At 44.5% G+C, this 72089-nt stretch overlaps 4 protein-coding genes across 11 annotated transcripts; 1 reads left to right on the top strand and 3 right to left on the bottom strand.

Moving 5' to 3' along the window:
- Positions 1-37838: 37838 nt before the first annotated feature.
- Positions 37839-45856, bottom strand: LOC125549722 (BTB/POZ and MATH domain-containing protein 1). Of its 2 annotated transcripts, XM_048712982.2 has the most exons (3): positions 45592-45856; positions 39870-40130; positions 37839-39715 (listed from the first exon to the last, which is right to left on the bottom strand). In XM_048712982.2, the coding sequence occupies exon 3, from the start codon at positions 39417-39419 to the stop codon at positions 38679-38681; it is 741 nt and encodes a 246-aa protein (XP_048568939.2). In that variant the 5' UTR covers positions 39420-39715; positions 39870-40130; positions 45592-45856; the 3' UTR covers positions 37839-38678. The 2 variants fall into 2 exon arrangements, with proteins under 2 accessions (XP_048568939.2, XP_087370785.1); XM_087514659.1 differs by having other exon boundaries at positions 37839-40130.
- Positions 45857-47268: 1412 nt separating this feature from the next.
- On the top strand, positions 47269-52484 carry LOC125512185 (uncharacterized). Of its 5 annotated transcripts, XM_087514644.1 has the most exons (6): positions 47270-47877; positions 47948-48087; positions 48238-48313; positions 48399-49349; positions 49439-49532; positions 50014-52484. In XM_087514644.1, the coding sequence occupies exon 6, from the start codon at positions 50435-50437 to the stop codon at positions 51860-51862; it is 1428 nt and encodes a 475-aa protein (XP_087370770.1). In that variant the 5' UTR covers positions 47270-47877; positions 47948-48087; positions 48238-48313; positions 48399-49349; positions 49439-49532; positions 50014-50434; the 3' UTR covers positions 51863-52484. The 5 variants fall into 5 exon arrangements, with proteins under 5 accessions (XP_087370772.1, XP_087370770.1, XP_087370759.1 ...); XM_087514633.1 differs by having other exon boundaries at positions 47948-48529; positions 48702-49349; XM_087514641.1 differs by having other exon boundaries at positions 47948-48954; positions 49050-49349.
- A 157-nt stretch (positions 52485-52641) lies between these two features.
- Positions 52642-55551, bottom strand: LOC125532735 (BTB/POZ and MATH domain-containing protein 1-like). Of its 3 annotated transcripts, none has more exons than XM_087514655.1 (2): positions 55430-55551; positions 52642-53704 (listed from the first exon to the last, which is right to left on the bottom strand). In XM_087514655.1, the coding sequence occupies exons 1-2, from the start codon at positions 55540-55542 to the stop codon at positions 52819-52821; spliced, it is 999 nt and encodes a 332-aa protein (XP_087370781.1). In that variant the 5' UTR covers positions 55543-55551; the 3' UTR covers positions 52642-52818. The 3 variants fall into 3 exon arrangements, with proteins under 3 accessions (XP_087370781.1, XP_048552635.2, XP_087370775.1); XM_048696678.2 differs by having other exon boundaries at positions 52642-53714; positions 55440-55551; XM_087514649.1 differs by having other exon boundaries at positions 52642-53727; positions 55447-55551.
- A 544-nt stretch (positions 55552-56095) lies between these two features.
- TSPO (TSPO(outer membrane tryptophan-rich sensory protein)-like protein) lies at positions 56096-57042 on the bottom strand. The gene has a single exon (XM_048677201.2). The coding sequence runs from the start codon at positions 56911-56913 to the stop codon at positions 56323-56325; it is 591 nt and encodes a 196-aa protein (XP_048533158.1). The 5' UTR covers positions 56914-57042; the 3' UTR covers positions 56096-56322.
- Positions 57043-72089: the final 15047 nt, after the last annotated feature.

Below are 72089 nucleotides of genomic sequence, written 5' to 3'. Positions count from 1 at the left end.
TACCTACGTACCCCCATTAGACCAAAGACGGAGCCAAAAACCTAATTCCACTGCCGCAACTTCCTGTATCCACGAGATCCCATCTTGGGGCCTGTTCCGGAGCTCCGCCGGAGAGGGCATCCATCACGGAGGGCTTCTACATCAACACCATAGCCCTTCCGATGAAGTGTGAGTAGTTTACTTCAGACCTTCGGGTCCATAGCTAGTAGCTAGATGGCTTCTTCTCTCTTTTTGGATCTTAATACAATGTTCTCCCCCTCTCTCGTGGAGATCTATTCGATGTAATCTTCTTTTTGCGGTGTGTTTGTTGAGACCGATGAATTGTGGGTTTATGATCCAACTTATCTATGAATAATATTTGAATCTTCTCTGAATTCTTTTATGTATGATTGAGTTATCTTTGCAAGTCTCTTCAAATTATCCGTTTGGTTTGGCCAACTAGATTGGTAGTTCTTGCAATGGGAGAAGTGCTTAGCTTTGGGTTCAATCTTGCGGTGTCCTTACTCAGTGACAGAAAGAGTTTCAAGGCACGTATTGTATTGTTGCCATCGAGGATAACAAGATGGGGTATTTATCATATTGCATGAATTTATTCCTCTACATCATGTCATCTTGCTTAAGGCGTTACTCTGTTTTTAACTTAATACTCTAGATGCATGCTGGATAGCGGTCGATGAGTGGAGTAATAGTAGTAGATGCAGGCAGGAGTTGGTCTACTTGTCACGGACGTGATGCCTATATACATGATCATACCTAGATAACCTCATAACTATGCTCAATTCTATCAATTGCTCAACAGTAATTTGTTCACCCACCGTAGAATATCTATGCTCTTGAGAGAAGCCACTAGTGAAACCTATGGCCCCCGGGTCTATTCTCATCATATCAATCTCCATTACTTTATTTTACTTGTTTTGCTTTTACTTTTCACTTTGCATCTTTATACCAAAAATACCAAAAATATTATCTCTATCAGATCTCACTCTCGTAAGTGATCGTGAAGGGATTGACAACCCCTAAGCGTTGGTTGCGAGTTGCTACCGTTTTGTGCAGGTACGAGGGACTTGCGCATGACCTCCTACTAGATTGATACCTTGGTTCTCAAAAACTGAGGGAAATACTTACGCTACTGTGCTGCATCACCCCCTCCTCTTCGGGGAAAACCAACGCTAGCTCGAGACGTAGCAAGAAGGATTTCTGGCGCCGTTGCCGGGGAGGCCTATGCCAAGTCAAGTCAAGATTTAGTCTCCCGTCAATGAGCCAGTTCTGGCGCCGTTGCCGGGGAAGCCTACGCAAAAGTCAACATACCAAGTACCCATCACAATCTCTATCTCTCGCATTACATTATTTGCCATTTGCCTCTCGTTTTCCTCTCCCCCACTTCACCCTTGCCGTTTTATTCGCCCTCTTTTTTCCCCTTGCCTTTTGTTTGCTCATGTGTTAGTTTGCTTACCTGTCGCTATGTCGAATTCCTTATCTTCTCCGTTATCTCCTGAGAATGAAGTGCTAAATTTTGAACAAAGGGAGGGAGAAAATCTAAAAGATGCTTGGTATAGAATTTGCAATGCTCAAAATAGATCTACCAGAAAGCAATCTACTTCAGTCCTTCTTCGCAATTTTTATGTAGGTGCTAATCCTTGGTATAGATATATCCTTGATACCATTACTAGAGGGAATTTTTTGGGTAGCCATACTTTTGATTCCTATAATGTTTTAATAGATTTATTTGGCTCACCTCCCCTTTTGGTTAATGGAACTGTGTTAACCTTGGAGCATGTTATGCAAAGGCTTGAAATTATTGAAAACAAAGTTGCTACCATTGAATCCATTGAAAATCTAGATAAAAAGATTCATAATCAAATTACTCAATATGGATCTAAGGTAGGAATGACTTTGAAAAATATTAAGGAGAAGGAACCCATGGTTAATGAAAAAATAAATCTAGACTCTACTCGAATCGATAAACTTGAGGGTATCATTACCAACTTGGGAACTGCTTTTACTCCTAGTCCTCCCACTAAAATTGCCAAGTTTATGTATGTTCCTAAAAATAAGGGTGAATCATCTAGTAAGGAAAATGCGGATCTTAAATCTATAAGTATTCACCCCGATCTTTTTACAATCATTAAGGAACCATTTGCCACGAATGAATTTTTCGATCTTATGCCTAAAAGTTTGATAATCACTAGAAAGAAATAAAATTCTAAAGGAGGTGGATGCCTCATTGAAGAATTGCCTACCAAATATGGCAATACCTAGATCTATCCTTGCTTTTATGCCTAGCTAGGGGCGTTAAACGATAGCGCTTGTTGGGAGGCAACCCAATTTTATTTTGTGTTTTTTGTTTTTGGTTTTGTTTAGGAATAAATAATACATATATATTCTGTTTAGATGTGGTTTTATCTTTTAATTAGTGTTTGTGCCAAGTTAAACCTATTAGATCTTCTTGGAAGATAGTTATTTGATCTTGCTGTAATTTCCAGAATATTTGCGCTCAGTGCCCGAATTGTCAAAAATCACCAGAACGTGATAAAATAGTGATTCCAATTGCTTCTGATCAATAAACAAATTGCCCAGGTCGTATAATTTTGGTAGAATTTTTTGGGTTCCAGAAGTTTGCGTTAGTAACAGATTACTACAGACTGTTCTGTTTTTGACAGACTCTGTTTTGCGTGTGTTGTTTGCTTATTTTGATGAATCTATGGCTAGTAAAATAGTTTATAAACCATAGAGAAGTTGGAATACAGTAGGTTTAACACCAATACAAATAAAGAACAAGTTCACTACAGTACCTTAAAGTAGTCTTTTGTTTTCTTTCTCTAACGGAGCTCACGAGATTTCTATTGAGTTTTGTGTTGTGAAGTTTTCAAGTTTTGGGTGAATTCTTTTGATGGATTATGGAACAAGGAGTGGCAAGAGCCTAAGCTTGGGGATGCCCATGGCACCCCCAAGATAATCCAAGGACACCAAAAAGTCAAAGCTTGGGGATGCCCCGGAAGGCATCCCCTCTTTCGTCCACTTCCATCGGTAATTTACTTGGAGCTATATTTTTATTCACCACATGATATGTGTTTTGCTTGGAGCGTCTTGTATTATTTGTGTCTTTGCTTGTTAGTATACAACAATCATCCTTGCTTTACACACCTTTTGAGAGAGCCATGTATGAATTGAAATTTGTTAGAATACTCTATGTGCTTCACTTATATCTTTTGAGCTTGATAGTTTACTCTATGTGCTTCACTTATATCTTTTTGAGCGTGATAATTTTTGCTCTAGTGCTTCACTTAGATCTTTTAGAGCACGGTGGTGGTTTGTTTTAAAGAAACTTGATCTCTCATGATTCACTTAGATTATTTTGAGAGTCGTTAATAGCATGGTAATTTGCTTAATGTTAATATACTTGGTATTCAAGATATGTGAAACTTTCTTTTTAGTGGGTTGAAGACTAAGATAAGTTTGATGCTTGATAATTGTTTTGAGATATGGAGGTGATAATATCATAGTCGTGCTAGTTGAGTAGTTGTGAATTTGAGAAATACTTGTGTTGAAGTTAGCAAGTCCCGTAGCATACACGTATGGTTAAAGTTGTGTAACAAATTTGAAGCATGAAGTGTACCTGGCTTGTGCATCCTTATGAGTGGCGGTCAGGGACGAGCGATGGTCTTTTCCTACCAATCTATCCCCCTAGGAGCATGCGTGTAGTACTTGATTTTTGATGACTTCTAAATTTTTGCAATAAGTATATGAGTTCTTTTGACTAATGTTGAGTCCATGGATTATACGCACGTTTACCTTTCCGCCATTTGCTAGCCTCTTCGGTACCGTGCATTGCCCTTTCTCACATTGAGAGTTGGTGCAAACTTCGCCGGTGCATCCAAACCCCGTGATATGATACGCTCTTTCACACATAAACCTCCCTATATCTTCCTCAAAACAGCCACCATACCTACCTATCATGGCATTTCCATAGCCATTCCGAGATATATTGCCATGCAACTTCCATCATCATCATCATCATGACATGCTTTACTTTTGTCATATTGCATTGCATGATCTTGTAGTTGACATCGTATTTGTGGCAAATCCACCATGCATTATTTTTCATACATGTCACTCTTGATTCATTGCACCATCCCGGTACACCGCTGGAGGCATTCATATAGAGTCATATCTTGTTCTAGTATCGAGTTGTAATCATTATGTTGTAATCAATAGAAGTGTGATGATCATCATTATTAGAGCATTGCCCAATCAAAAAAGAGAGAAAGGCCAAAAAGAAAAAAGAAAGGCCCAAAAAAGAGAAAATAAAAAGGGCAATGCTACTATCTGTTTTTCCACACTTGTGCTTCAAAGTAGCACCTTGTTCTTCATGTAGTGAGTCTCATATATTGTGCTTCAAAGTAGCACCATGATTTTCATATAGTGAGTCTCATAAGTTGTCTTGTTCATACTAGTGGGAATTTTTCATTATAGAACTTGGCTTGTATATTCCAACGATGGGCTTCCTCAAAATGCCCTAGGTCTTCATGAGCAAGCAAGTTGGATGCACACCCACTAGTTTTCTTTTGTTGAGCATTCTTAGCTCTAGTGCATCCGTTGCATGGCAGTCCCTACTCCTTGCATTAACATCAATTTATGGGCATCTCCATAGCTCATTGATTAGCCTCGTTGATGTGAGACTTTCTCCTTTTTTGTCTTCTCCACACAATCCCCATCATCATATTCTATACCACCCATAGTGCTATGTCCATGGCTCACGCTCATGTATTGCGTGAAGGTTGAAAAAGTTTGAGATTATTTGAGTATGAAACAATTGCTTGGCTTGTCATCGGGGGTATAGAAGTTGGGAACATCTTTGTGTGACGAAAATGAAGCATAGCCTAACTATTTGATTTTGTAGGGATGAACTTCCTTTGGCCATGTTATTTTGAGATGACATAATTGTTTGATTAGTATGCTTGAAGTATTATCATTTTTATGTCAATATGAACTTTGTCTTGAACCTTTCGGATCTGAATATTCATACCATGATTAAGAAGATTTACATTGAAATTATGCCAAAGTATCACTCCGCATCAAAAATTCTCTTTTTATCATTTACCTACTCGAGGATGAGCAGGAATTAAGCTTGGGGATGCCTGATACGTCTCCAATGTATCTATAATTTTTGATTGCTCCATGCTACTTTATCTACTGTTTTGGACTATATTGGGCTTTATTTTCCACTTTTATATTATTTTTGGGACTAACCTATTAACCGGAGGCCCAGCCCAGAATTGCTGTTTTTTGCCTATTTTAGTATTTCGAGGAAACAGAATATCAAACGGAGTCCAAACAGAATGAAACCTTCGGGAACGTGACCTTCTCACCGAACGTGATCCAGGAGACTTGGACCCTACTCCAAGAAGTTTTCGGGAAGGTCACGAGGGTGGAGGGCGCCCCCCCTGGGCGCGCCCCCTGCCTCGTGGGCCCCTCGGAGCTCCACCGACGTGCTCCTTCCTCCTATATATACCTACGTACCCCCATTAGACCAAAGACGGGGCCAAAAACCTAATTCCACCGCCGCAACTTCCTGTATCCACGAGATCCCATCTTTGGGCCTGTTCCGGAGCTCCGCCGGAGAGGGCATCCATCACGGAGGGCTTCTACATCAACACCATAGCCCTTCCGATGAAGTGTGAGTAGTTTACTTCAGACCTTCGGGTCCATAGCTAGTAGCTAGATGGCTTCTTCTCTCTTTTTGGATCTCAATACAATGTTCTCCCCCTCTCTCGTGGAGATCTATTCGATGTAATCTTCTTTTTGCGGTGTGTTTGTTGAGAACGATGAATTGTGGGTTTATGATCCATTATCTATGAATAATATTTGAATCTTCTCTGAATTCTTTTATGTATGATTGAGTTATCTTTGCAAGTCTCTTCGAATTATCCGTTTGGTTTGGCCAACTAGATTGGTAGTTCTTGCAATGGGAGAAGTGCTTAGCTTTGGGTTCAATCTTGCGGTGTCCTTACTCAGTGACAGAAAGAGTTGCAAGGCACGTATTGTATTGTTGCCATCGAGGATAACAAGATGGGGTATTTATCATATTGCATGAATTTATTCCTCTACATCATGTCATCTTGCTTAAGGCGTTACTCTGTTTTTAACTTAATACTCTAGATGCATGCTGGATAGCGGTCGATGAGTGGAGTAATAGTAGTAGATACAGGCAGGAGTCGGTCTACTTGTCATGGACATGATGCCTATATACATGATCATACCTAGATAACCTCATAACTATGCTCAATTCTATCAATTGCTCAACAGTAATTTGTTCACCCACCGTAGAATATCTATGCTCTTGAGAGAAGCCACTAGTGAAACCTATGGCCCCCGGGTCTATTCTCATCATATCAATCTCCATTACTTTATTTTACTTGTTTTGCTTTTACTTTTCACTTTGCATCTTTATACCAAAAATACCAAAAATATTATCTCTATCAGATCTCACTCTTGTATGTGACCGTGAAGGGATTGACAACCCCTAAGCATTGGTTGCGAGTTGCTACCGTTTTGTGCAGGTACGAGGGACTTGCGCGTGACCTCCTACTGGATTGATACCTTGGTTCTCAAAAACTGAGGGAAATACTTATGCTATTGTGCTGCATCACCCCCTCCTCTTCGGGGAAAACCAACGCTAGCTCGAGACATAGCACCCCCTCCGGCAGGGTGCCGGAACGGGTCTAGATTGGTTTTCGGTGGCTATGGAGGCTTCTGGCGGCGGAACTCCCGATCTATTGTGCTCCCGAATGTTGTTAGGGTATATGGAGATATATAGGCGGAAGAAGTACGTTAGGGGGGCACAAGGGGCCCACGAGGGTGGAGGGCGCGTCCAGTAGGTGGGCGCGCCCCCCTGCCTCGTGGCCTCCTCGTAGATCCCCTGACGTGCACTCCAAGTCTTCTGGACTTCTTCTGATCCAAAAATAAGTTCTGTGGAGTTTCAGGTCAATTGGAGTCCGTTTGGTTTTCCTTTTCTGTGATATTCTAAAACAAGGTAAAAACAGAAACTGGCACTGGCACTGGGCTCTGGGTTAATAGGTTAGTCCCAAAAATCATATAAAATAGCATATAAATGCATATAAAACATCCAAGGTATATAATATAATAGCATGGAACAATCAAAAATTATAGATACGTTGGAGACGTATCAGCATCCCCAAGCTTCATTCCTGCTCGTCCTCGAGTAGGTAAATGATAAAAACAGAATTTTTGATGTGGAATGCTACCTAACATATTTCTCTAAGTAATTCTTCCTTATTGTGGCAAGAATATTTCAGATCCATAAGATTCAAGACAAAAGTTTAATATTGACATAAAAATAATAATACTTCAAGCATACTAACTAAGCAATTATGTCTTCTCAAAATAACATGGCCAAAGAAAGCTATCCCTACAAAATCATATAGTCTGGCTATGCTCCATCTTCACCACACAAAATATTTAAATCATGCACAACAATGATGACAAGCCAAGAAATTGTTTCATACTTTTGATGTTCTCAAACTTTTTCAATCTTCACGCAATACATGAGCGTGAGCCATGGATATAGCACTATAGGTGGAGTAGAATGGTGGTTGTGGAGAAGACAAAAAGGAGAAGATAGTCTCACATCAACTAGACGTATCAACGGGCTATGGAGATGCCCATCAATAGATATCAATGTGAGTGAGTAGGTATTGCCATGCAACTGATGCACTAGAGCTATAAGTGTATGAAAGCTCAAAAAGAAACTAAGTGGGTGTGCATCCAACTTGCTTGCTCACGAAGACCTAGGGCATTTTGAGGAAGCCCATCATTGGAATATACAAGCCAAGTTCTATAATGAAAGATTCCCACTAGTATATGAAAGTGACAACATAGGAGACTCTCTATCATGAAGATCATGGTGCTACTTTGAAGCACAAGTGTGGTAAAAGGATAGTAGCATTGCCCCTTCTCTCTTTTTCTCTCATTTTTTTAATTATATTTTTTTTATTTGGGCCCTTTCTCTTTTTTTATGGCCTCTTTTCTCTCCTTTTTTTATTTGGGCTTCTTTGGCCTCTTTTATTTTATTTTTTAATTTCGTCCGGAGTCTCATCCCGACTTGTGGGGGAATCATAGTCTCCATCATCCTTTCCTCACTGGGACAATGCTCTAATAATGATGATCATCACACTTTTATTTACTTACAACTCAAGAATTACAACTCAATACTTAGAACAAGATATGACTCTATATGAATGCCTCCGGTGGTGTACCGGGATGTGCAATGACTCATGAGTGACATATATGAAAGAATCATGAACGGTGGCTTTGCCACAAATACGATGTCAACTACATGATCATGCAAAGCAATATGACAATGATGAAGCGTGTCATAATAACGGAACGGTGGAAAGTTGCATGGCAATATATCTCGGAATGGCTATGGAAATGCCATAATAGGTAGGTATGGTGGCTGTTTTGAGGAAGGTATATGGTGGGTGTATGATACCGGCGAAAGGTGCGCGGTATTAGAGAGGCTAGCGATGGTGGAAGGGTGAGAGTGCGTATAATCCATGGACTCAACATTAGTCATAAAGAACTCACATACTTATTGCAAAAATCTATTAGTTATCGAAACATAGTACTATGCACATGCTCCTAGGGGGATAGATTGGTAGGAAAAGACCATCGCTCGTCCCCGACCGCCACTCATAAGGAAGACAATCAATAAATAAATCATGCTCCGACTTCATCACATAACGGTTCACCATACGTGCATGCTACGGAAATCACAAACTTTAACACAAGTATTTCTAAAATTCATAACTACTCACTAGCACGACTCTAATATCACCATCTTCATATCTCAAAACAATCATCAAGTATCAAACTTCTCATAGTATTCAATGCACTTTATATGAAAGTTTTTATTATATCCCTCTTGGATGCCCATCATATTAGGACTAAATTCATAACCAAAGCAAATTACCATAGTGTTCTAAAGACTCTCAAAATAATATAAGTGAAGCATGAGATTTCATCTATTTCTATAAAATAAAACCACCACCGTGCTCTAAGAGATATAAGTGAAGTACTAAAGCAAATGACAAACTACTCCGAAAGATTTAAGTGAAGATCAATGAGTAGTCGAATAATTATGCAACTATGTGAAGACTCTCTAACATTTAATAATTTCAGATCTTGATATTTTATTCAAATAGAAAGCAAAACTAAATAAAATAAAATGACGCTCCAAGCAAAATATATATCATGTGGTAAATAAAAATATAGCTCCAAGTAAAGTTACCGATGAACGAAGACGAAAGAGGGGATGCCTTTTGGGGCATCCCCGAGCTTAGGCTCTTGGATATCCTTGAATATTACCTTGGAGTGCCTTGGGAATCCACAATCTTAGGCTCTTGCCAATCCTTATTCCATAGTCCATCGAATCCTTACCCAAAACATGAAAACTTCACAACACAAAACCTAACAGAAAACTCGTAAGCTCCGTTAGTATAATAAAATAAATCACCACTCCAAGGCACTTTAATGAACTCATTATTGATTTATATTGGTGTTAAACTTACTGTATTATAACTTATATATGGTTTATAAACTATTTTACTAGCCATAGATTCATCAAAATAAGTGAATAACACATCGAAAACAGAATCTGTCAAAAACAGAACAGTCTGTAGTAATCTGGATCAAACGTATACTTATGGAACTCATAAAATTATCAAATAAATTTCTGGACCTGAGGAATTTATCTATTAATCATATGAAAAAAGAATTAACTAAATATCACTCTCCAAATAAAAATGGCAGCAATTCTTGTGAGCGCTAAAGTTTCTGTTTTTTTACAGCATGATCACAAAGACTTCCCCCAAGTCCTCCCAAAGGTTCTACTTGGCACAAACACTAATTAAAAGCATAAAACCACATATAAACAGAGGCTAGATGAATTATTTATTACTAAACAGGAACAAAAATCAAGGAACAAAAATAAAGTTGGGTTGCCTCCCAACAAGCGCTATCATTTAACGCCCCTAGCTAGGCATGATGATTTCAACGATGCTCACATAAAAGATAAGAATTGAAACATAAAGAGAGCATCATGAAGAATATGAATAGCACATTTAAGTCTAGCCCACTTCCTATGCATAGTGATTTTGTGAGCAAACAAATTGTGGGAACAAGAATCAACTTGCATAGGAAGGTAAAACAAGCAAATCTTCAATATTTTCAGCACATAGAGAGGGAACTTGATATTATTGCAATTCCTACAAGCATATGTTCCTCCCTCATAATAATTTTCAGTAGCATCATGAATGAATTCAACAATATAACCAGCACCTAAAGCATTCTTTTCATGATCTACAAGCATAGAAAATTTACTACTCTCCACATAAGCAAAATTCTTCTCAATCGGAATAGTGGGAGTATCATAAGAGACTCGAATACTATAAATTGTTTCCATATTAAAAGAGTAATGTTAAGAGAAAGGGTACTCATAATCATGACTAGTTTTATAAATATAATCACTACTTTTTATAGCATAAGTATCATCACAATAATCATCATAGAAAGGAGGCATGCTATCATCATTATAAATTTGCATATCAAAACTTGGGAGACTAAAAATATCATCTTCGTTAAACGTAGCATCCCCAAGCTTGGGAAAAACATTAATTGCAGCAAATATATTCTCAAAAAAATCATCTTCATAAAACATAGCATCCCCAAGCTTGGGCCTTTTCATATCATAAGCATAATCACTCTCATAATCAATAGTATGGATAGCACCAATAGTATAGCAATTATCATATTCGTCCAAGCAAGTGCCAAAAAGATTTTCAAGATCATAAGAAGTATCATTATCTTCCACAATTATATTTTCATGAGGCACAATAGTAATAGGAGCAGCATTATTTGGGAGAGATATATTTTTACCTCTCTTCCTTTTTCTTTTCTTCTTCTTCACCACATCATGTGTGGGTTCAATCCTCTTTTTGGAGCTCCTTATTAATGAGATTGGTTGAATAGGAGGCTCCTCCTCATTACCTGATTCATCATAAGAAATAATAGGAGGGTATTGGGAAGCCTCTTCCCTTTCATTAGTATTCTCTTCATCTTCTATTTCTTTTCTTTTCTTTATGTAGTTGGCAATATAAGGATTTTCAATACAATTCACCGCACAATACATATAAATTTCCTCTAGATCAAATCCAAGAAGTTTATAACGGGCAAATTCTGGAAGATAATTAGTTATACGCTTCATTTCTTCATAGGGGAAACTCAAAGAGTGCCCCAAAGATTCTACCGGAGAATCACGACGAAAACGTGTGCCAACCCCTATGCATAGGTTCATGGGTGGAACCCGCAAGTTGATCACCAAAACATACATCAAGTGAATCACGTGATATCCCATTGTCACCACAGATATGCACGGCAAGACATACATCATGTGTTCTCAAATCTATAAAGACTCAATCCGATAAGATAACTTCAAAGGGGAAACTCAATCCATTACAAGAGAGTAGAGGGGGAGAAAACATCATAGGATCCAACTATAATAGCAAAGCTCGCGATACATCAAGATCGTATCACCTCAAGAACACGAGAGAGAGAGAGAGAGAGAGAGAGATCAAACACATAGCTACTTGTACATACCCTCATCCCCGAGGGAGAACTACTCCCTCCTCGTCATGGAGAGCACCGGGATGATGAAGATGGCCACCGGAGAGGGATTGCCCCCTCCGGCAGGGTGCCGGAACGGGTCTAGATTGGTTTTCGGTGGCTACGGAGGCTTATGGTGGCGGAACTCCCAATCTATTGTGCTCCCGGATGTTTTAGGGTATATGGAGATATATAGGCAGAAGAAGTACGTCAGGGGGTCCACGAGGGGCCCACGAGGGTGGAGGGCGCTCCCAGCGGGTGGGCGCGCCCCCTGACTCGTGGCCTCCTCGTAGATCCCCTGACGTGCACTCCAAGTCTTCTGGGCTTCTTCTGATCCAAAAATAAGTTCCGTGAAGTTTCAGGTCAATTGGACTCCGTTTGGTTTTCCTTTTTTTGTGATATTCTAAAACAAGGTAAAAACAGAAACTGGCAGTGGGCTCAGGGTTAATAGGTTAGTCCCAAAAATCATATAAAATAGCATATAAATGCATATAAAACATCCATGGTTGATAATATAGTAGCATGGAACAATCAAAAATTATAGATACGTTGGAGACGTGTCAGTATGCCTCTACTTGACTAGCTCATTGATCAAAGATGGTTAAGTTTCCTAACCATAGACATGAGTTGTTATTTGATCAATGGGATCACATCATTAGGAGAATGATGTGATTGACTTGACCCATTCTGTTAGCTTAGCACTTGATTGTTTGTTTACTGCTATTGCTTTCTTCATGACTTATACATGTTCTTATGACTATGAGATTATGCAACTCCCGAATGCCGGAGGAACACTTTGTGTGCTACCAAACGTCACAACGTAACTGGGTGATTATAAAGGTGCTCTATAGGTGTCTCTGATGGTACTTGTTGAGTTGGCATAGATCAAGATTAGGATTTATCACTCCGATTGTCGGAGAGGTATCTCTGGGCCCTCTCGGTAAAACACATCACTATAAGCCTTGCAAGCATGATAACTAATGAGTTAGTTACAGGGTGATGTATTACGGAACGAGTAAAGAGACTTGCCGGTAACGAGATTGAACTAGGTATTGGATACCGACGATCAAGTTTCGGGCAAGTAACATACCGAATTGGACAAGGAGGGGGGCGGCGCCCCCTTTCCTTCCACTCTCCCTCCTCCTTCCCCCTTCTCCTACTCCAACTAGGAAAGGAGGGAGTCCTACTCCCGGTGGGAGTAGGACTCCTCCCTGGCGCGCCTCCTCCTGGCCGGCCGCCTCTCCCCCCTTGCACCTTTATATACGGGGGCAGGGGGCACCTCTAGAGACACAAGTTGATCGTAAAGATCTCTCCCAGCCGTGTGCGGTGCCCCCCTCCACCATAATCCACCTCGGTACATATTGTAGCGGTGTTTAGGTGAAGCCCTGCTGCGGTAGCTTCATCAATATCGTCACCACGCCGTCGTGCTGATGAAACTCTTCCTTGAGCTCTACTGGATCGTGAGTTCGCGGGATGTCACCGAGCTGAATGTGTGCTGAACGCGGAGGTGTCGTACGTTCGATACTGAGGATCGGTCGATCGTGAAGACGTACGACTACATCAACCGCGTTGCCATAACGCTTCCGCTTAACGGTCTATGAGGGTACGTGGACGACACTCTCCCCTCTCGTTGCTATGCATCACCATGATCCTAAGTGTGCGTAGGAAATTTTTTGAAACTACTGCGTTCCCCAACAACCCTTTCAAACGGGAGACGCATAGTGGTCATGCATACTGATGATTGAAGACACCTATAGCTAGCAAGTTTCCTCGGCACGAAGACTGGAACAGAGCAACTGAAGGGGGGAGGAGGAGATGTCATTTGTGCTCACCCATGAACGCAGGGGCGGAGCTCGTCGAACACTAGACCCTCGCAGCGACAAAAAAACTGCACATTTTAAATCGAAAGATGAGTAACATAGCAATTTTGTTTTTTCCGTCAACCTAACTAAATATTTACAACAGGACGAGCGGGTTAGGGGGTTCCTCGGCATCGATGAAACACTAAATAGCAAGTATTATCGGTGCGAGATACATGTGGCACTCGGCATTGAACACTAGATCCACATCCCACAAGTGAAGCCAGCACCCGGCGTCCCGCAACAATAGTTCTGGTGGCCGATGACGGTCGAACACCTTGGCGTATTTGTCTGGCAGCCTTTGCGATGAGGATTAATGTAACGCCCTCGATGCGGCTATAGCTCCCACGTGTCGAGGCACGACTTAGAGGCATAACCGCATTGAAAGCAATGTCGCAAGTTGGGCAATCATCATAGCATCCCATGTAATATAGATAATAAAAGGGGAGATACATAGTTGGCTTACACTCGCCACGTCAATCAAAGTACATAAATAGCATTACATCAATCAAACACTCATGGCCCGACTACAGCGCCAAAATAAAAGATAAACCCAACATGCGACATGGTCCCGATCACCCCAACTGGGCACCACTACTGATCATCAGGGAAAGACACGTAGTAACGGCGTGAGTCCTGGTCGAACTCCCACTTGAGCTCAAGTGCGTCATCTGGAACGGAATCATCAGGCCCTGCATCTGGTTTGGAAGTAATCTATGAGCCACAGGGACTCAGTAATCTCGCACCCTCGCGATCAAGCTATTTAAGCTTATAGGTAAGGGCAAGGTAATATATGTGGAGCTGCAGCAAGCGACTAGCATATATGGTGGCTATCCTATTCGCAAAAGAGAGCGAGAAGAGGAGGCAAAGCGCGAGCGAGCAACTAGAGAACATCCTGAGGCAAGCATTACTCCAACACCGTGTTCACCTCCCGGACTCCGCCGAGAAGAGACCATCACGGTAACTCACACTGTTGATTCATTTTAATTAAGTTAAGGTTCAAGTTGTCTACAACCGGACATTAACAAATTCCCATCTGCCCATAACCGCGGGCACGGCTTTCGAAAGTTCAAATCCCTGCAGGGGAGTCCCAACTTAGCCCATGACAAGCTCTCACGGTCAACGAAGGAATAGACTTTCTCCCGAGACATTCCGATCAGACTCGGTATCCCGGTTCTACAAGACACTTCGACAAGTTAAAACAAATCCAGCAACACCACCCGAATGTGCCGACAAATCCCGATAGGAGCTGCACATATCTCGTTCTCAGGGCACACTCAGATGAACACTACGTACAACTAAAACCAACCCTCGAGTTGCCCCGAGGTGGCGCTGCAAGTGGCTCTGTTTGGACCAACACTCAGAGGAGCACTGGCCCGGGGGGGTTTAAATAAAGATTACACTCAGGCTCCGGAAAACCAAGGGAAAAAGAGGCTAGGTGCCAAATGGTAAAACCAAGGTTGGGCATTGCTGGAAAAGCTTTAATCAAGGCGAACTATCAAGGGGTTCCCATTATAACCCAACCGCGTAAGGAACGCAAAATCCGGGAACATAACACCGATATGACGGAAACTAGGGCGGCAAGAGTGGAACAAAACACTAGGCGAGAGGCCGAGCCTTCCACCCTTTACCAAGTATATAGATGCATTAAGATAACATGGCAATATAATGATATCCCAACAAGTAAATAATGTTCCAACAAGGAACGGTCTCCAATCTTCACCTGCAACTAGCAACGATATAAGAGGGGCTGAGCAAAGCGGTAACATAGCCAATCAACGGTTTGCTAGGACATGGTGGGTTAGAGGTTTGACATGGCAATTTGGGGGGCATGATAAGCAAGTGGTAGGCATCGTAGCATAGGCATAGCAAAAGAGCGAGCATCTAGCAAAGATAGTAGTGATTTCAAGGGTATGATTATCTTGCCTGCAAAGTTGTCAGAGTTGACTGGATCCTCGAAAGCAAACTCAATAGGCTCCTCGTTAGCGAACTCGTCTCCCGGCTCTACCCAAACAAGACAAACAAGCAACAAGGACACAATCAACCACGTGCAAGGCTCAAACAACATGATGCAAAGATGGTATGCTATGCGGGATGCAATATGGGATGCATATGCAAGATTTGACAAGGAATTCATGAACCTGGCCTCAACTTGGAAATCCAAGTGTGCCACTGGAAAGGTGAGATGAAATCGCTTGAAAACGATATAAAGAACGCCAGAATCGGAGTTACGGTTTGGAAATGGCAAGCAATTCAAATATGACCATGTTCTGCGATTTACAGCAAGTAGCCATCTAAATGCAACAAGATGAACATGCTACAGCACCCAAACATGGCATCAAAATACATGGCAGAGATCCGCTCATGATGCTTAACAAAAGACTAGCACTGAGCTACGGCCAATTCATCCATTAACAGGTTCAAACAAGCATGGCAAAAATGCATTTGGTAAACACATTTCAGACTTAGTGAAATTAACACTTGTCTGGAATATCAGATCAGATAGCACACTTTGAAGCATGAAAACTATATGCTACAGGTGCTGAACATGACAAAGTAAAGCATGGCATGGAGCTACTCAAAGAGCTTAACAAAATTCCCTTAGTGACCTTGAGCCAAAAGGGATCAGAAAATACATTTGCAAGCATGTGAACATGGCAAAAACATAATCAGATCACAGAATTAGTGAAAACTGGAGCATGCTGAAACAGATATCAAGTAGGCATGTTTACGAGCTCGATGCACTCACTACAGAGCAAGTCATGACAATCTAAGCATACACCCATCAAGAATACACAAAATACAAGTTGGACATGGCAAGAACAATAACATAGCATGCACGGACCAACTACAACATCCTCGGCAAACTTGCTAACAAGTAGACAATCTGCCCAGATTCACGAAATGGCAAAATTAGAGCTCGATTGACTCAAGCTAGGGTGCTCCATAATTGCAAAAAAAGGCATGGATGGATAGAGAACTACAAGATTAACAAAACATCCTTACTGATCATCCTTAAAAGAGGCACGGATCACTAGGAAACAACATGAGCATATGGCATATTGAGATAAACAGCTCAAGGACTTAGTGGAAATGCTAAGTCCCTGAAATCAGCATTAACGAATGTCCCACTTTGCAAGCTTGGGCTAGTCACCACAAACATCACAAAAATACATGGGTTGCACCTCTGGATAGATGGCAAAACATATAACAAAACTCATGTAGAGCTCAGGGGCATATCATGCACACATTAATCATGGCAAAAATGACAAATAGCTAAATGGAGCAGCAGATCTGACAATTATCTCAAATAGCATACTTCTAACAGAATTTCGGGCATCAAGATGAACTCAAATGAAAATGATGCCATGAGATGAAATGATGTGCTCTCTGAGACGAACATTTTGATATGCTATATGCCCAAAACGGATCTACGGATGAGGAGATACAACATGATGAACATAGCGAAACAAAATAAGAGAGAGGGGGAAAGTCAACCGAGATATGTGGATCTGAGATCTAGGGTTCGGTGTGCACGCGAACTGAGGCATCAGCGCACGCACTCCGGCGAGGCAGGTGGTGGCCGGGGTCGGCGAGGGATGGCCGGATCGGGCCGGTCCCTGCCCGGATCCGGTCGGAGGGGTTGCCGGCGACGGCGGGGAGAGGCGGCGGAGTCGAGGCGTCGGCGAGGCAGTGGACGGCGAGGTGGCGACGTGGCAGCGGCGAGCTTGCCGCGGCGGAGCTTCCGCTGGCCGGCGTCGAGTCGGCGATGGTGGAGAGAGGCGTCGGGCGGCGGAGCCGAAGTCGGGCACGGGCGGCGCGGCACCGGGCCGGGAGGGCCCCGCCTGGGCCCGGCGGGCCGGAGCGCGGGTGGCGGCGCGGGGATGTGGGCGCGGCGTCCCAGCGAATGGGGAGGCGACATGTGGCGGCGAACACGGCGGGCGGACACGTCCGTCGGTGGGAGAAGATGTCCGGTGGCGGACGGGAGAGTTAGGGTAGGTTTTGCACCGCGAATTTTGGAGGGGGGGTGTATATATAGGCATAGAGGGAGCTAGGAGAGTCCAAATGAGGTGCGGTTTTCGGCCACGCGATCGTGATCGAACGCTCTAGATGATGGAGAGGGTTTAGGTGGGTTTTGGGCCAAAATGGAGAGGTGTTGGGCTGCAACACACACAAGGCCTTTTCGGTCCCTCGGTTAACCGTTGGAGCATCAAACGAAGTCCAAATGGTACGAAACTTGACAGGCGGTCTACCGGTAGTGAACCAAGGCCGCTTGGCAAGTCTCGGTCAAATCCGGAAATGTTTAATCCCCACACATGAAAGAAAGGTAGAAATGACCACCGGAGGAGAACGAAGTGCCGGAATGCAAAACGGACAACGGGGAAAATGCTCGAATGCATGAGATGAACACGTATGCAAATGCAATGCACATGATGACATGATATGAGATGCATGACAACTATAACAACACACGGAGACAAAAACCCGAACCCAAGAAAATAAAATAACTTAAGGCCGGAAACGGCAAGAGTTGGAGTACATATTGGGAAAATCATATCCGGGGTGTTACAATTAAAGCCAAGTTTTGAAAGTTCAAACAACCAAACCGACTTGAGTCAGTTTGGGTGTTTCAAGTTTCAACACTTGGCTTTTAATCGTCATCGCAGAGGCTGCAAGACAAATTCGCAATGGTGTTCGACCACCATCGACACCGAGAACAGTTGTTGTGGGACGCCGGACGCCGGCGTCACTAGTGGCACGTGGATGTAGTGTTCGACATCGACGACCACATGTATCTCGCATCGATGATACTTGCTATTTAGGGTTCCATCGACACCAAGGAACCCCCTAACCCGCTCGACCCGGTTTTGTCGGTGATGCACCCCTAATCTTCTTCCTCCTCCTCCTCCTCCTCCTCCTCTTCTTCTTCTTCCTCTTCTTCCTCTTCGTCTTCTTTTTTTTCATCTTTCTTCTTAACGTAAACTAAACCTAATAAACTTAACCTAAGCTAAACTAAATCTAAACCTAAAAAACAAAAACAAAACCTAAACTAAACTAAACCACGCCTAAATTAAACTAAATCTAAAAAAGAAAAAAGAAAAAAAGAGGGGTGTCTCACCTTCAGGTGCAGGGTGCCTGGGATGGAGGAGGGGGAGCCGGAGTGGCGGGGTGGGGCGCCAGGGCGGCTCGGGCAGCGGGGTAGGGCGCCGGGCGGCCGGGGCGGGGCGTCCGGGGCAGCCGGGCCGGGGCAGCGGAGCGGAGTGGCGGGGGCGGCTCGGGCACGGGGCGGCGGTGCGGGTCTGATGAGGGAGGAAGAGAGAGAGGGGGAAAGGGAGGGGATGTGGGGCTGGCCGCTTTTTAGCTTAGGTCACAGCTCTTTGTCGTCTGCTAGCGAACGGCAAAGAGCCTAGCTAACGGACGTTAGTTGGCCACTTTCTTTGCCGTCCGCTAGCGTACGGCAAAGAAAGTGGCTGTTAGGTGGCCCTAGCTAGTACGCCACCCTCCCTCTTTGCCGTTTGCTAGCTGACGGCAGAGATTCTATGACGTTAGCTAGCAGATGGCAACGAGGTAGCTGACGGCAAACATTACCTTTGTTGTCAGCTTTTTCTTTGCCGTCAGTTTTTCTTAACCTGATGGCAAACACCTTCTTTGCCATGAGCTAGTGATGCGGAGCATCCTATGGACATCACCATGTCAAGATTCTGTTTGGCAAGTGACACGTGCGACATCTACTTCACATACATAAAGGTGAATCATCTCCTTTACACGTGCTCACTTGACCCCTTCGAGGATGGTATACTACTTGACACTTCTCCCGTGTGCATGCATAGGTATTATCGGAGCTTCACGGATGTTGAGGAGGAGTGCAAGTGCCAAGGAACAACTACACCATCCGCGAGGGAAGCCTAGAAGCGACGATGGAAGAAGACAGAGCTGCTGAAGCTACAGCGGCCGGACATCCGGGCCAGAGGCCGGACATCCGGCGCCTGTGCAGCCTCCAAGGAGTTGCACCAACAGACGGCCAAAGCATCAGCGCCGGACATCCGGCCTATGTGACCGGACATCCGGCGCCTCAGCAACGCCCGGACATCCGGCATCCCTCCCGGAAATCCGGCATCCCCTATCCAGAGAAGGACTCGAACTGCCACTTCAGCCCGGACATCCGGCCCGTGCCCCGGACATCCGGCCTCCCGCGAATGGCCGGACATCCGGCCCCTAGCCCGGAAATCCGGCGCCTGCCTGCGCGCAGAGTCGGGCCAGAGGCCCATGTATCCCTTTCCCACTTACCCCTTCGTGGCTTAGACTATATATACTCCTTCCCCTCCTCCTAGTTAGGGTTAGCGTTGTGATAGCTCATTTGAGAGATAGAGCTTCGCTCATCCATATTGGATCTACTCCTTGAGAGAGACCGCGGCCTCTCTTCGGAGAAGATCCACCTTGGATTCAAGACCCCTTTACGGGAAGATCCCCTTGTGGATTAAAGACCTCCTCATGGAGAAGACCGATTACCATTTGTATCGTCCCTTGTTGAGTTTGGATCTTGTATCTCCTCTCGTGTTTCGAGGTTCTAGCACATGTGTGACTTAAGGCCTGTTCGGAATTCCACCAGCTCCACAAAATTCCAGGAGTTGTGGAGTCAGGAAATAGCTGCTCCGTAGTTTTCAACTGCAACTCCACCAACTCCGGGAGTGGAGTTGTGGAGTGGAAGCTCTCCGAACAAGGCCTTAATCTTGTTGGTTTGAGTGATTCTCTCGTGTTTCCCCTTGTGTTTCCCCTCATGATTTCCCTCGTGTTCTTCGCGGGATCCGCTCCTTTCGTGAAAGATCGGCCATCTAGGGTTCCACCCTACATCATCTTGGTATCATGAGCCACGTTGATCACGATTTCGGAGCCTCCCCTCTTCGTTTTCTAGCCTAATTTTGTTGTGTTATTCCCCAATTTCGAAAATCCCCACCAAAAATAGCCTCAAATTTTTTTTTGTGATCTGTTGGTGTGATGATATTTTGTTGATTTTGATCCATGGATTCGTTGTGTCTTGAGTAGATCTATCTTACCCCCAAGTTTCCCCACTTTTCATCCACGAAATCCATCAAATTTTGCCCTTGAAATCATCAATTTCCGCCCCCAATTCGAAAATTTCCGCCCCTAACGAGATCAGGAATCGTCGGGCCAGACATCCGGGCCTCAGGCTGGACATCCGGGCCCCAAGCCAGACATTCGGCTCCTGGAGCACCAAATCTGCTCGGTTCTGGACATCAGGTCCCGGATTTCCGGCCCCGAGCCCGGATGTCCGGCCCCTGACATCTCAGTCATCCCTGTTTCACCATTTTGTCCATAACTAATTCATCCAGAGTCCGATTTTCGCGTTCTTTAGCTCGTTGAAAAGCTCTTGACATCCCCCTTCCAAAAAAAATATTACCATAACCATTTGACTCCATCAAATTTTTGGAACTTTGGCATCTTTGCCTAGGGCTTCCACCACAACCTCCGCATAACCACCACCGACTTCCGCAACCTAACCAATTTTGTTCCTTATAGCATTTGTGGTTGCCTGAGTAGTCATTCGAGTCTCCTAAGGTGTTTAGGCTACTTAGGGACGATTTCTTCTTCATCAACCACCACCACCACCATAACTCCCGCATAGGCTTGCCCACCATACACTTTCACCAACCCAATTTAACCCAATTTTGTTTGTGTTGTGAGTTGTGTCTCCTAAGGTGTTTCGGCTACTTAGGGGCCATGCTTCCAACTCCGACACCGTGTATAGTCCACCACCTTACCCTCGACTTCCGCATTGCATACTCCACAACCCATCATTTCCATTCCGCAATTCCATTGAGCTTCCACAAAACCACCACCACTTTCCCGCTACCACCATTTGACATTTGAGATTTTGAGTTCGCGGTTTTTCCATTTCCTAAGGTGTTTCGGCTACTTAGGGACGAGTCTCCATCATCTTGGTATCTCCATCAAGATCACCGCCACTCATCATCGCCAAGGACGGTAACCTCCATATCATCTTGGTATCGTGGTATCCCTCCATTGTATATTCCCTTGCCATTGCATTGATAACCCCTAGCCTATTTTGCGTTACTTGCCTATCGAGACTAGCCATTTGAGTATTGTCGGCAACGTTACTTGTGCACATTAGTGATCTACACCATACATTGCATACATACCATATCATATTGGTATCATATCATCTCGTGTGCCTCAAGTTTGTTCTCGCATATATACAATTGCTACCTTGGTTTGTGCATTTCGCAAAGTGGCCATACAAAAAAAAAGAATAAGCTTTTAAGCAAAAGAGAAAGAGCAAAGAAGCTTGTAAGCAATAGCCATAGCATCATACCACCTTGCATATAAGATCATCTTGGATCACCTTGTGAGAAACACCGGGAACCATACATACATAGCATACTTGGGATAGAACGTTCATACATTTTGCATCTTATAGGTTGTGCACAAGTGTCGTATCCGCCTATTGAGCAATCGTGCTAGCGTCTCTCTTGAGTTGTGCAACACGAGCATTTTCCGTGGATTCCACATTTTGTGCTCATCCTTGGTTGCACGACCCCATTTATCTATCTGTGTGTGTGTTTCCGTGTGCCATTCATTGCTATTGGTCTACTTGTTTCACTTGCGAATTTGTGAATCTCTTTCAACATTATTGACTCTGGCTAACATTTTACATCAACTTTTTGTGCCACTATCCTCACCGAGCTCCACCATAAGCCTTATTTGTGTAGGTGTGAGAAACCGACAAGAATTGGTACCAATTGTGTTATTTCCTTGTCCACATTGGAGTGATCATTGATCCACTTTCAACTTCGGTTAAGGTACATTTGGTATTCGTTCTTCTCTTTCTACCACTCACATTTTTCTCTTGGAGTGATGGATAGGCAAGGCATTTCATCTTCGGTCTATAACAACAATGACGAGTTTGATGCCATGAACAACTCCAACGACGCCAAGATGCAAGCTCAAATGGAGGAGATCAAAGCCCTCATCAAGTCCTACAAGCGGTCTTCCTCATCTTTGAGAAGACGCTCAAGAGCACATGTCTCCGAGCTACCATCTCCGGCAAAATCAAATCGGCATCGACACCATCACCAACAAGTGAAGGTCAAGAGCTCAACACCAACAACCGCTCAACGACTTCACCATCTCCCTTGGCATCTTCGCCAAGCGACTTCAAGGCACCTTCGCCTACGGACATACGTCATCTTTGCCAACAAGCACCTCAAGACTACGCTCAAGAGAAGCTCCCCAAGCTCAAGTACGTGACTTCCACAAGCTACTACGACCTCGACATCGACCACGCGATTCCTTTCTATGGGACTCAAGAACCCAAGGAGTATCTCGAGTGGGAGCACCTAATGGACGACTACCTCAAGCTACATCAAGTCCCTCCCGAAGATCAAGTGAAGTGCGCCACAAGAAACTTCCACGACTACACGTCGACATGGTGGCTTCATGCACCTTCGGAGACCTACAACATGAGTTGGCCCAAGACGAAGAGAGCTTTGCGGCGAGAGTTTGTGCCTCCAACCTACACGGAACAACTTCAACGCCAATTGGATAACACCATCCAAGGATCCAAGTCCATCGACGAGTACTTCAAGGAGATGAAGATTGCCTTGCGACGAGCCGGCATGGACGACCCCATTTCGATGAAGTTCCACTTCATGATGGGATTACACAACGACATCTCCAAGACGATCTTCCTCAAGAACTACAAGTCCCTCGACGACAACTACATTGGTGCTCTCAAGGCGGAACAAGAACTCATGAAGGCCAAGGCTTCTCCACCCCAAGCACACTTCTCGAAGACCAAGCTCCAAGAAGGTGAGCATGAGGATAGTACCACCAAGATGTCCAAGCCCGACGAGCTCCAAGACGATGCTCCCAAGTTCGACTTCATTGCCATCCCTCTTTGTGGCATTGATGGTGCCAAGTCTACTTTGAATCTTTTTCAAGATGGTGTGGCGACGACTACGACTATGGAGCCAATCAAGAAACATGCTTTGGAGGCATGCGACATGGTGACGAGCATGGAGGATGCTTCCATCTTAGGAGGCGAGAGTGATGATGTGCCATCTTCGGCCTTCATCCACGGCGACGACAACGAGATGGTTGAGCATGGGATTTTCCCTTCAACCACGGCGACGTATGTTGACTTGAGTGACTTTAGCCACCATATTGAGAGTGAGAGTGACTTCACCACTAGCCCGATATATGATGTGTTTCCACAATTCCCATGTGAGGAGAGCCACAACCCCCACCACTTGAGTGAGATGAGTGACTCCACGATATGTGACATTGAGTGCACCTACCTTGAGGGAGTGAGTGAACCACCACATAGAGAGAGTGAGATAGTTGATAGGTCATGTGAGGCCACTTTCAACACTAACGACTTAATCTCTACCTCTATTGTGTCTTCTCATTTGGTGCTAGGTCCCATCTATGATGACGCGCCGATTCGTGATGAATTCGTCCTCCCTTTGGAAAAGATGATGGCCATGGTGGAATATGATGCACCCCCCACATGGTTCCATCAAGATGAAGATGACCACCATTTGGTCTTTCCCACCTCACCTACACCACATGAGTGGAATGACAAAGGTAACATAGGTGAAGGTGATGCTCTAGTCCCACTAGCGGACATTCATGACATTGATTGCTTGCATGATGTTGATCCCCCTATTGACATGCTTCATGCTAGTATGATTTCCCCATGCGATGATTTACCCATTTATGATGAGTATGATGATTGCCATGTGGAGTCTTTTAGTTGTGATGCCATGTTACATAGGATTTCTTGTGACAATTCTCTAGGTCACATCATGTTTGACAATCCGCTTGACTTGTCATATGCTATGCATGATATCAATCATATGTCATATTTGCAATCTCTTCATAGTGACTATGCATATGCCATTAAAATTAACCCAATTTGCACATATGGCATAGATGACAAGCCCATGGTTATTGGCATTTGTTTTTCTTGTGATGATATTGATATGATCCCTTTGCATCATTTATCTCATATGCCATGCCATGACTACCTAGCTTCGGATATGCATTGTTTTGGATGTTGTCCATTTTCTCCATATGATGTTTCCAATATTGCTCATGAGGAGACCCCCATAGTTTCCTCATACATTTTAGGAGATTTTGATTCATCCCATTCTTTGCATGATCCCAATACTTGTGTGCACCATATGCTTCCCATGAATAAACATGCTATTGATGTGCCATATACTTGCATTCTCAATTTGTGTCCCCATCATGTTATACACAATAACTATTCTTTCATGATGGATGACATGTTCTTATACCATGCATCAAATTTCTTTGAGCGATGCTTATCTTGTGCTAACTCTCACGTGCACATACACATCATGATGGATGATGTGTACGTTTACCACACACACAATTTCTTTGGTCTGTGTTTCTTTTGTGTAGGTACCCATGAATACTTGTCAACCTCGCAATCCCACGAGTTGACAAAACGAGCTCTAGAGAGAAACAATGACTTGGGATCACATGGATTGTCTTTCCCACTGCTCTCTTCGCGCAAAGACTTCGCGCATTCCTTCTACATGACCCTCACTTGGCTATGGTTTATTGTCCATTACATATTATATGCCCATCTTGCCATGTTCACTTTGCATGATATGCTCATTACTATGCCTTTGCCATGCATTCGTGACCCATGCTTTGCATTACACATGATGATTGATTCTCATACTTGTATGTGTATATGCAAGCTTGGTGGAGATATCACTTGTTATTGCCATGTTTGCTTTGTGCCCCATGCCTATGATTATACTATGATCTTGCTTTGTGTTCGTGCTTGCGATATGTCATGTGCATTGCATATGCTTATTATTTGCTCACATGACATGATTGCCATGATTTCCTCTAGTATGTTGCATCTTCGCACTACTAGCTTGCACGACTTGATTCTTATGATTGCTTGTCGTTGTTGCATCATAATATTCATGCACTTGTGCTTCTAATGTTTATGTGCAAGAGAAGAGACCCATCATGATGGATGATGTGTTTATCTACCATGCACATACGTTCTTTGCCTTGTTTTGTGCATGTGTAGGAAACTTGGACCTCGTGTCAACTTCCACATCATGTGAGTTGACCATTTGAGCTCTTGACAGCGAACCACCTCCTACCATGACGATTCTACATCGCACTTTCTTGTACTTCGGCATTGTGAAGGACGCACAAGGACATGCTTTCAAGGTGATATCCTTCTCTTTTGAGAACCCCCATACCATGAGCATGGATATTGCGGATCATACTACTTGTGTTGCTTGCACCATGAGACTTGATTGCACACATGCTAGAGATCTTGCTTCAACTTGTCATTTTCAACGTTCCATGCATCATGATATTTATGCCTTGTGTGCTGCATCCAATTCTTGGATTATTTGCTCCTATCACATGCTTGGTTGCAACAATATCATTTCTTCACATATGCCATGTCTCATTGATTGCTACATGCTTGCCTTGATTGCCTCACGCATGATGAACAATTTCTCTTTCTATTGTGTTGAGTGCCACACTATATTCATTACACCCTATGCACATTATGCTTGGATTGTCTTGCACTTGACCCATGTGTTTAGACACTTCATTTCTTTTGGTGTTGTGAATGATTCCTTTGCCTACCATAGACCTTTCATTGAGCGCTTTGCCCATGTTTGCTATGATCTTGAGGTAGATTCTTATTCACTTATCCAACATATTTGCATCACTACCTCACATTTACATGCTTGTCCCCATGATATCTTTGCTTGTGCTCAATTTATGTGCTTATATGCCATGTCACAATCCTTTGTCACACCATATGCTTTGCATGATGACGACACTTGTTTGGTGAATAACCTCTTGAATGCTTGGTTTTGCACTAACGCTAACCACATTTGTTTTTCCAAGTGTTTGTTGTCCTTACTCCTATTGAAGGAATCACAAGACGGTGCGACATTGAAGAGTGCCCATTTCGAGCTTCAAGATGACAAGTACTTGGTGAACGTCCACTTCTACACGGCGAAGCCATCTCTTTCCCATGGTGATTTGGTTTCCGATCCGAGGTCAGATCTTTCCCAAGGGAGGGGAGATGATGCGGAGCATCCTATGGACATCACCATGTCAAGAGTCCGTTTGGCAAGTGACACGTGCGACATCTACTTCACATACATAAAGGTGAATCATCTCCTTTACACGTGCTCACTTGACCCCTTCGAGGATGGTATACTACTTGACACTTCTCCCGTGTGCATGCATAGGTATTGTCGGAGCTTCACGGATGTTGAGGAGGAGTGCAAGTGACAAGGAACAACTACACCATCCGTGAGGGAAGCCTGGAAGCGACGGCATAAGAAGATGGAGCTGCTGAAGCTACAGCGGCCGGACATCCGGCGCCTGTGCAGCCTCCAAGGAGCTGCACCAACAGACGGCCAAAGCATCAGCGGCCGGACATCCGGCCCGTGTGCCCGGACATCCGGCGCCTCAGCAACGCCCGGACATCCGGCATCCCTCCCGGAAATACGGCATCCGCTATCCAGAGAAGGACTCGAACTGCCACTTCAGCCCGGACATCCGGCCCGTGCCCCGTACATCCGGCCTCCCGCGAACGGCCGGACATCCGGCCCCCAGCCCGAACATCCGGCGCCTGCTTGCACGCAGAGTCGGGCCAGAGGCCCATGTATCCCTTTCCCACTTACCCCTTCGTGGCTTAGACTATATATACTCCTTCCCCTCCTCCTAGTTAGGGTTAGCGTTGTGATAGCTCATTTGAGAGATAGAGCTTCGCTCATCCATATCGGATCTACTCCTTGAGAGAGATCGCGGCCCCTCTTCGGAGAAGATCCACCTTGGATTCAAGACCCCTTTACGGGAAGATCCCCTTGTGGATTCAAGACCTCCTCATGGAGAAGACCGGTTACCATTTGTATCGTCCCTTGTTGACTTTGGATCTTGTATCTCCTCTCGTGTTTCGAGGATCTAGCACATGTGTGACTTAATCTTGTTGGTTTGAGTGATTCTCTCGTGTTTCCCCTTGTGTTTCCCCTCATGATTTCCCTCGTGTTCTTCGTGTTCTTCGCGGGATCCGCTCCTTTCGTGAAAGATCGGCCATCTAGGGTTCCACCCTACATCAGCTAGCGGACGGCAAAGAGCCGGCTGATGGAAAAGATCCTAATTCTAGTAGTGACATCCAAACCATCTGCATAGCCGAAGAACAAGAGTCGGTGAAGTACCGGCGAAAGAACTAAGCCAACGATTGGCCATACCTTCCCCTCGACGTTGGCGCCGCTTTCCGGGCCAGCCGCGACCTCCTCTAGGATCCCATGCCACTTGTTGTAGGTCGCCTGGATGGTCGCCCAATGGTTCGCCATGGCCTTGTCGCGGCGATCCATGTGAATGTTGGTGAAGTCGGGGTCGACCAGTTTGCGCTCGTCGAACACCGTCTTGATACATCTCCAGTACGTGTCGGCGTTCTGATTCGAGCCGGTGATCGGGTCGATGCTGACGGTCTTCCATGCTTCGGCGAGGCATTTGTCTTCCTTGGACGTCCACTTGACGCGAGGCTCGCCCGGCCTAGCATTGGGCGCCCGCTTCTTCTTTCTCCCTTTCGGCGCTGGCTCCGCCTCCTCCTCGGCATCGTCGAGCTCGTCGTCCATGTCGACAGCGGTGTCCATCGTTTTGTCTTGCACGCGGAACCCGGGGCACGAAGGGGCGGCGACCAAGTCGCTCGTGATGATCTCGTCCATGTCTGTGTCGGTGTTGCTGAACTGTGGCGCCGAACCGTGTGCGAAGGGTAGGGTGACACGACGCAGAGGTGGCATGGGCGAGCCTAAGTACGCCGACGGCGAGTAGCTATACTGGGTGTTGAGGCCAACGGCGAACGCAGGGGAGGGAGTGTTTGGGTCGGGGTTGAAGCTGGAGGGGAGGCACGTGCCGATGTGCCATGCGGGAAGGTGGTGTTGGGGTTGAAGCCACCATGCGCGTCGCCGTCGGAGTAGCCAGGCGAGGGCGCGTACCCCATAGCGCCGGCGAGAAGTTGGCCGGTGACGCGACGCTCTGCTGGCTCCCCCATGGGGCTTGTGGGCAGTGGTCGGGCAGAAGGTTCATCATCCCCGCGCGAGACGCCTTCCCTGCCCCTTCGTCGCCGCCGCCGCGTCCCTGGCCCTCTTGGTGATGAGCCTGTTCTGCCGATCGGTGGTGACCGCCTCCCGGCGCTCAACGTCCGCCTTCCACTCGGCGTTCGACAAGCCATGCGGCCTTGCCATCGGTGCCCTCGGCTGCCTCTGCTTTGGTTGGGCGGTATCGGTGGCGAGGCGGGGCGCATACTTCTTCGACGGCATGGCGGCCGGATCTGAGGAGAATGGCGGGAGCGGCGGGGGAGACGGGGGCAAGTGCTGGGGAAATGGAGTGAAAAGGGGGGAAACGGCAGGAATAGGCCGGTCTATCGCCGACAACACGGGCCCACGCGCCTTTTCGCTTCAGCCGATACCCCCAGGCGCCCCCCCGGTGTGCTGGGTTCGGCTTGGGTTCGATGGTTGTTATTTCGGCCCAAACCGGCGATAAACAACGATCTGGGGTGCGACTAGGCCGATTTTTGCCGCCGGCGCTAAAAAGGACGCCCTGGGGGGCTTGTTTGGGGGGGGGGGGCGAGTGGAAATGCTTTAAGTCCTGATCCTTCTCTATGAAGGCAGTGGCCGCAAGCATAGGTTCAACATGTATATATAACTCCCTGGCACCGTAACGCAAGCAAGCTCAGCTTTCACACTGTAGGCGGTCGATAGCAACGGCGGCGGCAACCGTGCATTCATCATGTACATATGTATCCCTAATGACACAAATGATTTGCAGGCACTAGTACGCAAGCTCGCTCAACTTGACACTGCAGTTGGTCAAGGTGGAGGACTTTAGGATCCCTCCCCAAGTTCAAGATGTCGCGCAAGATAGAGGCATCCCTGCCTGCCTTGTAGCCTACATCCGGCCCATCCTAGCGCTAGCCGCCAGCCTCGGCGTCCATGTCTACACGCTTACTATGTATAGGCCTAGGTCAAAGAAAAGTGGATGATTCATCAACAATGATCCATAGCACGAAGATTCTCAACCAAAGAATATTTCGAAGTGCCACCTTAGAAATCAAGCATTGATAACGCCATCACTTTTTTGGTCTTCTGAGTGGCCTTTTAAGACCTTGAACAATGCAAGACGTTTAAGGGAGATGCTTTGAGAACTAAACCGTTCTTTCTTTAAGCATCTGCACTTATTTGTAGAGAGTGAACGCTTAATTAGGCATCTTTCTTATAGAAATAGGCACTGGTGCTTTAAAAAAATTGATTTACTTTTCTAAGCACCATCATAAGCACATAACATTGTACAAGGCCTAAGCGCATTTATCTCTTTCTAGCATAATATGTTCAAAAGACGAATCTCAAGCACAATGTCATCAACAATTTCCACATAAGCCTGGTCCAAATCAAACCACGTCTTCTTTCAGCTCGCGTGGCAATCTAATGCAATATAATGATGCGACAACGCGCCGGGTTGGAAGATAGGTGGGCGAACATCTGCACTCAAGAATTATCCTTTTTTACGAGGGCGAGATTTATCCTTTAACTGTACCATATTTGCACATCATGATGCTTGCACCTTGCGTTGTGTTGTTTCCCGTTACAACGCACGAGCCTTTTTGCTAGTACCTAATAATAAAATGATTATTGCTTCTGGCCGTCCATTGTCCTTTTTATAGAAACACCCCTGCATTTTATGTGAATTAACCTACAGTCCAACTTAAGTCGCAGTCGAACCCTTTTTGTGGTGTTTTTAGAAAACCCCCTGACTTTGGAGGTAATTAACCCGCCATTCATATGTAAGTCAAATGAATTTTTTTTGTTTTAATAGAAAAACCCCCAAATTATTTGGTTAATCAATCTGTAGTCCATCTAAAACAAATGCTTTTCGAAATTATGCATATCTTTTAAACTGTAACTCCGATTTTAATATGTTATATGTGAAATTTGATTAGAAAATGTGTAGAATATGAATATGATATTATTTTACCTGTCAATATTTTTTAAATATTATTTTGGATGTAAACTTAATCTATAACACATGGTCTGTTATTCTTTCGTACTGGCAGCAATCCCGATTGCAAATAAATAACCACTAAAACAAAATTGAGACGAAAGAAAATATCGATAACCACGCATGTACAATTCTAAAAACCAACATATTTCTCATTTTATTTTCGTAGAGCTTGCGCAAGTTGAAGACGTCGCGCAAGATAGGGGCATCCCTGCCTCCCTTGTAGCCTACATCCGGCACATCCTAGCGCTAGCCGCCGGCCTCAGCGTCGTGTCGACACGCTTACTATGTATAGACCTAGGTCAAAGAAAAGTGGATGATTCATCTACCATGGTCCATAGCGCGAAGATTCTCAGCCAAAGAATATTTCGAAGTGCCACCTTAGAAATCAAGCAGTGATAATGCCATCCCTTTTTTGGTTTTCTGAGTGGCCTTTTAAGACTTTGTACAATACAAGATGCTTAGGGGAGATACTTTGAGAAATAAACCCTTCTTTCTTTAAGCACCGAGGCTTATTTGTAGAGAGTGGATGCTTAATTAGGCGCCTCTCCTATAGAAATAGACATTGGTGCTTTAGAAAAATCCAATTTACTTTTCTAAGCACCTAGCGTTGTAAAAGGCCTAAGCGCATTTATCTCTCTCTAGCATAATATGTTCAAAAGATGGATCTCAAGCACAATCTCATCAGCAATTTCCACATAAGTCTGGTCCAAATCAAACATCTTCTTTGAGCTCGTGTGGCAATCTAATGGTGCGACAACGCGTGAACATCTGCATTCAAGAATTATCCTTTTTTGCGAGGGCGAGGTTTATCCTTTAACTATACCACATCTGCACATCATGATTCTTGCACCTTGCGTTGTGTTGTTTTCCGTTACAACGCTTAGGCCTTTTCTGCCCGTCTGTCATCCCTTTTATAGAAACACCCCTGCATTTTATGTGAATTAATTCATAGTCCAACTTAAATCGTAGTTGAAACCTTTTTTTGTGGTGTTTTTAGAAAACCCCCTAACTTTGGAGGTAATTAACCCGCCATTCATATGTAAGTCAAACGAATTGTTTTTTTGTTTTAACAGAAAACCCCCGGATTATTTGGTTAATCAATTCACAGTCCATCTAAAAAATTGATTTTCTAAATTATGCACATTTTTTAAACCGTAACTCTGATTTTAACATGTTATATATAAAATATGATTAGAAAAATGTGTAGTATCTGAATATAATATTATTTTACCTGTAAATATTTTTTAAATATTATTTTGAATGTAAACTTAATCTATAACACACGGTCTGTTATTCTTTCGTACTGGCGGCAATCCCCATTGCAAATAAACAACCACTAAAACCAAATTGAGACGAAATAAAATATTGGTAACCACGCATGCACAATTCTAAAAACCAACATATTTTTGACGCCCCGAGACCGATGCGCCAGGTGTCTTCCAGTTATTCGCTGTCGTTGCCAAGTCTTTTGCTTGTGTGTTGCATTTCATCATGTCATCATGGGCATTACAGCATCATGTTTTTCAAAACTTGCATTAGTCCGGATCTCCCAGTTCCTTCCGTTGTCCGTTCTAAGCCCAGACACACTTGCACGCGCCCGCGGCATGTCCGAAATAGTAATTTATAAGTGGTCGGAAAATGTTCTCGGAATGGGTTGAAAGTTGGCATGCGGTGTTGTTATAGTGTAGATTGGCCGCCTGCCAAGTTTCATCGCATTCGGAGTCCGTTTGACGCCCCAACGGATAACTATATCGGCATTATAGCCGGGCACACGTCGGACGTTTTCGGTTTCCGAAAACAGTCGTCGGGCCTCTCTCTCCTCTCTTCTCTCAGCTCGAGACCGTCTACACAGTCCACTGCCTACCGCCAGGCCCAACCTAACCTCTCTCGTCAGCCCGCGGCCCTCCTCGCGCGCGCGTCTGAAACTGTCCCGAACCCGACCCAGATAGTCATCACCGTTGGGTCCGAAACATCCCCAAACATCTACAAAACATCACCGTTTTCTTATTTGGACTTCCTAGTCTATTTTTCTCGACCGCTCGATTTTAATTGGAGGGACGGATTAGCTCTTAAACTTCATGCATATCATATCTCACAAACCATGCATCCAAATAAAACATGTCATATATGTAACTTGACTAGAATTTTATCTAGTTTCATAATATGCCACTTTCATGCATGTTAAAAATGTTTAAGATGATGTTTGTTTAAATTTGTTCAAATGCCATGTTAAAATGCTTTAATTCATAACTAAATAACCGTAGCTCGGTGTTTAATAAACTTTATATGTAAATGGGGTAGAAAAATGACTAGTTTAACATGGTGGCTTTACTTTGCATGTTTAACAACTCTAAAATATGGTTTAAGGAAGAACAGTACCATAACCTAAAATATGCACATGAGGAGTTTCCGGATTTGTTGTTTGTTGTTTCGGCCTCATTTAAACTTGCCCAGATAGGTAGTTTTCATTTGCTTCAGCTCTTGCCATGTTAATCAACATTTGATATTGTTAGTTTCGTAATCGAGATCGAACTAAATAACTTGAATGTGGTGCTCCGTCAATATGCAACTCGTTGCATATTGAGCTCCACTTAATTTTTAGAATTGTTTGTCCATATTGCCATGCCATGCCTCATTAAACCGGACATGCATCATACTTGGTTGTGCATCATGCCATGTTTATGTGATGGTTGTTTACTTTGTTGCTTGCTTCTTTCCGGGTTGATTCTCGCGTTAGCTTCGGTTTCATTCCGGAGTTGTGAGGATTCGTTCGACTACGTCCGTTTGTCTTCTTCATGGACTCGTTCTTCTTCCTTGCGGGATCTCAGGCAAGATGACCATACCCTCGAAATCACTTCTATCTTTGCTTGCTAGTTGCTCGCTCTATTGCTATGCCGCGATACCTACCACTTGCTTTATCATGCCTCCCATATTGCCATGTCAAGCCTCTAACCCACCTTTCCTAGCAAACCGTTGTTTGGCTATGTTACCTCTTTGCTCAGCCCCTCTTATAGCGTTGCTAGCTGCAGGTGAAGATGAAGTTTGTTCCATGTTGGAACATGGTTATGTTGGGATATCACAATATCTCTTATTTAATTAATGCATCTATATACTTGGTAAACGGTGGAAGGCTCGGCCTTATGCCTGATGTTTTGTTCCACTCTTGCCGCCCTAGTTTCCGTCATACCAGTGTTATGTCCCTTGATTTTGAGTTCCTTACACGGTTGGGTGTTATGGGGACCCCTTGGCAGTTCGCTTTAAATAAAACTCCTCCAGCAAGGCCCAACCTTGGTTTTACCATTTGTCTCACCACCACCTACTTTTCCCTTGGGAGTCGCGCTCCCGAGGATCATCTTTATTTTAACCCCCGCCCCCCCGGGCCAGTGCTTCTCTAAGTGTTGGTCCGAACCAGAGCCACTTGCGGCGCCACCTCGGGGGAACTTGAGGGCTGGTTTTAGCTATACGTAGTGTTCATCCGGTGTTGCCCTGAGAACGAGATATGTGCATCTCCTATCAGGATGTCGGCGCATCGGGCGGTCTTGCTGGTCTTGTTTTACCATTGTCGAAATGTCTTGTAACTGGGATTCCGAGTCTGATCGGGTCTTCCTGGGAGAAGGAATATCCTTCGTTGACCGTGAGAGCTTGTGATGGGCTAAGTTGGGACACTCCTGCAGGGTTTGAACTTTCGAAAGCCATGCCCGCGGTTATAGGTAGATGGGAAGTTGTTAATATCCGGTTGTAGAAAACTTGATACTTAACTTAATTAAAATGAATCAACCGCATGTGTAGCCGTGATGGTCTCTTTCCGGTGGAGTCCGGGAAGTGAACACGGTTCTTGTGTTATGCTTGAACGTAAGTAGTTTCAGGATCACTTCTTGATCACTTCTAGTTCATGACCGTGCTTTGTTCTCTTCTCGCTCTTATTTGCGTATGTTAGCCACCATATATGCTAGTGCTTGCTGCAGCTCCACCTCACTACCCCTTTCCTACCCATAAGCTTAAATAGTCTTGATCTCGCGGGTGTGAGATTGCTGAGTCCTCGTGACTCACAGATACTTCCAAACTGTTGCAGGTGCCGATGATACCAGTGCAGGTGACGCAACTCAGCTCAAATGGGAGCTCGATGAAGATCGTGTTCGTTGTGTTGTTTCGTTTCCTGTTGATCAGTAGTGGAGCCCAGTTGGGACGATCGGGGATCTAGCATTTGGGGTTGTCTTTATTTATGTTAGTTCCGTAGTCGGACCTTGATTGTATTCTAGATGATGTATGCTATATTTATGTATTGTGTGAAGTGTCGATTGTAAGCCAACTCTTTATCCCTTTCTTATTTCAGTACATGGGATGTGTAAAGATTACCCCTCTTGCGACATGCCTACCATGCGGTTATGCCTATAAGTCGTGCCCCGACACGTGGGAGATATAGCCGCATCGTGAGTGTTATAATATTTCTCATCTTATTTTCGTAGAGCATGAGAGAGAAAGAGGGGGGAGGGGAGGGGGAGGGAGAGAGACGCCTTAGAGTTGATCACATTCAAATGCATTATGGTTGTATGAGAACAGAGGCCACCGCCGGCGAGAGTAAAGAGGATAAGCAGCAATACAAATGTGATGCCCTTTTAAATTAAAGGGTGTGGACTTATTGGGGTTTCAATCATGATTATGGAGCTAAGAGCGTGTTTTTTCCCGTTGCAATGCATAGGCTCTTTTGCTAGTGATTGATGACGGGCGAAATGAAAATCAACAAAGCGGTCCAAACCAAACAAAGAATATTACCTCCCTTTATTAGTATGTATAGATAGTGAATGTTTTGCTAAATCATGATTATTTTTTGAAAAACATAAGTAATTTTAGTTTCCCTTATTTTTTAAAAAAATATAAGAAAAATTCAACAATATACATTTTAACAAAAAATATGATTTTTCAAAAATTCACAAAGATTTTAGAAATCCTGGACATTTCTAAATTCTTAAACACTTCTTTAACTCATGAACAATTTTATAAATTCGTCAACATGTTTCGACATTTGTAAAATTTATTATTTTAAAAGTATGATTTTTTTTAGAAATGAACCAAATCGGATGAAAAAATATGCCTAGATATAAAAAGCTGTCTGAAATCAGCAAGAATACACCATGAACCCATCATATGCCACACATGCACTTGCATGTACTGTGGGCCAGCCCAGTGCGCGTTTTGGGGTCTATTCCATTTTTTGGTATTTTAACCCCTCCAAATAATTTATGTGGTATTACAAATAATGTTCACAATTTTAAAAAAATTCAGTTTTGATAAAGTTCAAAATTTTATATAAACTTGAGAAATCAAAAGATGTGTGAAATTTAGGAATTATTTCACAAACTTGAAAATGTGTTCACGAGTTTGCGAAAATAGATTAAATGGATCATGAATTTTAGAAAATGTTCATAATTTAAAATATATCCACGGATTGACAAACAGAAACAAAAATGAAAAAAAAGAATAGAAAAACAGGCAAAAATGAAAGGCCGAGGAAAAATAAAGAAATGAGAAAATAGAAGAAAATAAAGTAAAAAACGGCAAAAATCACTGGAGAAAACCAAAGGGAAAAAAAGGAAAACGGCTACATAGGGCGGCCCATTGCAACGCTACCCTATGCTATTTGTACCGTTTGACTACTGTAGTGAAGACAGGGAAATTCCAAAATTCTGTAAAGTCCAAAATAAAATGCATGTCAAAGTAATTAAAATTACACAAATAAACTGATTAATAGGTACTCCCTCCGTCCCATAATGTAAGACATCTTACATTATGGGACGGAGGGAGTACAAATCAACATGCATCTAACATGCGAAATTGCCCAAATGTAAATGCTACTGGATGATACCACATGCGTTGTCGCTAGACTCTTGTTAAAACAAATGCATAAATAGGTGCCAACAACAACTAAAACTAATTAAAAAGTGAATGTAAGGAGTGTTCTTCATTTTGAAAATCTATACCTTTTTTATTTTACTACTAACAGAAATAGGTATTCTTGGTTCGTCATGCTATTTTACAGAAAATCCTCTGATGTTTCTGATAATAAACTAGCAGCACAGTTTAAAATTAGATTTTTTTTTTTTACTTTTGCAGAAAACTCTTTGATATTTCCGATAATTAACCTGTGCGTCAGTTTTAAGTTAGATTTTTTTGCTTTTGGAGGAAACCTCATATGATATTCGGGTTAATCAACCCCATGACATATCAAATGTGTTTTGAAAATAACCATACCTTTTAAACCCTAACTCCAAATTTAACATGTTATATGTGAAATTTGATTAGAAAAATGTGTTGAACCTGAATGTGATGTTATTTTACCTGTTAACCATTTTAAAAATATTATTTAGGATGCATCCTTAATCAATAGCGCAGGATCCGTCTTTTTTGAATATCGGTGCCGATCCGAACTAGAAATGAATACCTCAGCAAAATCAAAATTGGAGACAAAAGAAACCATCTATAATTACACATGCACGCCTCGCCAAACGTCAAAGAAAAAAACAGATTTCTCATGTTATGCCAGGAGAGAGACACTTTAGGATTGAAAACATTTCAATGTGTTGTGATTGTGCAAGCACTAAGGCTAGCATCGGGGATGGTGGGAAGAAGGATAAGTGACAACACAGATGCGATGTCATGTGTTGAAATAAAGCACGTGGACCTATCCAGGTCTTGATTCATGGCTATTGGGTTAGGGAAGTGTGGTATTTATTCTCCCGTTGTGCAACGCACAAACTCTTTTACTAGTAAAAAACATATTGAGCAGCAAAAATGTATTTTAAAGAGGGGGGGGGGGGGGGGGCTGGACTAAACGAAGTTATTTTTCAACAAAAATGTGAAATATGAAGTACATAGATTTGCTTCAAGCGTCCAACACGTATACCGTTCATGATCAAACAAAAAATAATGCATAATTGGAATGACAGCCGCAAACACAAGCCGAGTATTACTCTCTCCGTTCTTAAATATTTGTCTTTTTAGATATTTCAAATGAACTACCATATACGGATATATATATATATATATATATATATATATATATATTTTAAAATGTAGATTCACTTATTTTGCTCCGTATGTAGTCATTTGTTGAAATCTCTAGAAATACAAATATTTATGAACGGAGGAAGTACAAAGCATGACACCTGCTCGATAGGACAGCAAATTTGAATCCAGTATCCACTGTTTCACATTTTACAAGAGCAAAATCTTTTATCTCGCATCACGCAAAGGCTTTTCTCTGATAGTATAAATTATGTGTTGTATGCAAACATACTGAGTCGTTCGTATGATGTTACTCCCTCGATCTTGAACATGCAGACCAACTCATTAGAAAGTTTGTTCAGACCCAGACCTCCGTCCTAGTCCTCCCACGACCAATTTCCAGGTTCTTTTGTTCCGAACATCCTCTTCCTTGTTTAATTTCAGTTATTATCAGATGGACATGGGAACCGACATTCACACTTAACTATGCAAACACTATAATCCAGAATTGTGCCATGACAACGGAAGTATTCAGATTGCCCAAGCTCTAGATTATTATGCACTAGAGTAGCAAAAGTAAATATATTAAAAGCTTCAGCACATGACATGGTCAAAAGAACAGAGAAATATAAACACAAACGATCCGCTCATTTGGCACGACATCCTCAACTTGCATCTCAGTTACTCCCTCCGTCCCATGATACAGGATCGTTTTGCAAGTTAAAACAGCTTGCAAAACGATCTTATATTGTGGGACGGAGGGAGTACTATCTGATAACATCCTCCAACTCACCTTACTTATCGCTGTCAGTACTTGGTAGCAACTAAGCCCAATACTCATAAGAAGATGATTCTTACTACATTATCAGGTCCCAGCTTACCAGGTGCATCTAGTGCTGCGCCAATTAGCTTTTAAAAGATGCCAGAACCATACACCAATTCCAAAATACCATACTAGAGCTATGCTCTAAAACCTGAGCTATATACACAGAGATGTATCTCACTACATCATGCCCTAACCCTCCTTTTGAGCTCAGCAGTAATCGATGGGAATTTCAGAACCAGTAGCGCATAACCATCCGTGAACATGGCCTCCTTGAAATTTTCCTCCGCCACAAAGAAGTCAATGCACTTGTTCTTCAACTCCTGACAGTTGTAGGTTTCAGCCCAACCTAAGATAGTTGCAACTGTATCTACAGACACTTTCTCCCATAACTTCTGGGCACAAATAACCTTCAGACGATCCAATGCATACCAATCGGCCGCAGCGCGTAGATCCTGAAACATCTCAGCGGAGGAGTCCTCAAGCCTGTCTTCTCCAGGCAATTCATCCGTGTAAATGAACCGAAGCATAACTTTAAATGTTGCAGGTGTGATGTCGTGCAGTGTGATGGATGACATTGTAGCCTCAGACATGGAACCGAAGAGCTCTGCTCTAAAGACTGGTGAGCGGGCAGCAAGCACCGCGCGGTGAGCATGGAATGTCTCATCATTGACGATGAATGACACATCTGTCCCGTCATTGTTATCTAGCAGGCAGCCAAGATGAGTTCCAATGTCTGAAGGCGGCAGGGGAATAGGACTGTCATCGATGACCATGACGGCACATAGAAACGTGACGTGTCTCCCTATTAAGTAATCTTCCTCCAAAATAGTTCCCTTGATGAACCGATCCCACCCCCAAGAATCGGCGAGGCCTTTGTCTCCCTTGATCCCAAAGGTTTCAAATGTCCTTTGCATGCCTGACATAGATGGTTTGCCATCCCTACCCAGTATGTCGACCTCCAAGATGGCCCTGACGCATCTGGATTTGCTCAAATGGTCGAGTTAGATAGAAACATACTCGCCCTTGTTGGCCTCGCTCTCCCCATGCGGGAAGCACTCAATCCTCCAAAGGTGTCCCCCGGCGGAGACGACGTCAGAGTAGACGGACTTGCCGAGAGGAAGCTCCTTGATTTGCTGGTAGTCTACTCTGAACTGGAAGACAGAGGAGTCCACGATGGTGGTCTGCGCCTCCGGCTGTGCCGTCTTAGCCCGCTTGTTCACTGAACAAATTTTAAGCAAACACAAAGACGAATTCCACAAAAAAGGACGCAAAAGAAAGTACTACCACAAAATTGACGGTGCAGTCGTGCAGAGTACAAGCTAGCGAATCCTTCAGCTCATCGAACTGAAACAAAAGCACAAAAGGGCACTCACTGGCTTGCTAGCAGTCGGAGGTGGCGGCGATGCGATTGCCCTGCTGGTGGTGGCAATCGGTGCTGAGGCGCCACCGGCCGCTCCTTAGATCTCCCCGCACCCGCACCAGAACCTCCGCTGTACGCCGTATTTCTGTCTCCTCTGCTCCGCTGTTGCTTGGCGTGAAACCCTTGAGCACAGACAGAACTGTTCTTTGCGGGCTTCCAACAAGGGGGTCCCTCCAACACGGCAGGTGATATGGGCCGCACTGAGAATGTGTCCCTAGCCAAAATGAAATGCACGTCAAAGTAGTTTTTCTTTTTTAACACAGTGAAATCACAGACTCATATACAAGCACATGCAATCACATGCATCGAAGTAGTTGACTGGAATAAATTGACTAATAGATACAACGTGCCAAAATAGGAGTGCAGACAACATAGAGAAGTACAAGATGGCGAAGAAGGTCGCAAAGCGAGCTGTCAGTGAAGCAAGGGGTCAGGCGTATGAGCAGCTCTACCAACGGTTATGCACGAAGGAAGGGAAAGGGACATCTATAAGATGGCCAAGATCGGGGAGAGGAAGACGAGGGATGTTGGCCAAGGCAAATGGATCAAGGACGGAGTAGACCAACTCCTAGTGAAGGACGAGGAGATTAAGCATAGATGGTGGGAGTACTTCGACAAGTTGTTCAATGGGAAGAATGAGAGTTCTACCATTGAACTGGACGACGCCTTCGATGAGACCAGCATGCGTTTTGTGCGGCGAATCCAGGAGTATGAGGTCAAGGAGGCTTTAAAAAGGATGAAAGGAGGCAAGGCGATGGGCCCAGATTTTATCCCCATTGAGGTGTGGAAAGGCCTTGGAGACATAGCGATAATATGGCTAACCAAGCTTTTCAAGCTCATTTTTCGGGCAAATAAGATGCCAGAAGAATGGAGTCGGAGTATATTAGTACCAATCATCAAGAACAAGAGGAATGTTCAAAGTTGTACTAATTACCGTGCAATTAAGCTGATGAGTCATAGAATGAAGCTATGGGAGAGAGTCGTTGAGCATCGCTTATGGAGAATGACAAGCGTGACCAAAAATAATTTTGGTTTCATGCCTGGGAGGTTGACCATGGAAGCCATTTTCTTGGTACGACAACTTATGGAGAGATACAGGGAGCAAAAGAAGGACTTGCATATGGTGTTCATTGACTTCGAGAAGGCCTATGATAAGATACCACGGAATGTCATGTGGTGGGCCTTGGAGAAACACAAAGTTCCAGCAAAGTACATTACCCTCATCAAGGACATGTACAATAATGTTGTGACAAGTGTTCGAACAAGTGATGTTGACACTGATGACTTCCTGATTAAGATAGGACTGCATCAGGGGTCAGCTTTGAGCCCTTATCTTTTTGCCTTGGTGATGGATGAGGTCACAAGGGATATACAAGTAGATATCCCATGGTGTATGCTCTTTGCAGATCATGTGGTGCTAGTTGACGATACTCGGACATGGGTAAATAGGAAGTTAGAGTTATGGAGTCAAACATTGGAATCGAAAGGGTTTAGTCTTGGTAGAACTAAAACCGAGTACATGATGTGTGGTTTCAGTACTACTAGGTGCGAGGAGGAGGAGGTTAGCCTTGATGGGCAGGTGGTGCCTCAGAAGGACACCTTTCGATATTTGGGGTCAATGCTGCAGGAGGATGGGGGTATTGATGAAGATGTGAACCATCGAATCAAAGCGCATTCTCTGTGACAAGAGAGTGCCACAAAAGATAAAAGGCAAGTTCTACAGGACGGCGGTTCGACCTGCAATGTTGTATGGCGCTGAGTGTTGGCCGACTAAAAGGCGACATGTTCAACCGTTAGGCGTGGCGGAGATGTGTATGTTGAGATGGATGTGTGGCCACACGAGGAAGGATCGAGTCTGGAATGATGATATGCAAGATAAAGTTCGTGTAGCACCAATTGTAGAGAAGCTTGTCCAACATCGTCTGAGATGATTTGGACATATTCAGCGCAGGCCTCCAGAAGCTCCAGTGCATAGCCGACGGCTAAAGCATGCGGAGAATGTCAAGAGAGGTCGGGGTAGATCGAATTTGACATGGGAGGAGTCTGTTAAGAGAGACCTGAAAGATTGGAGTATCACCAAAGAACTAGCTATGGACAGGGGTGCGTGGAAGCTTGTTATCCATGTGCCAGAGCCATGAGTTAGTCGCGAGATCTTATGAGTTTCACCTCTAGCCCTACCCCAACTTGGTTGGGACTAAAGTTTTTGTTGTTGTTTATTCAACGTGCCAAAATAGTTCCAAATCCGAATACAATACAGAGACCGGGAAGCAAAGACGATCAATTTGATTGTGGACAGTTGCCAATTTCGAATTGGGCAGTGAATTCGGCTCATGATCATTAATAACACTAAGTTTGTCTTTTTTTTCTAAAGTTACAGGTTGATTTTGAATGTAAAACTCGCGTTCAATTTATGTAATTATTGTATGTTTTTTCTCACAATTTTTTGAGGATTGATTCAAAATGTGCGAAGTATCAGGAGTACTTCAGAGGTGGGAGACAAATAGGGGGCACAATGCACAGGAGCAGTCCGACCGGGCCGACCCATTGGCAGGAACCGAACAAATCGAGTAATAATGTAGCATCGGGGCGTCATTGTAGCGGTCTACTGTATGGAATGGTTACTATAGCATGAGGTTTACTGTAGTTGACGTTAAAAAAATTGCAAACTCATTTTGAAAAAAGTGAACATTTCTTGAGATCATGTAGAAAACCTGCAATTCATGTGTAATTATTTTGGTAGAATCTATGACTTAACCTTCAAATCACCGTTTTGTTTTCTAAAATGTGATCCGTGTCAAATACTCCCTCCGCTCCTAAATATAAGTCTTTTTTAGATAATCCACTACAAAACTACATATGGATGTACATAGACATATTTTAGAGTGTAGCGTCACTCATTTCGCTCCGTATGTAGTCCATAGTGGAATCTCTAAAAAGACTTATATTTAGGAACGAAGGGAATATTTTGTTATTGATGGTTATGCAAATACTTATATAGGCTAAGAATTTTCCACTTATACTAAGAGTTGACTAATGGGACTCCACAATACATTTAAATCACATGTGGTTGACATCACGGTTAGCTTGCTACATACATGTTGACACACCCGTCTCCTGTTTTATATTGACATAATGACCAACATGTCTCTCTGAAACATCATCTTCAAAACAATAGTATGTGTAGAGAGATGCCAAGAAACGATTCTTGCGAGCGGATCTAGAATTTTGAAACGGGGTGGTGCATCTCAAAAAATTTATTTTGACAACACATATTGCATTGGAGAAACACAAAGTCCCAGCAAAGTACATTACCCTCATCAAGGACAGTACGATAATGTTGTGACAAGTGACGTCGACACTAATGACTTCCCGATTAAGATAGGACTGCATCAGGGGTTAGCTTTGAGCCTTTATCTTTTTGCCTTGGTGATGGATGAGGTCACAAGGGATATACAAGGAGATATCCCATGGTGTATGCTCTTTGCGGATGATGTGGTGCTAGTTGACGATAGTCGGACGGGGGTAAATAGGAAGTTAAGAGTTATGGAGACAAACCTTGGAATCGAAAGGGTTTAGGCTTATTAGAACTAAAACCGAGTACATGATGTGCTGTTTCAGTACTACTAGGTGTGAGGAGGAGGAGGTTCGCCTTGATGGGCAGGTGGTGCCTTAGAAGGACATCTTTCAATATTTGGGGTCAATGCTGCAGGAGGATGGGGGTATTGATGAAGATGTGAACCATCGAATCAAAGCCGAATGGATGAAGTGGCGCCAAGCTTCTGGCACTCTTTGTGACAAGAGAGTGCCACAAAAGCTAAAAGGCAAGTTCTACAGGACGGCGGTTCGGCCCGCAATGTTGTATGGCGCTAGGTGTTGGCTGGCTAAAAAGGTGACATGTTCAACAGTTAGGTGTGGCGGTGATATGTATGTTGAGATGGATGTGTGGCCACACGAGGAAGGATCGAGTCCGGAATGATGATATACGAGATAAGAGTTGGGGACTGGGGTAGCACCAATTGAAGAGAAGCTTGCCCAACATTGTCTGGGATGGTTTGGGCATATTCAGCGCAGGCCTCCAGAAGCTCCAGTGCATAGCCGACGGCTAAAGCATGCGGAGAATGTAAGAGAGGTCGGGGTAGACCGAATTTGACATGGGAGGAGTCCGTTAAGAGAGACCTGAAGGATTGGAGTATCACCAAAGAACTAGCTATGGACAGGGGTGCGTGGAAGCTTGCTATCCATGTGCCAGAGCCATGAGTTGGTCGCGAGATCATATGGGTTTCACAATGTTCAAGAAAGCGGTAAGCGTAAGCGGAGCGGAAGGCCACAGCTTAGAGCAATGGCTGCTTAAGCGCAGCTTAACCAGGGTTAAGCGTTTTTTTAATTGGCCAGAATTTGGCTGTTTTTGAATAATATGCACAAGAAAACAGAAAATATAGCACATAGGTAACTGAAAAATCTGAAATACTCCCTCCGTCCCAAAATTCTTGTCTTAGATTTGTCTAGATACGGATGTATCTAACACTAAAACGTAACTAGATACATTCGTATTTAGACAAATCTAAGACAAGAGTTTTAGGACGGAGGGGCATATAAGGTTGAGGTTCAGTGGTTCACACACCACAACAAATAGCCAAATAACACATAAGGATAAGGTTCAGTGGTTCACACAGCAAGCATAAATGCATAATATTGGCTTAGAGCATATAAGATAAATGGCAGCTGCAGGCAAGCAGCAGCAGCAGCAACCAAACAGCAGCAGCAGCCCCATCCCAGCCCAAGCAGTAGTTCAGATCCAGTGCGGGGACGAGGAGGAAGAATGCATGGAGCTGAGTTGGATGCAGAACAGGAGCATCTGGACTGGAGCTCTCTTCTCCCCACTCCCCTTCTAACCCAGTAAACCCTAGCCGAACAGGCCAGTATTGGGCCAGGCCTTTATTCCCATCTTTTACCTCCAGCCCGTGGCCCATTCCTCGCTTTTTGAACGCTTAAGCGCGCTCAGCGACCGCTTAGCCAGCGCTCAGCGCTAAAGCGGCCGCTAAATCCCGCTTTTTTCGCTTAACGCTAAAACTTCCGCCTAGGGCAGAAGCGAAGCGTTTAGCTGTCGCTTAGCGCTAAAGCGCGCTTAAGCGGCGCCTAAGAACGCTTTCTTGAACACTGGGGTTTCACCTCTAGCCTACCCCAACTTGTTTGGGACTAAAGGCTTTGTTGTTGTTGTTGTTTTTGTTGTTTAACGCATATTGCATTGCTACCGTACTTAATTAATTTACCAATTGGCAATAACACAATGGAAAGATATAATATGGTCTTACAAACATATTAAAATCCTCAATCAAGTGTGTATTTTGCATAAAAGAAGAATACATGCCTATACACTTTCTAATGGCCATGAAAGTATCAATTGTATCACCTTCATTCTTCGTGGCATGTTTCCGGAAAAGAGAAGCACTGAGTCTCATCCTCTTCATTCTTCAAATTCTACACTTTTTTTTTACATTCTAGTATCAATCATGGTTGGACACGACAAATTATCCCCATTTGTTCATGTATGTGGCTGATAGCACTATAAATATCAGACCTAGATTCCTTTCAAAACAAAGACCCTAGATTCCTAAATCATAATGAGAACAATCAATCAGACATTAAAATGGGGACGAGGAAAATGGACAACGTACCTCAAATACGATCGGCTCCCTTTATGTCGTAGCTGCACACCAGCACACCGCCGGCCGCCGGGCAGGACCAGTGCTGCTGCCGAGTGAGCAGAGAGCGAGGAGCGGACGGCTAGGCACTGTGATTGCAGCGGCCCTGTGGGGCGGACCTTGGGCAGCTCCTGGACTCTTGGGGTCCGGCGACGGTGATTCGCCGGCGAGTAAGCGGCGAGTCCGCGAGCAGTGCGGCGCAGAGGGGAAAGAAGGAAAAGACTGCGACGAGAGGCAGTGCGGCTGCGCGTTCTAGTTGGTACGAGCGGACTAGCAGGCCGCGTTTGTTGGGCCTTTTTTATTTCTTCTTCTCCAGCCCATCACCAAATCCCCTATATACAGGCCGTCCAAAATTCCCAGGGTGGGCCGCGGCCCATCCTATCCACCCTGTAGCTGCGCCCGCTACTAATATTCTGACACTTTCTAAAAATATATATTCTGACACATTATTTCCTAATATATGCATTAGGAAAATAATGGAAAATTGGAAATCCGACATTAGTGAAAGATTTGTCTACTGATAAATTTTCTTAATGCCTCTGCATCGACCTGTCAAAAAGGAAGTTAGATCATTATGTTGAAGGATCAAGGGTTATTGTCCATCCAAGAAAAATGTAATCCATACTTGCATCATGGAAGTTGCTTACTGTTTTGCCTCTAAATGTTTGGGATAATTGAAATATGTGTTATCCTTAACAAAATTGCATCTTCTCTTTAGTTAGTGATGAGAAGGACGGCATCCATTCTATGGAAACCCATCGGATATTATATGGTATGATGAGCGTTTGTGCGTTAGGCCAAATGTTTGATGATATTATCATGTAGGGTTTCATCTTTTGTAATGATGAGGATGAGCTGGAGAAAAACATATCTTACGATTTTCTGGATCTTTATTGTGTACTCATATCGAGCAACACACACAGATTTAAAATAGTCCATGTTCCTTCTATTAGCATATACTATATGTCTGAATGAATTGGTCATGACACTTGATTTTCATGTTTTATGTGTCGCGGGAAGCTGCTCAGCTCATCAATGACACAAATAAAATAAGAAATCATATTTCTAAAACATAAAAAAGTTGGGTGCAACAAAGCGCACTTTTTTTGTTCTAGTAGGAGCTAAAATGCACCAGGGCCCCGTCCCATTTAGCTTCTTGGCTGAAGAAAATGGAAGTGTCTGCCTCTGAAAAACTATGTTGCCGGTTTATCAAGTACCAGAGAAAAGAAATATTCATTGACTAAAAAACACATAATATTTAATTTTTAGGTATTTTTAATAATGTTTGCAATTTTAAAAATGTTGTGAATTTGTAAAAGATAAATAAATAACATAATAAAACAAAAAAATATGCATTTTAGAAAATGTTTCACGAACTTGAAAAAGTGTTCACGAGTTTGAGGAAAAACGCTTAAAAAAGGACCATGAATTCCACAATATGTTTCATGTATTAAAAATGTTATAATCTACTACCCCTATAAAAGGAAGAGAGGGCGGAGAATCAGACAATCTCATCCATTGAAAGGGTTGAATCCTATGATTCACGTGGCTTCGATGTTTAACACCAACCATGTTTTACCCACGCTGCCTCCGGCGACCACGCACCCACGTTTTACCCACAAATGCCATCGTGTCTTTCCTTCTTTCCCATGGCACGGTTCCCTTTTCCAAAACCGCCCCACGTTGCTTGCGCAGGTCATGGAACAAACAGAGAGAGCGAAGAGAAGCGCGGCGGCCATGCCTGCTGTGGTTGGATCTAGACAAGGGGTTTGCCACCGGCCCCGTTCGTTGTGCTGGCCATAGAAGAGAGACAGAGATTGAAGGGAAGCACGGCGGCGATGCCGTTCATTGCGAAGGACATGGCGTCGCCGGTGCGGCGACCTGGCTGCGGCCGCCGTCGCCGACCCACTCCACGCGCGGCCTGCCCTTCCCCGACGCCCACCGCGTACCGCCGCCCCACTCTTCCGCGCCTCCAATGTCGCCTCCCTTCACACCGATGCTGGGGATGCGCTGCACCGGCAGCTCCCCTCCATCCTTGCCGCTACTAATCCATCTAATGTCGCCTCTCTGCATCCTGTAGAGGGGTCGAACTAGACACCGCAGTCCGCAGACACGACGGACTGGACACAATTGACGAGTTCTTTTGTGCTGCTCTCTGATTGTCGCTTGTCCATGTTGCCAGACGAGCAGAGGCGTGGTAGCGGCCAAGGCGAGAACTATGGGAAGCTGAAGTCGCCTGCGTGTTTGTGTTCATCACAGGTGCTGTCTCTTTTCCATTTTTTTTGTACTTCATCCGATGATCAGTGACTACTAATTCCCATGTCTACAGAAGGAAGAAGCATGGTGTCCGCCGCCGGGGACATGGACGCATGCGGGGGAGCAGCCGCAGATTCAGGACCTTCTATCGATCTGTTGTGCCTTGAAGTTTGCGTTTATCTTTGAGAAATTCTGCCCCATCCTCAGTCATATGTATGCTTTGATCTATTTTTCATGTTGTTTTCTTGGGTCTTTGTTCTTGGTTATTGGGCTTGGAGTGCTCTCTACAGCCCTTCACAACTCCCAAAAACCCACATGTATTTGATGTAAGACGCTTTAACCTATTCTCTAATGTACATGCAGTCTGAAATCCATTGCCAATTTGGCTTTAGGAAAATTCAGTCGCACAAGAAGCAAGGCTAAGTTGTACTCCTAATTGGTATTGTTCTTAAGCACACCCCAAAATGATGTGTATCAATTGCATATTTTTCTGAAGCTACTAAACCATTACTGGATTTTTGCAGTTTTTTATTTCAAAATACGTCTCTCCTTCGAAGTCATTTTTTCCTTCTACTGAATGTTCTTCTGAAAGAGAATCTCAACAGAGCAATCGGAAGGAGGAGAAAGCAGCCAGAGAGGAGAAGCTTAGAACAAGGTACATGCATCAGATTAACTCCTATACCTGAACCAATATACCTTTTTATGATTGAATTAAATAAAACAAGTATTTATATATTTCTTCAGATCAACGGATTCTAATAATATTCCGGCATGCAAATAATTTTTCCATATGTTTGACTACATTGTGTTGCTGTGCAAATATGCAGAGAAGGATCTCATTTTTGGGGGCATGGTTACGTGAATCGACGTGTTATCTTGACCAAATATCTTCTTACTATTTGTACAGTGCTGCAAAATGTATAGGCTGGTCACCACTTTTACTCAGTTTCATTATATATATATCGCATCACAGCAGCAGCCGCTGACCATCCCCGAGGAAACCACCACGTCGCTCCCTACCGAATCGTGATCATCCTGGGTATCCCGTTTGCTACCATGGGCGCTCAGATAGAGCTCATGGTACTCTCTTGATGCACATAAAACGATCTTCTCAATTTGTGTTTTGAGGAATCAATGGCCTGAATCATCATAGTGCAGATGCCAATAACTTGCAGAGACACCAAGGTTAATGCAATTGTCGAGACATTGGTGTATTGTGATGTATTGTATAATATGGTTCCAGCATATGACCAAGTGAGAGGGATTGACAATACATTATATTTTCATGCAATCGCTACAAGAACATTATATCAGATCTTCTCAATCACGTACAGTCCTACCCAACATTTTATGTTGCTGCATGTTGACTACACCAGTCTGAGGCAAGCTGCAGGAGTATGGTACCTTTCTCTTCCAACGTCGCCAGACAAGTGACGTAGGAGGTCGTCAAGCAGCTACAGTTCTTCGCCGATGAGGTAGCCCTAGAAGTTTTAATTTTGTGTCAACTGAAAAGAATTCGTACCTGTTGATAATTTGGTGGTTCATAGATGGTGAAAAATTGCAGGTAGTGGACGGCGTTTCTCCTGTTTGGGCCACCAGGTATGGGTGTCCTACTTGGTGAAAGTCATCACGGCAGAGGCTGATTTCATCTTCCGAATGTGAGTGTTGCTTAAATTTGAGCCCCACAATTCACTCTCCTGCAATTTAAGCCTTATTATTGTTCCAACAGAAACAGAGCACATGGATAATTTCCTCAAGAAAATGTTGAATTGTGATCCTAAATCGATTCTTTATTTATGATTAATTGCATGTTCATATTCTGGTTCTTGTTGCATATTGTGATGCCAAAACTCTTTGATTGGGATAGCAACAGTAGCAAGGTGAATGTACGAGTATATTGTTGTTAGTTTGATTGTGTGTGGTAGGATGGCTGGGTATTTGGAAAGCAAAACTCTTTCCACTTTTGCAGCTAGGCTGGTGTGGATCATATTGTTCCTGTCACATTGATTTTGTCGGCAAAATTGAGGAACCTGGAGAAGATGCCCTTAGATATCATCGAATACTACCGAAAATAGCAATTTTGCATGATGTGGAGACATAACTATCGCCTTCTTGATGTTTTATGCCTTTTTCATGTAGCCGAAGTGACGACGAATGAGTGAAGGGTTGCAGTGCAAACTCCTCGGTGCTTTTTACATATGTCATTGTACTTACGATTTCCTGAATATTTTATAAAATAGTGAAGGATATCTTGGAACGATGATGTTTTCAATCTTTAATACGAATGTGTTAGAGTACGTAATGGGCCTAATGGGCCCGTTAGTCTTAGAGTTAATTAGAGATAAGAGTCGCTTTCTTAGGGGTCAAGTAAGCCTTGCTTGGGAGTCAAGTAAACCTTTTTATATAAAGAGAGGAGATGTATCAATCTAATCAAGCAAGAATTAAGAAGGAAATCCTTCCATCTTGCCCGGCCGTGGGCAAAAGGCCCCCGGCCGGCCTTCTTGCGCCCTCCTTCTAGCAGCGCCATAACAATTTGGTATCAGCTAGCTTCGGTTCGATCATGTCTTCATCGCCGCCCAACCCGTCTCTTCCGCTGCCGGTCACGACCGTCGCCCCGCTCCTGCCCGCGCCGGGATCCTCCGTCGCGCCCGCCCCCGTCGTCCTCACCCCGGAGGTGTCCGGGGCGCTGCGGGACCTAACACAGGCGGTCCAGGAGATCCACCTGTTCTTGGCCGGGTCCTATGGGCCGCACCCGGCTGCGCCGCCCATCACCGCCACCGCGCCGCCGTGGCAGCCGCCGCACCAAGCGGCCCCCGCCGCGCTCGCCGGGCTGCTGCAGCAGCCGCTGCAGCTGCCATCCATCGTCCCGTCCTGGCTGTCGTGGCAGCCGCCGCACCAGGCGGCCTTCGCCGCGCTCGCTGGGCCACTGCAGCTGCCATCCATCGCCACCACCGCCCAGCCCTGGCTGCACTGGCAGCCGCCGCTCCTGCCGGCCTCCGCCGCGCCCGGCGCTCCGCCGCAGCAGCCGCTGCCGCAGCCACCGCCGGTTAGCTCCGGCCCCGCATCGACCGCGCCGGCGGGAGTCCCGCTCCACCAAGTCCGGTCCCCGCCGTCGCCGTCACCGCTTCCGTCTTGGATCGCTACCCGCCACGTGTCGGCGGCGGTGAGGCTACAGGCTACTGCACGCGGCCTCCTAGCGCGTCGGCGTGTGCGGGAGATGCGTGGTCTGCAGCTGCCGCTCCTCCAAGTTACCCTTCGCTACGCAAAGGACCTCGATCTCATCCGCTGCGCCGGGGATCTTGGGCATGCGGTTTCCCCCACGGGCAGCAGGCATGCTGTTTTCCCCACGGGCAGCGACCTTCAAGTCTGCGACATTGGCGGTTGGGGGGACGCACCCCTCCTCGTCATTCTCCATCGCAAGCCCCCAACTCTTCCCTGTGCGGTGCAGACCAACAGCCGTCCGGCAGGAAGAAGGCATGGTGTCACCGACAACAACGCACCACGTAGCACCACTGCATTCCGTCACCGGGTGCCGCAAGGGCGCCTCTGCTGGTCACTCTTGCGACCACTTCCAGGTGGCCATACACATGCACTCCTTTTGTCCAGATGGTGTCCATGGGATCCAGGTGGCTGTACACGTGCATGTCCGACGTGCGGATGGTATCCACTTTTTGTTAAGAGGTTCAAAATAAATCGTCTCAGTCCATTTCAGGTTGAGAATAATAAAACAAGCCGAGATGTAAAAGGCTTGTTTTTAGGTGTTAGGTTTGGGTTGCGTCGAGTCATGGTTATAAGTTGGTTAGGCTGCAGCTTGAGGACAAGCTGCATGTCCAGGTGGGGTGTAGTGTTAGAGTACGTAATGGGCCTAATGGGCCCGTTAGTCTTAGGGTTAATTAGAGATAAGAGTCTCTTTCTTAGGGGTCAAGTAAGCCTTGCTTGGGAGTCAAGTAAACCTCTTTATATAAAGAGAGGAGATGTATCAATCTAATGAAGCAAGAATTAAGAAGGAAATTCTTCCATCTTGCCCGGCCGTGGGCAAAAGGCCCCCGGCCGGCCTTCTTGCGCCCTCCTTCTAGCAGCGCCATAACAGAATGATAGGAAACCAAATGATGAAGTTGAGCATTGCCTCACGTAGAACTTTTTAGTTCAAGATAGTATGTCATTATTTTCCGCTATGTTTTGTCATGCTGATTATGATGACGTTGTTTGAACATGTAACCATTATTGATAAAAAGGAGCAGATTTGGTATGCCCTTTTTGCAAATGACCAAACCTAACTAGGTTGGCAAGATGGTGTTCAAACGACCAAAGCCAGCACCAATTCAACCCTGCCTCTCTGGCATGTGCTTATATTGAGGTGGATAAAATCTCTCTGTCACATTGAAAAATCCAAGGCGGTGCAAGGGGCATAAAGAGAACCACCATAGGGGAAACACACTGTGGTGGGAGGGACACTTGCAGGGCGACAAAGATGGCGAGCTGACAGGCGTGGATACATCTAGGTACCTAGCTAGCTACCGAGAAGGGCGCTTGCCAAATTTTTAGTTAATATTGTTGTGTAAAATTTTAGTTTAAACCAATTGTATTAAAACATTACATGTTATTGAGGCAACTATTGTGATCGAAAAATTGATTTAGATAATCAGAACATAAAAAGAAATTCCTAAGATTACGTGTGTTACACGTACATGCTTACTAGTTTTTAAAGATATTCGTGGATTGAGAACAGAAACGGAAAAAAAAGAAAAGGAAAGTATTTGTATAAATAATTTGTTGTATGCAAGCAAGCTGAGCCCTTCGTATGGTGTTATTTTCTTCTCTGAAACATGCAGGCCAATTCATTAGAATATTCCATACTAGAACTATGCACTAAGCTTCAAAAAAAAAGAGAACTATGCACTAAAATCTGAACTATATATACACACAGATGTATCTCTCACTACATTATGCCCTAACCCTCCTTTTGAGCTCAGCAGTAATCGATGGGAATTTCGTAACCAGTAGCGCATAACCATCGGTGAACATGGTAATGCACTTGTTCTTCAACGCTTGACAATTGTAGGTCTCGGCACAAGCTAAGATAGTTGCAACTGTATCTACCGATACTTTTTCCCATAACTTCTGGGTACAGATAATCTTCAGCCGGTCCAGTGCATACCGGTCAGCAGCAGCGAGCAGATCCTGAAACATCTCAACGGATGAGTCTGCGGGCTCGTCTTCTCCGGGCAATTCATCCGTGTATATGAACCGAAGCATAACTTTGAATGTTGCAGGTGTGATGTCGTGCAGCGTGATGGACGTCATTGTAGCCTCTGACATGGAACCGAAGAGCTCTGCTCTAAAGACCGGTGAGCGGGCAGCAAGCACCGCCCGGTGACCACGGAATGTCTCATCGTCGACGACGAATGACACGTCTGTCCTGTCAGCATGATCTAGCAGACGGCCAAGATGGGTTCCGATGTCTGGAGGCGGGACGGCAATGGGAGGACTGTCATCGATGATCATGATGGTACATACAATTGTGAAGTGTCTCCCTGTTAAGTAATCTTGCTCCAAAATAGTTTCCTTGACGAACTGACTCCATCCCCAGCAGTCGCGCTGGTCTTTATCTCCATTGATTTCGAAGGTTTGGAGTGTCCTGGATATCTTGGACGTGTCCCACGTAGGTGATTTGCCGTCCCTGCCGATTATGAAGATATCGAAGATGGCCCCGACGCTTGTGGATTTGCTCATGTGCTCGAGGTAGACAGAAATATACTCGCCCTTGTCGTCCTCGGTATCGCCACGCGGGTAGCACATGATCCTCCACAGATGTCCTCCGGCGGAGACGATGTCGGAATTTTTTTGAAAAATCTAGCATTGCTGGCTTGTCATTGATTTAGTAGAGGAGAGTTAAAAAAATAAAAAAAATGAGACCAACCCAAGAGCTAACCCTCGTTGGCTTTTCTTTATATTATAGGAGAAACTCCGTGAGCATCACGCGTCCGTGCCGGGACTCGAACTCGGATAGGCTGGCAGCAACCTCAGCTGCCCAACCAACGGATCGACACCCCGTCCTTAGTTAAAACAAATACAGAAGAGCTCTTTGGCAAGAGCCTGCCTGAAGAAGCAAAAGAGAGAAAAAGGCTAATCTCTCCCAGAAGGGGACCAGATAGGATGCGCTAAACTTTTAGCCCTGCAATAATCCAGAGCTCTAAACTTTTTGTGATACATGTAATGACATCGTCCGCGGATGCAGTTTTTCCTTTAAAAATGCAATCGTTCCTCTTCCTTCAAATTTCCCAGCAGACGAGCATGATGATTGAGGCCGCAGCTTTTCTCGCCTTCTTGTTTGCAAAATTCTGCAGGCATAGCTGCACTCTTTGGGTTGAGCTGCCGGTGTTGCTCCAAAGAGCGGGGTTCAGAGGACCGCAGCCATTCCAAGTCACTGCCTTCCTTCAAATCTCCAGGGCCAGGGGACACCCAGAAGAGGTGCACCGATGTTTTTAGGTGACGGATGCATAGCGGGCAGAAATATCCATTGACCCAATCTCGACGCTGAAGCCCGTCATTACACCACAGGCGATCGAGATGCAACAGCCAGGAGAAGATCTTCATCTTTCTTGGCGCCCAAGGTTTCCAAATGATGGAGCAAAGATCATTTTTTGTAGGCTCCTGAAACTGCATGCTGTAAGCCAAGCACACCGAGTACTAACCTGAGCCGCTCGCTGTCCAGGTGATTGAATCGTTGGTGCCTGCTGTTAGAGTCACATTTTGCACCGCTAGCAACCGCCAGAGGGAGAGGAACTCTGCGACGATCATAGACCGATCGCCATGTCTGAGGTTCTTTACCCAGGTGCGATCTGTGAGAGCAGCAGCCACAGACCTGCTTTTGCGGCGGGAGTGCGCGAACAGAGCCGGAAAAGCTTGGCTGAGTGGCCTGACCATAGTTGCCATGTTTTTGCTACGGTGGGAACAAGGGATGAGAGTCGGTGGCTGAAAAAAATAGGGTACAACGAGGATATACATCTCTTAAACGATTTTTTTATAACGGGGACGCGATCCAATCCGTTTGGATACGATGAACCTGGTACGGTACCATGGACCGAGGAACGCAGTTCCTGAAGAACGACGACTCCCTGACGGATGCATTCCTTATTATTAATGGATCCCTTGTAATTAATGGACTGGAGGAGTCCTTGAGAAAAGAAACGACGGCGCGTTTTCGCTGTTGGATCCTTGAACCTGAATCAAGGAGCAGGCTGCGGAGACGCCTAATCTTTATCGAATCGTACCGAATCCTATTCCGGGTCGATGAATCGGGATCCAGGAACGGCCTACCGTTTCCCGTTTCCGGCTACTATGGGCCTGACCTTCGGCCAGTGATTGTGCCAGAAAAATGCCGTCGCTCCATCGCCATTGTGACGGTCGTTGCTTGGTTGAACAGATTGTGGTCTTTTCCATCGCAGGGCACCGACCCACGGACTGCGAGGTTGCTGCCAGGCGAGCCAAAGCCACCTTAGCCGAAGAGCACGGCTGAACTTGACCAGATTCAGGATGCCCAAACCTCCGTGTTGCACCGGAATAGATGGCCTTGTCAATGGGAAGCTGCTTGCTTTGTTCGTAATCAACTTTGAATTGGAAGACATAAGAGGCCACGATGGTGGTCTCCGTCTCCGGCTCTGCCATCTTAGCTCGCTTACTGAACAACGCTCCGGTAAACGATTGTCACCACCCAAAAAATCGAGCAAGCAGAAGAAATTCAGACAAAATCGACCCGAACAAGAGCAAAACAGGGCACTCACTGGCTTGCCAGCTGCCGGAGATTGCGCTGCCTGCTGCTGTCGGTGGCTACGGTGCTGACGCGCCGCCGCGTGTTGACGTCAGCGTGCCCGTCTCCGATCCGCCGCCACCGTGTGTCCGCCTGGTCTGCCGCACCGCTGCTCAGTCACGTGCTCTCGTGGCCACCGGCCGTCGCTACTTGCTCCGCTCAAAACCCTTGGGCCAAGAACATCGCAGATTTCCAGGTGGGGTTTAATCGATCTGAGACGCGGTCTGCTTTATTACGAACTAACACGCGCTGACTCTCCAGAACAGAATTTGAACGAACTCAATTCCGATTCTATCTGGGACTCTTCGCTTGACCGAACCGGCGTGGACGATCTGGTTTATAGAAGTGTGTGTTCGGGGCCATACTCCCTAGTCGATCAAAAGCAGCTAATTGAAAAAGAAAAGCCGAACATTTGAGCACAACATAAACACGATCATATTTCGTACGTGTACATAGTAAGTACATTGTAGATTGCACATATTAAACAGCAGTAATACACAAAAAGATAGCAATATTTTGCGACGAGATACAAGAAACTACGCGCGCGTGTACAGTGTACTGTACATACACAAACTCGCCACCCGACGTGGTCACCACGCGACATCTCGCATAGCCTCTCTGACTGTCTCTCCTCCCTTCTACAGCATCTTGTAGTTCATCACGGCGAGGAGCACGGCCCAGGCGACGCACGGCTTGGCGAGGTCGCCGGCGACGGGGTTCACGCCGCCGAACCCGCGGACGCAGGCGCCAGCGCCGGCGGCCATGGCGGCGCAGCACGCCATCCCGGCCCACCCGGCCCCGAGCCTGAGCGCCAGCGCCGGCCACGCCGCGGCCGCCAGGAGCTGCGCGGCGAACGGCGCCAGCGTCGCGCCGGGCCGCCCGTGGAGCCCGCCCTCCGCCCACACCATCCACGCGGCCAGCGCCATCACGGCCTCCGCGGCCACCGACCCTGCCCGCGCGATCGCCACCATCGCCGCCGACGGCGCCTTGGCCGTCCCCGAGGACGAGCCGGCGCCGGAGGCGTAGAAGGCGGCCGCGGTGAGCGCGGCCGAGACCGTGACGGCGGCCGCGAGCGACCGGAGGCCCCGCTTGGCGCGGCCCAGCTTCCTCTTCGGGTCCCGGCTGGTGGCGCGGGCGCCGGAACCGGGCATCCGCGCCGGCGCGGCGTCCACGCCCCCGACGGCGCGGCGGGTGAGGCCTTGGTCCTGGGTGGCGGTGGCGGTCTCCATGGACGATGGGTTATGGATCCTAACTCGGCTCGATTATTGCTTCGATCGGAGGTTCTCGCGCGTCTGGTGAATTCCCGACCGTGGTGAGGAGGAAGGGGTCGCGGGGTGAGGAGGAAGGGGTCGCGGCGAGTGGTTAAGTACGCGCGAGGTTGGCTCGCGCCGGGACACGTGTGGAGAGGAGGTGGCGGGCGGGTGAGGCACGTGGCGGAGGGGCTCAGTAATCTATCCATTTTTCTCGGTCAGGTGACTGAGGCGGGCGATTAAAGGAGCTTCTGGAGTGGAGGTGACTCGGAGCACTCATGGACCCGCGTGATCTTGTCATCGGAATGGTTCTTGTTGACCGGAGAAGCAGTATTTTGTTTCAGAATTTTGATTTGATAATAGTATATGTGTAGTCACCGACCATATATGTTTGGGCTAGTTGTGTCATGTCAATTTGTAGAGTTAGATTAAATTGCACTACTAGTCGTATCATATTTTTTCCCTAAAAAAAAGTCGTATCATACTTTAACATTTCAGTTTACACCAAGTTTCGCAGCGGGTCTACGCACTGAAACCACTTTAGCATTTTGGCCGCGGCGCAGCATGGAGAAAGAGGTAGAGATATAGGGGAGATGGGAAGAATCAACTGGGATGCTGAACGCATGACCTAATAGAACTGAATGAATATTTTCCTAGGGTCTCAACCTAGGGTTCTCTACTCCTCGCGATAGCGCTGTTGCGGGTTCCTTTATCGTCGGTTACATCCGTTCATGTCCTCGCCCTAATCCTACGCCGCCCCTCCCTTCCTCGGTGGTCCCTCTCCAACTGTGGTTGGTGACTTGAACGACCTACATTTGTTTTTTGGAAGATGCATCAAGATCCTGTTCGAGAAGTCACATCGAGCCTAACCGAGGGTTCTCTTTCGCAAGGGGGTGATGGTGAAGATCCAAGCAAGCTTCTGGAGCGACTACACCTGCAGGACGAGGAGGTTCATGATTCAACATTTAATCTAGGAAGAACAAGTACATGAATCAGATGAAGTGGCTTGCTTTGGCCAAGTTGCTAAGAGAAGAATTTCAACCAGAATGTGTTGGTTCCTGACATGTGGGCGGCGTGAAATCCAGCACAGGATGTCGTTGTTGGAAGTATGAGCAATTTTACTGAATGATTTTATTAACAGAAATACGAGATAAAGCACAACTAGTATAGCAGTGATAAAACAAGTCATGCAATTTGACAAAGAGAAGATAAACATCATCTTCATATATGAACTGTAACTAAACATATCTAGAGCAGACAATATATCAAGTTGCATATATGAAATGGAGCCTAACATATCTAGGGCAAACACTAGAATAAGAAACTGCAGCATGACTTCTAATAGAAAGAGGAAGAACACGTACGGGACAACAGCAGCAGAAGCGCTGGACTTGGGATCGGTGTCCTCGCCAGGATGTTGTTGAGGAGGTCGTCGACGTCGGGGAAGAAGTCGTCGGAGTCCGGGGCGTCCGTGACGAAGAAGTCAGTAGTCGCGCGAAGCGCTCCTCAAAAACCTTATCACCCTTCTCCCGTACAGGACTCAAAAGGTGCGGTTTCGGAGGCCTACTGTCCCGACCTGCGGTGCACGCCGCAAGCCGGGATGGAGAAGATCGTAGCAGCAGCGCAGTGCTCAGGAACTTTGTGGCGAGAGGAAGAGAATCTTCTGGTGTGTATCTCTGGAGAGGAGCGACCTCTTTTTTAAAGGCACACGAGAAGGACCCGAACAAGCTGCGATGGGAGGTGAAGCAACAAAGGGAGACGAAGCAAACAGACTTCAGCCGAGGAGGCGAGCCGTTCCGATTCAGTGTCCACTACAGAAAAATGTTTCAGCTCCCGCGTGACCTTTCGTATACCCGTTGTGCATGGCAAAAATTTAGACATCGGCTCGGCTCATTCCCGCGGTGCGTCGCGTCGTGACGAGGCGTGGCGTGGCGGGCGGCGGAGGAGGAGCGCGCGTGGATGTCCCTCTTGTTCTCATGCTCATACAAGTGGGGAAAGAACCTCCCTTATAAGGAGGTCCAACTCCCACTAAACTAGCAGTATGAGACTAAACTTTAATAATATCCTTTGTCTTACACAAATGGGCTAAGCGGGCCTCTAGAATTTATTTAGGAATTTCTGAAATAGTTATTGGGCTATCTCAAAATAGACTAAATTCTATCAGTCATCTGGAGAAGGATAAACCTAAACCTCTTCTCGGTTTAGATTGGAACAAAGCTCTTCATCAGGGACTATGTAATTTTAAAAGCTTCGCTCTTGTGATTGCAGAGTATGATGGCTTTATTAATCCGGAAAAGGTTAAGTTGAATCGTCTATAGACATGGCGCCAAATTCATAAACTACCTAATGGAGTTCTGAAGAACAAAAAAAATTCTAGAAAACATGGCTACAAGAATTGAGGAAGTGCAAGAGGTGCACATCACCCTTCCCGATGATTTTGTGGGAGAGATCATCCGAGTTAGAGTGAGACTTGACATGAACAAGCAACAGACATATTTGTGAGCTTTACAACGAAGGGTGAAACTAAATTTAACATGTCAAATTTGAGAAGCTTCCAGTTTTTTGTCACACTTGATGCAAGATGGGGCACTGGCATGAAAGAGTGTGGCACGGGGGAACATGATGAATCAAAGTTTGAATGGGGACCTTTTATCATGACACCTAGAAGAGGAAGGGGTGGCATGAGAAGACCGAGAGTCGGCTGAGGAGGAGGAGGAGGTGGATGTGGTGACATGAATGGAAGGGGCGATGGTCGCCCCATGGGGAGAGGTGCAAACATGAGGTTTAGAGAAAGGGCATCACTACAAAAAGAATACACTTCTGTGATGATACGTGTTTGTCATAGTAGGTCATGTTTTTTGTCATGCATGTACATCCATGACGATTTTATGACAGAATCAAGATAGTCATACCTGTGCTGTCGTAGAAGTGTTCCATGACATTACCACAATTATCATCACGGAAATGTCCACTTCCATGACAATAAATCACGCGTCACAAAAGTGTTTTCGTCAAGGGTGACCGACACGTGGCATCCACCATAACGGGTTGGCGTTAAGCTCTCGGGTCCGATTTTGGATCCGATAGCCCGTTAACATCCCGGACCAATGGGAATTTACCACGTGTAAAATTCTGATTGGCCGGAGGAAACACATGTCAGCTCGTCAGTGGGTCAGATAGGCGCCTATGATATGTCGACACGTGCGACGGCCCACCATTGGCCCATTTAGCTTACAAAGGCCGGCCCGTTTGACTTGGTCAAAAGTTCGCGGGCTAGCCCATGAAAAGCCTGTTAACGGTCTCTTCGCAAATAGCCCATTTTACGGCCCGGTAACTCACGGCATGTTAGGGCCTACCTGAAATCGGCCCAACAACGTCATGTGGGTCATCGAATATAACACCAGCCCGTTTTACTTTCGGCCCATGTATGGCCCACGACGTCTTTCGGCCCATATGAGGCCTTTCGTATCTTTAGGCCCTTTAGAGGCCACGGTGACTCTAGCCATAATGAACAGTAAATTTCGTTGTACCCATTAACGGACTATGATTCACATGGGCCGTTTCCAGCCCATGTTAGCTTTCAGCCTACAGACAACCCATACGTTCTTGGGCTCCTTTCCGGTCCTCGATTACTTCCGGCCCGTTACTGGCCTGTTACCCTAATGGGCCAAATTCGGCCTGTGGCCAGAGTCGACCCGTTTGTGGCATGTTAACCCGTTGCACCATTTCCAGCCCATCCTATATTCTGGCCCATTAACGACCCGTTATGCCTGTGACAAAATTAAGCCTTTGCTGTCCTCCGACCTGTTAACGACCCATTACCGTGTTGGGCCGATACCAATTACGCCCGTTTACGGCCCATGTAGGCCCATTTATCCGATGGCCAAAGGCCCACCGATTCTACGACCCTGTTGGAGGCCCATTTATCGACGGCTCGTAGGAGGCCCATGAATCCTACGACATGTAGCAGGGTTAGGGTTACCATGGTCCGTATATGGCCCATGGTTGTTGCGGCCACTAGCAAACCAGGGAAAAAAGACTAGGAAATAAATAAGCCCGAAGCTAACGCTAGGCTATTAAGGCGATTGGACAGATTACATCCACTGGGCATCAAAGATCGTCACCAGTGCAAATATAGGAAACACCCTACACTATACAAAAATGGCTTGCTGTTTTCTTCAGCCGGCGACTGCCTGTTAAGAATAAATTTTGTATCGCAACAAAACAAATTACAACTATAAAACAAAAGGTTGGCATAAAAGTTAACAGTTTGGCAGATAAATGCACCACCAGAAGCTCAGTTCATTTGACCTGAATGTTACGTTTTCATGTTGTATTGTCTGATGGAGCACCATAACCTTCGCCTTCATTTTTCCTAGGCTCCTGAACAACATAGCAAATGCCTGATAGTCTGGTTTCAAAACCATGCATATCTTGACAACATCGAACAATGTCTGTCCTTGTTTCACAAAGGGTCTCTGTTAGGGCATGGACTTGTGTCTGGAGCGCAGATATAACATTGTTTTGAGCTTGCATATCTTGATCATGAGGCAATTTGGATGAGATTGCCTTAACAACCAACCCAGTATTATGCAGGAACGTGCTTTTGGCACCGATAGTGGAAAGGTATTGACCCATTGCAGCAAGAGCTAACATTGCGGTTATAGTTCCCTCGCCACCTTCAGAAGGTAGCGGTTCCACCATTTTTTCCATAGCTTGCTGAAAAGTTGAGTTTTTACATTAGTAGTACCAGAACAGAAGATATTAAGGAGGCAACAAAACCAAACAAAATAGCTTTGGTCTATATAATAAAGCAAGTTCATCTCCATAAGCATCATTCATATTGGCATCTTGGCCACAAGCATAGCAAGCATCATCAAAAAGGGATATTTCAAGAGAATCAAAGGGATCATAACAGTCATCATAGCAATCATCCTTCGGTAAGCATGAAGGGGAATTAAACAATGTATGAGTTGAAGAGTTACTCTCATTAGAAGGTGGGCACGGGTGATCAATCCGCTCTTCCTCCTTTTGTTCTTCACTCTCCTCCTCATCTTTTTCATCCAATGAGCTCACACTTTCATCAATTTCTTCTTCCATAGACTCCTGCAAAATATTAGTCTCTTCTTGGACAGCGGAGTATTCCTCAATATATTGTTTAACATAGGTATTAGAAGCATAATTCCCATAACAATATTCAAGTATAGCAAAATTTTCAGATTTGTAAAGAGTAGCATCATACTTTTCAATCAAAGAAGCAATTTCAAAAGCACCCTTAAAAGCAACAAATTCTTCAGTTTGTTGAACATCATAGTAATTATAAACACCCTTAGCATATGAAGATAAGATTCCATTATCCATAAACTCACATTGGTAGGGAAGGTGTTTCTTAGGGTTTTTAGAACAACAAGTAAAATCATAATAATAGCATAAATTCCAAGCATAGCATTGCATAGTATTAATTTGATGCTGTAAAAGTTTCCCTCTTTCAGATATACGGTGTCGCACATAACAAGCATGCTCATCTAAAGATTTGCCCTCAACTAAGCTTGTTGGGGTTTCAGCACGAGCACATATGGATCGAAGATGATCCAAGTAATAAGCTTCAGCAGTGTGATAGATTTTGAATGGTTCTTCAACCATTGGTTCAGTAGGTACACCTATTTTTTTGGTATTTTATGTTTCCTACCCATAACTAAAGATAGAAAACAACTAAGAACATCAAATAAAAATTACTTAGTGATAAAGCAAACAAGCACACACGAGAATATTCACCCCACACTATTGCTCCCCGGCAACGGCACCAGAAAAAGGTCTTGATAACCCACAAGTATAGGGGATCAATTGTAGCCTCTTTTGATAAGTAAGAGTGTCGAACCCAACGAGGAGCTAAAGGTAGAACAAATATTCCCTTAAGTTCTATCGACCACCGATACAACTCTACGCACGCTTGACGTTCGCTTTACCTAGAACAAGTATGAAACTAGAAGTACTTTGTAGGTGTTTTTGGGTAAGCTTGCAAGAAAGTAAAGAACACGAAAATAAAAGCTAGGGGCTGTTTAGATAAAGACACAACTAAATTAGTTTTAGTAGATAGCTTTTGTCAACAAGAAAGTTATTTGTCTCTAGGCAATCGATAACTAGACCGGTAATCATTATTGCAATTTTATTTGAGGGAGAGGCATAAGCTAACATACTTTCTCTACTTGGATCATATGCACTTATGATTGGAACTCTAGCAAGCATCCGCAACTACTAAAGATTCATTAAGGTAATACCCAACCATAGCATTAAAGTATCAAGTCCCCTTTATCCCATACGCAAACAACCTACTTACTCGGGTCTGTGCTTCTGTCACTCATGCCACCCACCATAAGCAAATCATAAGCATATTGCAAACCCTACAGCGGGAATCCCTCACGCTTGCACGACACGGAGAGCACCATAGGACAGCACCAATAATAAAACATACAACTCAAACCAATCACGATCATCAAATAGCCATTAGGACAAAACAGATCTACTCAAACATCATAGGATAGCCATACATCATTGGGAAATAATATATAGCGTTGAGCACCATGTTTAAGTAGAGATTATAGCGGGTAAGAGAGAGGTTACACCGCTGCATAGAGGGGGGAAGAGTTGGTGATGATGGCGGTGAAGTTGTTGGTGAAGATGGCGGTGATGGTGATGGCCCCAGCAGCGCTCCGGCGCCACCGGAAGCAAGGGGGAGAGGGGCCCCCTTCTTCTTCTTCTTCTTCTTCTTCTTCTTCTTCTTCTTCCTTGACCTCCTCCCTAGATGGGAGAAGGGTTTCCCCTCTGGTCCTTGGCTCCCATGGCGTGGGAGGGGCGAGAGCCCCTCCGAGATTGGATCTATCTCTCTGTCTCTCTCTGGTTCTACGTTCTGTTCTGGCTCTGTTTCATCGTTTCGTATATATATGGAGATCCGTAACTCCGATTGGCCTGAAACCTTCGCCTGATTTTTTTCTTCTGAATATTAGCTTTCTTGCGGCAAAAGAAGAGCGGCAACCGCCTTACGGTGGGCTCACGAGGGTAGGGGGCGCGCCCTAAGGGGGGGGCGCCTCGTGCCTCGTGACCACCTCGGGCACTGGTTCGTGTTGATTTTCCTTCCGAATTTTCCATATTTTCCAAAAATAAGCTCCGTCCGTTTTTATCCCGTTTGGACTCCATTTGATATGGATATTCTGCGAAACCAAAAACATGCAACAGACAGGAACTGGCACTGGGCACTGGATCAATATGTTAGTCTCAAAAATAGTATAAAAAGTTGCCAAAAAGTATATGGAAATTGTAGAATATTGGCACGGAACAATCAAAAATTATAGATACGACGAAGACGTATCAGCATCCCCAAGCTTAATTCCTGCTCGTCCTCGAGTAGGTAAATGATAAAAAAAGATAATTTTTGATGTGGAATGCTACCTAGCATAATCTTGATCATATGTCTAATCATGGCATGAATACTAAGACATGAGTGATTCAAAGCAATAGTCTATCATTTGACATTAAGACACTAATACTTCAAGCATACCAACCAAGCAATTATGTCTTATTGAAATAACATAGCCAAAGAAAGCTCATCCCTACAAAATCATATAGTCTGGCTATGCTCCATCTTCACCACACAAAGCATTCACATCATGCACAACCCCGATGACAAGCCAAGCAATTGTTTCATACTTTTGACATTCTCAAACCTTTTCAACTTTCACGCAATACATGAGCGTGAGCCATGGACATATCACTATAGGTGGAATAGAATATGATGGTGGGGGTTATGTGGAGAGGACAAAAAAGGAGAAAGTCTCACATCAATTAGGCGTATCAACGGGCTATGGAGATGCCCATCAATAGATATCAATGTGAGGAGTAGGGATTGCCATGCAACGGATGCACTAGAGCTATAAGTATATGAAAGCTCAAACTGAAACTAAGTGGGTGTGCATCCAACTTGCTTGCTCATGAAGACCTAAGGCATTTGAGGAAGCCCATCGTTGGAATATACAAGCCAAGTTCTATAATTAAAATTCCCACTAGTATATGGAAGTGATAACTCAAGAGACTCTCTATATGAAGAACATGGTGCTACTTTGAAGCACAAGTGTGGTAAAAGGATAGTAACATTGCCCCTTCTCTCTTTTTCTCTCATTTTTTTCATTTTTTTATTTTTTTGGTGGGCTTCTTTGGCCTCTTTTTTTATTTGGTCTTCTTTGGCCTCTTTTATTTTTTTGTAAAGTCTGGAGTCTCATCCCGACTTTATGGGGGAATCATAGTCTCCATCATCCTTTCCTCACCGGGGCAATGCTCTAATAATGATGATCATCACACTTTTATTTACTTACAACTCAATATTACAACTTGATATCTAGAACAAAGATATGACTCTATATGAATGCCTTCGGCGGTGTACCGGGATGTGCAATGATCTAGCGTAGCAATGGCATAAAAAACGGACAAGCCATGAAAACATCATGCTAGCTATCTTACGATCATGCAAAGCAATATGACAATAAATGCTCAAGTCATGTATATGATGATGATGGAAGTTGCATGGCAATATATCTCGGAATGGCTATGGAAATGCCATGATAGGAGGTATGGTGGCTGTTTTGAGGAAGATATAAGGAGGTTTATGTGTGACAGAGCGTATCGTATCACGGGATTTGGATGCACCGGTGAAGTTTGCACCAACTCTCGAGGTGAGAAAGGGCAATGCACGGTACCGAAGAGGCTAGCAATGATGAAAGGGTGAGAGTGCGTATAATCCATGGACTCAACATTAGTCATAAAGAACTCACATACTTATTGCAAAAATCTATTAGTCATCGAAACAAAGTACTACGCGCATGCTCCTAGGGGATAGATTGGTAGGAAAAGATCATCGCTCGTCCCCGACCGCCACTCATAAGGAAGACAATCAATAAACACCTCATGCTCCGACTTCGTTACATAACGGTTCACCATATGTGCATGCTACGGGACTTGCAAACCTCAACACAAGTATTTCTCAATTTCACAATTACTCAACTAGCACGACTCTAGTATCACCATTTTTATTTCGCAAAACTATTTCAAGGAATCAAACATATCATATTCAGTGATCTACAAGTTTATGTAGGATTTTATGACTAACCATGTGAATGACCAGTTCCTGTCATCTTTCTAAATAGATATAAGTGAAGAAAGAGAGTTTAATTATTTCTACAAAAGATATGCCCGTGCTCTAACAAATATAAGTGAAGCAAAAGAGCATTCTTCAAATGGCGGTTGTCTAAGTAAAGAGAAACAGGCAATCCAAACTTCAAATGATATAAGTGAAGCACATGAAGCATTCTATAAAGCCATACTCAAAGAATATAAGTGAAGTGCAAAGAGCATTCTATAAATCAACCAAGGACTATCTCATACCAGCATGGTGCATAAAATAAAAATGAAAACTAAATGCAAAAGATGCTCCAAGATTGCACATATCGCATGAACGAAATGAATCCGAAAACATACCGATACTTGTTGAAGAAAGAGGGGATGCCTTCCCAGCATCCCCAAGCTTAGACGCTTGAGTCTCCTTGAATATTTACTTGGGGTGCCTCGGGCATCCCCAAGCTTGAGCTCTTGCCTCTCTTCCTTCTTCTCACATCGAAATCTTCTCAATCATCGAACTTCATCCACACAAAACTTCAACAGAAAACTCGGTAAGACCCGTTAGTATAATAAAGCAAATCACTACTCTAAGTACTGTTGCAAACCAATTCATATTTTGTTTTTGCATTGTGTCTACTTTAGTATAACTTTTTCATGGCTTAATCCACTAATATAAATTGATAGTTTCATCAAAACAAGCAAACTATGCATCAAAAACAGAATCTGTCTAAAACAGAACAGTCTGTAATAATCTAAACATTCACCATACTTCTGATACTTGAAAAATTCTACCAAAATTAGGAAAAATAAAAAATTTGTATAGGAAGATAGTGCAAAAATAATCAGAACCATTTGACATTCCAGCTAAAAATGTAAAATCGCGCACTACAGCCAAAGTTTCTGTCCTGCACCGTACAAACCATCAAGCAAATGTAAACATCCTAAAGGCAAACCTTGGCACATTATTTTTATAATACAATGGAATTGTACAAGGGGATAATTATTTTTATTGAAAAGTTTCTGTAATCAAGATTCACAAAGTTTCCGTGAGCATGAACAAAGTTCAAGGCTAGCTCCCACTTCAACAATGCTTGTCTCTCTCACTTTCGCTTTTCTTTTTGAAAAAGCTTTGGGTTCCCCTCTTTATTTTTGTTGTTTTTAAACTATATGAAAGCACTCAACAGAAATAAATGACTTTCTAAAACTTCCGGGTTGTCTCCCAGGCAGCGCTTTCTTTAAAGCCATTAAGCTAGGCATATAGTGCTCAAGTAGTGAATCCACCCGGATCCCAAGGTATATCAAAGCCAATTTGAATCAACAATGATTTGTAATTTAGTGGTGAGCACAAGGTAACATATATCATGTAATGACGAAGTTTGACTCTCTTCCTATGCATCGGCATGTCATAAAAGAACAACTCATGCACACAAAGTAAAGGCCAATGCATAGTATAAACAGTTTCTTGCAATTTTATCATATTGGAAACATAGAGAGGTGGAGATATAGTTCCTCTCTCATAATAATTGCAAGTAGGAGCAGCAAGTACATGCATATTATATTCATCAAAACCATCATGTGCAACGATAAAAGGCAACCCATCAATATAATCCTTAATAAAAGCAAACTTCTCTGATATAGTGTAATCGGGAGAATTCAAAAAGATAATAGGACTATCATGCGTGGGTGCAATAGCAACAACTTCATGTTTAACATAAGGAACTATAGCAAGTTCATCTCCATAAGCATCATTCATATTGGCATCTTGGCCACAAGCATAGCAAGCATCATCAAAAAGGGATATTTCAAGAGAATCAAAGGGATCATAACAGTCATCATAACAATCATCCTTCGGTAAGCACGAAGGGGAATTAAACAATGTATGAGTTGAAGAGTTACTCTCATTAGAAGGTGGGCACGGGTGATCAATCCACTCTTCCTCCTTTTGTTCTTCGCTCTCCTCCTCATCTCTTTCATCATATGAGCTCACAGTTTCATCAATTTCTTCTTCCATAGACTCCTGCAAAATATTAGTCTTTTCTTGGACAGCGGAGTATTCCTCAATATATTGTTTAACATAGGTATTAGAAGCATAATTCCCATAACAATATTCAAGTATAGCAAAATTTTCAGATTTGTAAAGAGTAGCATAATACTTTTCAATCAAAGAAGCAATTTCAAAATCACCCTTAAAAGCAACAAATTCTTCAATTTGTTGAACATCATAGTAATTATAAACACCCTTAGCATATGAAGATAAGATTCCATTATCCATAAACTCACATTGGTAGGGAAGGTGTTTCTTAGGGTTTTCGGAACAACAAGTAAAATCATAATAATAGCATAAATTCCAAGCATAGCATTGCATAGTATTAATTTGATGCTGTAAAAGTTTCCCTCTTTCAGATATACAGTGTCGCACATAACAAGCATGCTCATCTAAAGATTTGCCCTCAACTAAGCTAGTTGGGGTTTCAACACAAGCACATATGGATCGAAGATGATCCAAGTAATAAGCTTCAGCAGTGTGATAAATTTTGAGTGGTTCTTCAACCATTGGTTCAGTAGGTACAACTAATTTTTTTTGGTATTTTACGTTTCCTACCCATAACTAAAGATAGAAAACAACTAAGAACAACAAATAAAAATTACTTAGTGATAAAGCAAACAAGCACACACGAGAATATTCACCCCACGCTATTGCTCCCTGGCAACGGCACCAGAAAAAGGTCTTGATAACCCACAAGTATAGGGGATCAATTGTAGCCTCTTTTGATAAGTAAGTGTGTCGAACCCAACGAGGAGCTAAAGGTAGAACAAATATTCCCTCAAGTTCTATCGACCACCGATACAACTCTACGCACGCTTGACGTTCGCTTTACCTAGAACAAGTATGAAACTAGAAGTACTTTGTAGGTGTTTTTGGGTAAACTTGCAAGAAAGTAAAGAACACGAAAATAAAAGCTAGGGGCTGTTTAGATAAAGACACAACTAAATTAGTTTTAGTAGAGAGCTTTTGTTAACAAGAAAGTTATTTGTCCCTAGGCAATCGATAACTAGACCGATAATCATTATTGCAATTTTATTTGAGGGAGAGGCGTAAGCTAACATACTTTCTCTACTTGGATCATATGCACTTATGATTGGAACTCTAGCAAGCATCCGCAACTACTAAAGATTCATTAAGGTAAAACCCAACCATAGCATTAAAGTATCAAGTCCCCTTTATCCCATACGCAAACAACCTACTTACTCGGGTCTTTGCTTCTGTCACTCACGCCACCCACCATAAGCAAATCATAAGCATATTGAAAACCCTACAGCGGGAATGCCTCACTCTTGCATGACACGGAGAGCACCATAGGACAGCACCAATAATAAAACATACAACTCAAACCAATCACGATCATCAAATAGCCATTAGGACAAAACAGATCTACTCAAACATCATAGGATAGCCATACATCATTGGGAAATAATATATAGCGTTGAGCACCATGTTTAAGTAGAGATTACATAGGGTAAGAGAGAGGTTAAACCGCTGCATAGAGGGGGGAAGAGTTGGTGATGATGGCGGTGAAGTTGTTGGTGAAGATGGCGGTGATGGTGATGGCACCGGCAGCGCTCCGGCGCCACCGGAAGCAAGGGGGAGAGGGACCCCCTTCTTCTTCTTCCTTGACCTCCTCCCTAGATGGGAGAAGGGTTTCCCCTCTGGTCCTTGGCTCCCATGGCATGGGAGGGGCGAGAGCCCCTCTGAGATTGGATCTATCTCTCTTTCTCTCTCTGGTTCTGCGTTCTGTTCTGGCTCTGTTTCACCGTTTCGTATATATATGGAGATCCGTAACTCCGATTGGCCTGAAACCTTCGCCGTGATTTTTTTTTTCCGAATATTAGCTTTCTTGCGGCAAAATAAGAGCGTCAACCGCCTTACGGTGGGCTCACGAGGGTAGGGGCGCGCCCTAAGGGGGGGGGGCCCTGCCTCGTGACCACCTCGGGCACTGGTTCGCGTTGATTTTCCTTCCGAATTTTCCATATTTTCCAAAAATAAGCTCCGTCTGTTTTTATCCCGTTTGGACTCCGTTTGATATGGATATTATACGAAACAAAAAACATGCAACAGATAGGAACTGGCACTGGGCACTGGATCAATATGTTAGTCTCAAAAATAGTATAAAAAGTTGCCAAAAAGTATATGGAAATTGTAGAATATTGGCATGGAACAATCAAAAATTATAGATATGGCAGAGACATATCAACAGTCCTTGAAGATTTCCACAACATTTGGTTCAGGTACTTTTTGTCCTTGCGGGCTTTCCTCTGCATTTGGAATAAGTCAATATAGATCTGATAATATGGTACAACGAAAAGAGTGAAGCAGCAGCTAATTACAAGAGCCTCGCAGTGTGCAATATAGCTACGAGATCTTGTCGTCTGTTGGAATTTCACTTTTGTAGGGTTGGCCTTGTTCTTTGAACAATTCACCTACAAGAAGATATATTTGTGAGGCACATGCGTAAATAGGACTTCAACATGTGATCTGATCACATATATATAATGTACCTGATACTTTGGATCAGACCGGTGTTTAATGAGGCCTCTCCAGTCTTCATCCGATATATTTTCCACTAGAGATGTTTGGGCAAGTTCACTGTTAGCCTTGCCTTCAAAGTGAGTTTTCCTCAAGTTATGCCGATACTGTCGCAGAGCATACTTGAAAACATGGGTGCAAGCTTGTCTGGTTGCATCATCTTGGCTATCCAACTTGAACCTCATATGTTGAAAATTATGGGAGTCTCATTATCAGCAACCTAGAAAGTATGGAACAGAGCAAGACGATATTACTAGTTTCCATACATAACCATACTTATAGATAAATGGCCGAGGAAGGTTTTGAACTGGGTTTCGTCTTTGTCATTCTTGTATTGATTCCATGTTGGGAGGATACATACATGACACCTAACGGCAGCCGCTGCCTCTGATACTAACTTGGCTGACTCTGTAGCATCACGTGGCCTTTTTAAACCTGCCTCAAAATGGATCTCCATTCTTCCTCCTCTAGATTTAGTTAACCTATCGAGCATTATCCCTGATGTTTGTTTCCTCTTGCGCCTAGGTGCTAGTCCAGCAATGAACATAGGAAGTCTTAGTGTACATCAAATTGTGAGACTACATATAAAGAAGCATGCAACTGTAACTTGACTTCAGCAACTACCTTCTTGCTGTTGAAGCTCACAAAGTTCATCTGATCTTGCCAACTCATCTTGTGTCAAGAGTGCTTCGAAAGTAGTGTTAGGTGGCAAGGGAGCTTGGGGACATGCTGCTAGCTGAGTTTAGGGCTGGGTGTTCGGTTCCACCGAACTGTTCGGGTCGATTCCTCGGTCTATTGAAGAATTCGGTTTCGTCAAAATACAGACCGATCGGTCAATGGAAAATTAGCTAACCGAAGATTCTATGTGTCTAAATTTCGGTTCGGTGGTCGGTTCCATCGAGCAGCACCGAGATGTAGTCCGGATCGCTACCTTTTACCCATACTAGGAGCAGCAGTCGCTACTTTATTCTGAATGTACAGTGTGTGTAGCTCTGCCTGCTACTAAAGGCTAGTCCCCTTTTGCTACTCCGTCTTAATGATTCTTCCGAGAAACTTTATTACCCTGTACAATTAGCTGTGGTGGCTCACTAGATAAAGTACTCCATGCGGCTGTGGGGCTCGTGCTACTCCACATTAGCAACAAATTTAAGCAAAGGTAGTGCTTCTAGTACTAGTACTACTCCACGGTATACTTCTCTTTTTTACACAAAATTTATATCTGTGGCGGTTCACTGGGTCAGGTTTGTCTCTTCTCGATGCGGCTGTGGGGCTCGTGCACTTGGCAAATAGTATCGGATAGAAAATAGAGTCCATGTTTAGTGTTCGCATATAGAACACTTGAGTAGCTAGCAACAGGCGCGCAGGTCCTGACCTCTGCATTTACTCTATTTCGGTCTGGTCGGGT

The sequence above is a fragment of the Triticum urartu genome, chromosome 1A (assembly GCF_056163025.1).
Source record: "Triticum urartu cultivar PI428250 chromosome 1A, HENAU_Tu73, whole genome shotgun sequence".
NCBI lineage: Eukaryota > Viridiplantae > Streptophyta > Magnoliopsida > Poales > Poaceae > Triticum > Triticum urartu.
This window is presented reverse-complemented; position numbering and strand designations above follow the sequence as displayed.

Coding starts and splice junctions, on each gene's coding strand:
- LOC125549722 (XM_087514659.1), bottom strand. CDS start 39,419: ATGTCAGGCATGCAAAGGACATTTGAAACCTTTGGGATCAAGGGAGAC.
- LOC125512185 (XM_087514646.1), top strand. CDS start 50,435: ATGTCTTCATCGCCGCCCAACCCGTCTCTTCCGCTGCCGGTCACGACC.
- LOC125532735 (XM_087514649.1), bottom strand. CDS start 55,542: ATGGCAGAGCCGGAGACGGAGACCACCATCGTGGCCTCTTATGTCTTC. Junction 53,728..55,446: donor AGCAGCTTCCCATTGACAAG/GCCATCTATTCC, acceptor CAGCAATGCTAG/ATTTTTCAAAAAAATTCCGA.
- TSPO (XM_048677201.2), bottom strand. CDS start 56,913: ATGGAGACCGCCACCGCCACCCAGGACCAAGGCCTCACCCGCCGCGCC.